At 39.4% G+C, this 72,089-nt stretch overlaps 2 pseudogenes; one reads left to right on the top strand and one right to left on the bottom strand.

Moving 5' to 3' along the window:
• The first annotated feature begins 19,390 nt into the window (after nt 1-19,390).
• LOC119520768 lies at nt 19,391-20,818 on the top strand (annotated as a pseudogene).
• Nucleotides 20,819-48,925: 28,107 nt separating this feature from the next.
• On the bottom strand, nt 48,926-49,520 carry LOC119520767 (annotated as a pseudogene).
• Nucleotides 49,521-72,089: the final 22,569 nt, after the last annotated feature.

The following is a 72,089-nucleotide window of genomic DNA, read 5'->3' as shown; positions in this document are numbered from 1 at the left end:
AGTAGGGGTAGCTATATTAATAACAGACAATTTAGAGTTCAAATGTCAAACATTGGAAAGAGACAAAGGACAGCATATATTAATAAAAGGACAATTCATCAAGAAGACATAACAGTCATAAATATTTATGCACTGAGCCCAAGTTCCCTAAAATACATGATGGAAACATTAACAATACTGATGGGAGAAATGGACACCAATGCATAGCACATCAAGACAGAGGATCAATAAGGAAACAGAAATGTTGAACTGTATGATAAATGAACAAGACTTGGCAGACATTTATACAACACCATCTGACAAGGGCAGAATACAGATTATTCTCAAGTTCTCATGGACCATTCTCTAGGATAGACCACATGTTGGGTCACAAAGCAGGAGTCAAAAATAAATTTTTAAATATAGGTACTATACAAAACACTTTCTAAGATAATGGAATGAAGTTGGAAACAACAAGAAGAAGGCTGGAAAATTCACAAGTATATGAAGGCAAAGCAACACTCTTAAATAACCACTGGGTAAATGAAGAATTTGCAAGAGAAATTAGTAAATATCTTGAGGCAAATGGCAATGAAATCACAACACATTAAAACTTATGGGATGAAGCAAAGGAAGTGGTGAGAGGGAAATTTATTACCCTAAATGCCTATATCAAAAAAGAAGAAAGAGCAAAAATCAAGGAATTAACTGGTCCCCTGGAGGAACTAAAGAAATAAGAGCAAGCTAACCCCAAAGGAGACAGAAGGAAACAAATAACAATAAAATAGGAAATAAATGAAATTAAGAACATGAAAATAATGGAGAGAACCAGATGCTTGTTCTTTAAGAAAATCAACAAAACCAATGGTCCTAGGCTGACAAAGGAAAAAGAGAGAGGATGCAAATAAATATCATAAATGGATAGGCATAACTATTGACCCAGGAGACATAAAGAAGATAATGAGAAGGTCCTATGAGCAACTATATGCTAAGACTAGATAACAGACAAAATGGACAACTTCCTAGAAAAGCATGAACAACAAACACTGACTTGAGAAGAAATAGATGACCTCAGCAAACCAATTACAAATAAAGAGTCAGTCATCAAAAACTCCAAGAGAAAAATCCAGGGCCAGATGGAACCATATGTGAATTCTACAAAGCATTCAAGAAAGGTTTAGTACCAGTCCTGCTGAAACTCTTCAAAAGTATTAAAGAGGATTGAAAGCTATGCAACTCATTCTATGAAGCCAACATGATACTAATACAAAAAAGCCAAAGATACTACAAAAAAAGGAAATTATAGACCAATTTCTAATGAGTATTGATGCAAAAATCCTCAAAAAATTCTTGCAAATGAAATCCAGCAGCACATGAAAATAATTATAAAAGTGGGATTTATTTGATGCATGCAAGGCTGGTTCAAAATGAGAAAATCAATTAATGTAATACACTGCACATCAATAAATTAAAGGAGAAAAACAACATTATCTTCTTGATTGATGCAGAAAAGGGATTCAAGAAAATTCAACATTGTTTCTTGATGAAAACTCTCTAAAGTATACTAATAGATGGGACTTTCCTCAATATAATAAAGACAATATATGAAAACACCCCAGCTAATATCATACTGATTAGGGAATCACTGAAAGCTTTCTAAGATCTGGAACAAGACAAGACATTGTATGGGAAGTTCTAGCTAGAGCAATTATGCAAGACAAAGAAACAAAAGGCATCCAAATTGGAGAGGAGGAAGTAAAACTTTCACTGTTTGCCAATGAGAGGATCCTATAAGTAGAAAATGGGAAAAACCTACAGCATATGTATTAAAGTTAATAAATGAATGCAGAAAAGTGGCAGGGTGCTCTAGTTTGCTAATGCTGCAGAATGCAAAACACCAGAGATGGATAGGCTTTTATAAAACAGGGGTTTATTTCACTACACAGTTACAGTCTTAAGGCCACAAAGTGTCCAAGGTAACACCCCAGCAATTGGGTACCTTCACCAGAGGATGGCCAATAGTGTCCGCTAAACCTCTGCTAGCTAGGAAGGCAGCTGGCATCTGCTCCAAAACTCTGGCCTCAAAACGGCTTTCTCCCAGGACGTTCCTCTCCAGCAAGCTTGCTCCTCTTCAAAACATCACTCCCAGCTGCACTCAGTTTCCTGTCTTTGAGTCAGCTCATTTATATAGCTTTACTGATCAAGGCCCACCCTGAATGGGCGGGGCCACACCTCCATGGGAACATCTCATCAAAGTCATCACTGACAGCTGGGTGGGGCACACTCTAAGCAAATCCAACCAGCACCAAAACTTCTGCCCCACACAAGACCACAAAGATAATGGCATTTGGGGGACAGAATACACTCAAACCGGCACACAGAGTATAAGACCAAAATGCAAAAATCAGTAGTCCTATACACTAGTGATGTGCAACATGAGGAAATTAAGAAAAAATACCATTTACAATAGCAACAAAAGGAATCAAGTATGAAGGAATAAACTTCACCAAGGCCACAAAAGACCTAAACACAGAAAATTATAAGAAATTGCTAAAAGAAATCAAACAGGACCTAAATAAATGGAAGGATATACCATGTAAATGGATTGGAAGAATAAATATAGGTAGGATGCCAATTCTATCTAAATTTATTTATAGATTCAATGCAATACCAGTTAATTCCCAAGAACTTACTTTGAAGAAATAGAAAAATTAATACCTACTTTTATTTTGAGGGGTAGTGTGCCACAAACAACCAAAAGATCGAGAAAGAGGAATGAAGTGGGAGGACTCAAATTACCTGTCTTTAAATTATATTACAAAGCTACAGCAGTCAAAACAGCATGGTACTTTTACAAAGATAGATATACTGACCAATGGAATCAAACTGGTCAGAAATAGATTCTGTCATCTTTAAAGAGTTGATTTTTGTAAGGCAGTCAAGTGGTCACACCAATGCAACTGGGACAGTGCACTCTTCAATAAATTTTGTTTGGAGAACTGCATATCTATATCTAAAAGAATGAAAAAGGACTCATCTCACACCTTATATAAGAAATAATTCAAAATGGATCAAATACCTAAACATTAGAGCTAAGACCATAAAACTTTTAGAAGAAAATGTATGGAAATATATTAAAACTGTGGTGATAGGATGTAGTTTCCTAGACCTTACACCCAAAGCATGAGCAATGATAGAATAGATAAATGGGATCTCCTTAAATTTGAACATTATTTTGCATCAAAGGACTTTGTCAGAAAAGTAGAAGGGCTGCCTAAGCAATGGGAGACAATATTTGGAAACCACATATGAGATAAGGATTTAATATCCAGAGTACATAAAGAGATCCTACAACTGAACAACAAAAAGACAAACCCAATTAAAAATGCACAAAATACATGGACAAACACTTTACTGAAGAATAAATACAAGTGGCTCAAAAACATATGAAATGAGGCTCAACATCACTGGCTATTAGGGAAATGCAATCAAAAGCCACAATGAGATATCATCTCACTGGTACTAGTATGGCCATTATAAAAAAATTTACAACTGCTGGAGAGGATGTGGGGAAGCAGGCACATTTATTCACTGTTGGTGGGAATGTAGAATGGTGCATCAACTCTGGAAGGCAGTATGGTGGTTTCTCAGGAAGGTAAAAATAGAACTGCCATATGATCCAGTAATTCCTTTACTAGGTAGAAACTCAGAGAAACTGAAAGCTAAGACATGAATGAAGATTTGTAAACTGATGTTTGTAGTGGCATCATTCATGATTGCCAACAGATGGGAACAACCCAAATGTCTATCAATGGATAAGTGGATAAATAAACTGTGGTATATATGAATGGACTTTTACACAGCTGTAAGACAGACTAAAGTCATGGGGCATATACCAATGTGGATGAACCTTGAGGATGTAATGTTGAGCAAAATAAGCCAGAATGAAAAGGAAAAATACTGTATGGTCTTACTAATATGAAATAACATGAATGAGCAATGCTCAACAGTTAAAGCTGAAAACAGGTTATCAGAGGACAGAGACAGGATAGAGATAGAATATTTGATGTTGAAGAAGTATAGAATGGCCAACAGGATTGATGGCATAGATCCAGAAATGGATAGCACAAAACTGTGTGATAGTAGCACAATACTGCAAGTACACAGAAAATTGGCTATGGATACTGTGGAAACAGGAAAGCTAGGGGCATGTAGGACACCAGAAGGAAAGACAGAAGATAAAGACTAGGACTGTATAACATATGGAAGCCTACAGTGGTCAATGATGTTGATTAAATGTCCAAATATACATGAGGAAACGAATGTCAACTTTACATGGTGCTAAAAATGGGATATTGGTGTAAAGTAGTTAGGTTTGAAAGATGGGAAATGAAGCCAAATGGCAGGCAACAATAAAAGTTTATTGACAGGAGGGCATGGCAAGAGGGTGGAGTGGTGATGAGTGGGTTTTAGTTACTCCTCTGGGGCAGCAGGTAGAGAGCCAGGAACTGCATGGAATTGAAAACACAGAGAATTTGAGTTTGGATATACTTCATACAACACTCAGAAACATGTGGAGCAGCTGAGATCAGTGAAATCTCTAAGTTTTCATGGCCAGGGTGCTCCTGCCCTTCCCTTCCAGGCACAATCCCAAAGGAGTAGAGGCCATAGGTGCTGGGAACCAGGAGGATGAACTGCAGTTGCAGCACTGATTAACAAACTCAGACTGCAGAACAAAAACTCCAACCATAGTTAAACTGAGACCAGACACCAGAGGATCTGGGAGCAGTCAGCGCAGTGGGAAGGAGATAGAGTAAGCAAAAACAGAAAAAAATAAAATAAAAACAGAGACTTTTTTAGAGTTGGGGTGAATATAATATGGAGAAGGGCAGGGCTCAAACAGAATCAGGAACAGATGCAAATCCAGGGGCCCAGGTACCTTGTCTGAAAAGCCAGTTTCTCTGCTTTCTTGATTGTTCTTTAATCACCCTCAACTCGTTTTCTTTTAGCATTTCAATAGCCCATCAGAACTGCAAGGACTGTAAATAGTCCATACTGTGTCCTTCTTTTTCTTTTTACTTCTTTTTTTGTAAAATCTTTATCTCTTTTATTAAAAAATAACTGTTCTACAATGGGTATCTCTGACACACCTGAAACTCAGAGCGAGTTCAGCAGATATGAATGTCAGTATTAGTGCATACAGCAACTGTTAAAAAAAATGCTGAAAAAGAGCCCAGACTTCAACTAGAGATATGAATAAAGCAGATCACATTAAAACTAGGGCAAACTGGGCCAAAGGGTAGAGGTCAAAACTGACTGTGATTTAAAATATCAACTTCCATGTGAGGCCAAGGGAAGAGACGTCTACTTGGTGCAGGACGTATATTTTCTAAACAGTGTAACTCAACAGTTGGTTTGTTCAAACACCATGATTGCATGGAACTTTGAATATGAAGTGAGATATGGAGGTTAGTAAAGGTTAGATTGAAATAGTGACACATCCCAAAGTAAATTGGGCAGAGAATAAAAATATATTTGCAGACCCCACCCCCCCCAAAGAGCTGGGGGAAAGTGTGGAAGTGTTGGACTTCCTCACCTGGTCTGATGTTGATATTGTCAAAACATTAGGACTGACAGTTTGATGTGCCAAGCCCTCTATCATGGGACTTGCTCTTATGAAGCTTGTTACTACAAAAGAGAGGATAAACTTGCATATAATTGTGCCTAAGAGTCTCCCCCTGAGTACCTCTGTTGCTCAGATGTGGCCCTCTCTCTCTCTCTAACTGAGCCACCTCAGCAGGTAAACTCACTGCCCTCCCCACTATGTGGGACCTGACTCTCAGGGGTGTAAACCTCCCTGGCAATGCAGGATATGACTCCCAGAGATGAATCTGGACCCCACATTGTGTGATTGAGAGTATCTTCTTGACCAAAAGGGGGATGAAAAATGAGACAAAATAGTTTCAGTGGCTGAGAGATTTCAAATGGAGTAGAGAGTTCACTCTGGTGGACATTCTTATGCATTCTATAGATAACACCTCTTAGGTTTTAATGTATTGGAATAGCTAGAAGTAAATACCTGAAGCTATCAAACTCCAACCCAGTAGTCTGGACTTCTGAAGATGATTGCATAACAATGTAGATTACAAGGAGTGACAGCATGATTGTGAAAACTTCATGGATCACACACCCTTTATCTAGTGTATGGATGGATGACTAGAAAAATGGGGACAAAAACTAAATGAAAAATAGGGTCAGATGGGAGTGATGGTTTGGGTGTTCTTTTACACTTTTATTTTTTATTCTTATTCTGATTCTTTCTGATGTAAGAAAAATGTTCAGAAATAGATTGTGGTGATGAATGCATAACCATATGATCATACTGTGCACAGTTGATTGTACACCATGGATGATTATATGACATGTGGATATATTTCAATAAAACTGAATTTAATTAAAAAATAACTGTTCTAAAAAGCTGATTACAGAAAGTATCAAAGACTTGTAATTTGAGCCCAGGCAAGTGCAGAGCTAAGATGGCTCTGAGAGAAAAAGCAATAAGTCTAGTGATGGAGAAAATTTGTAAAACACAACTTACAATAAAAGTGGGGTGGGGCCCAGCTCCAGTGTAAACCTCCTTTTGGGCATCTAGGACTTCCAGGAAAGTGGCAGAAGAGGAGAGAGAGAGCAAACTTGTTCTCAATGGAATAACTACAGAAAAGGGAGAAAACAACTGGGAAAGTGGTTCCAGGGTAGAAATAACCAGAGAAAGACCTGTAGAATATATAGTGGGGATTTGGATGGAAAGACATATACATTACATCTGAAAGGAGGAGGTAACTTTATTCAATTCGGACCCCTGCCAGGGCTGGCAGTTATGAGCTGGCTGGTCCAGCAGAAGAGGGAGGAGCTCTGCACTCTGCACTCCCAACTCAGCAATAAGCTGAGGAGAAAACATTTCTCAGCCCTGCACCTGGGGGTCCCCATGAGTAAACTCAGAAACCAGTGGATTTGCTGACTGCACACAGAAAACTTTGTGCATTTACTATTCCTCCACAGAAGCCCATGGGGAGCAAGGATGGAGAGGTGGGGATAAGGGACAGTACCATACAGAGGCACCAGGAGTGGATCCCCCACCCCAGAAGCTCATGATACCTTGAGGACCAACCAAAGCAAGACACCTCTGATCTGAGGAAGGTAAAACATCACCAGAGCCTGAAGTGATCTACTCAGAGGCCTGAGAATCACCAGACACATTGTACCCATAAGTGAATTCTCTACCAAACTGCAGTGTCCACTTTTGACCCTGTGGCTGGTAGCCTCCAGTGCACATGGAGAAATGCAGTGCTGACTGAATTTCCACATGCTTTGGACCTTGCCCAGCAAGCAGCCACAGTCAGGAAAAAGCAGTCTCTAGGGAAGGAGATGGTCTAAGAGTGCCAATTGCTGAAAAGAAAGGGAAAGTACACTCCAGCAAGCTGTGTCTTCCAAATTTTATAGACACGTACAAATAGACCTGCATTACCCAAAATAACATTATTAAAATAAGCAAATGCCAAAAATTCAACAGAAAATCACAAAGCATATGAAGATCCAAGAAGATATTGACAAGCCAAATGACTAAATTAAAAAGCCACAGGAGAAACAGAACTTGGAACATTAATCAAAGAATACATACAAATCTCCAAAACAATGTCAAAGAGTTGGCTAAAAACATAAAGAATATCAAGAAGACAGAAAAAGAGCATAAAGAAGGATCTGAAAGAGTAAATAGCAAAATAGTAGATCTTATGGAAATGAAAGAGACTGTAGGGTAAATCAAAAATGTACTAGAGGGGGAGAACCTAAGATGGTGGCTAGGAGAGACAGGGCAAAAAACACCTCTGTTAAAAATGCTAGATAAAAGCCAGAAAGTGACCCAGAACACCAATTCCAGTGATTCACCAGCTGGACAAGTTCTGCTAAAACCACAGGGATGGTGTACTTGGTGAAACCAGGAGTCTGCATTCTGAAATGAGCAAGTAAGCCTGCTGAATGTCTGGCAGCCATACTGTGGTGTGGGGAAACAATGAGTTGGCATTTGGAGGCAGACTAGTTCTTTTTTAAAAAACCCAAAAGTGGCTGCAGATACAGCAGTGAGAACTGCACAGTGAAGCATGGCAGGAATGGGCTGTGTGAACACCTTAATGTCTGACATGGAAGATAGAATTTGTGCACATGCTGCTAATTGTCTCTGAGTGAGGCAGGCAGAGGTGAGCCAAAAGGGGAAAATAACCATGCCCCTTGCAGCCCTCTCCCAGTGAGCTGGGAATGCTTCTGCCCAGCACCAGGGTCACAGACAAGAGCTGCACCTAAAAACCCAGTGTGACAGAAAGTATTTCCAGCAACATATACACACACCACAATATTGGGCATGGACAATAGACTTTTGTGCCAGTTTGAATGTACTGTGCCCCCAAATGCCATTGTCTTTCATGTAATCTTGTGTGGGCAGACCTATCAGTGCTAATTAGATTGTAATTCTTTGAGTGTTTCCATGGAATGTGCCCTACCCAACTGTGGTGATAACTCTGATGAGATAATTTCCATGGAGTTGTGGCCCCATCCATGCAGGGTGGGCCTTGATCAGTGGAGCCATATAAATGGGCTGACAAGCAGAGGGAACTCAGTGCAGCTGTGAGTGCCATTTTGAAGAGAAGCTACAGCCAAGAGGGACACTTTGAAGAAAGTACAGGAGCTGCAGATGAAAGACAGTTTGAAGATGGCCATTGAAAGCAGACTCTTGCTCTGGAGAAGCTGAGAGAGGACAAATATCCCAAGTACAACTAAGAGTGATGTTTTTGAGGAACTGCAGCCTAGAGAGGAACATCCTTGGAGAAAGCCTTTTGAAACCAAAACTTTGGAGCAGATACCAGCCATGTGCCTTCCCAGATAACAGAGGTTTTCCAGACACCATTGGCCATCCTCCACTGAAGGTACCCGATTGCCAATGTGTTACTTTGGACACATTATGGCCTTAAGACTGTAACTGTGCAACCAAATAAATTCCCTTCTATAAAAGCAAATCCATCTCTGGTATTTTGCATTCCAGCAGCATTAGCAAACTAGAACAACTTTCATGCACCCACAACTAATTGTCTGGGAGTGGGGAAGGTGGAGCTGTGCAAAAACAGGGAAATTAACATGCCACCTACAGCTATCCTTACAGAAGCCTGGGAATGCACCAACAAAGTCTCATGGCTCAGAACTTCCCTTGAGGGATGGCAAACACTTGTGACATAGCAAAACCTTCCCTCAGCAGAGGTACTAGAAGGGCACAGCTTAGAAAAAAGACACACTCAGAAATCCCAGGGACCATATGCAAATACTACTGACTTGGTGGTCAGCAGTAGAGACAATCTGTGTCAAGAATGAAATGAATGTTTAAACTCTTTCAACAGCCTTAAATCTCCAGGAACACTTGGGAGTTTTGATAATTAAATCAGCCCTCCCTCCCTAACCACTCAGACACATGCCTCAAATACAGTGTGGACAGTACCAACAGCATACCCAATTGGTGCACTAATTGGACTCCGCAAGTATCAGACCCCCACACACCACAATGACAAATTTGGGGAGAACTGACTTGAGGGCAATAGGTGACTCATGGATGCTATCTTCTGGTTAATTAGAGAAAGTATACTCCACCAAGCTATACATCTGACAAATTAGAGATTAGGCTTTGAATAATCCTACATATCCTAAAAGAACCCTATAAAGTAAAGCAAATGCCAAGAGGCCAAAAACAACAGAAAATTTTAAAGCATATGAAAAAAACAGATGAAATGGATAACACAAACCCAAAGACCCAAATCAAAAGATCAGAGGAGACACAGTACTTGGAGCAATTAATCAAACAACTAAAGACAAACAATGAGAGCATGGCAGCATATGAAGATGAGCATGACATAAGATATAAAGGACACATAGAAGAACCTATAAGAGCATCAAGAATAAATTGCAGGACTAAAAAAAAGATGGTCTTATAGAAATAAAAGAAACCATTGATCAAATTAAAAAGATTCTGGATACTCATAGTACAAGACTAGAGGAAGCTGAACAATGAATCAGTGACCTCAAGGGCCACAAAATGGAAAATGAAAGAACAAAAGAAAGAATGGGGAAACAAACTGAAAATTGAAATGGACCTCAGGGATATGATAGATAAAACAAAATGTCCAAATATCAGACTCATTTGTGTCCCAGAAGGAGAAGAGAAGGGTAAAGGTCTAGAAAGAGTATTCACATAAATCATTGGGGAAAATTCCCAAACCTTCTAAACAATATAAATACACAAAGCATAAATGCCTAGTGACATCCATATAGAATAAATCCAAATAAACCCACTCCAAGACATATTCTGATCAGACTGTCAAATACTGAAGAGAAGGAGCAAGTTCTGAAAGCAGCAAGAGAAAAGCAATTCACCACATACAAAGGAAACAACATAAGACTAAAAAGTGACTGCTCAGTGGCCACCATGCAGGTGAGAAGAGAGTGGCATAACATATTTAAAGTCCTGAGGGAGGGAAATTTCCAACCCAGAGTACTTTATCCAGCAAAGCTCTCCTTCAAATTTGAGAGAGAGCTTAAATTTTTCACAGACAAATGCTGAGAGATTTTGCTAATAAAAGACCTGCCCTACTTCAGATACTAAATGGAGCCCTACCACCAGAGAAACAAACAAAGGAGAGAGAGATATGGAGAAATTTTCAGTACTAAAGAGATTCAATATTGGTTCATTGAAGGTCAATAAGAGAGAGAGGAAAAAATTATATCTGACAAACATAAACCAAAGGATAGGATGGCTGATTCAAGAAATGCCTTCATAGTAAAAACATTGAATGTAAATGGATTAAACTCCCCAATTAAAAGATACAGATTGGCTGAATGCATCAAAAAGTATGAACCGTTAATATGTTGCATGTGAGAGATTCATCTTAGACACAGGGACACAAAGAAATTGAAAGTGAAAGGATGGAAAATATATTTCATGCAAGCTACAGCCAAAAGAAAGCAGGAGTAGAAATATTAATCTCGGATAAAATAGGCTTGAAATGCAAGGATGCTATGAGAGACCAAGAAGACCACTACATACTAATAAAAGGGGAAATTCAACAAGAAGAAATACCAATCATAAATGTTTATGCACCCAATCAAGATGCCACAAAATACATGAGAAAAACAATGGCAAAACTTGAAGCAATTGATATTTCCACAATAATTTTGGGAGACTTCAACACATCACTCTCTCCTATAGATAGACCAACCAGACAGAAGACCAATAAGGAAATTGAAACCCTAAGCAATCTGATAAATGAATTTGTTTTAACAGATATATATAGAACATTACATCCTGAATCACCAGGATACACATTCTTTTCTAGTGATCACAGAACTTTCTCCAGAATAGACCATATGCTGGGACATAAAACAAGCCTCAATAACTTTTAAAAAATTGAAATTTTTCAAAGCACATTCTCTGACCACAATGGAATACAATTAGAAATAAATAACAGAGACTTAGAAAATTCACAAACACCTGGAGGTTAAACAACACAATCCTAAAATAAATGGTTTATAATGTAGAATGTAGGGTAACTAGTGATAGAGAGCAATTGGTGAAGGGGAAACAATAACCCAATAAGAACAGATAAACTATTTTGGGTGAGTTTAACATTCTGGGAATGCCCAGGTATGACTAAGCTTTGTTAATTTCTGGTGGGTGTAGTAGGAACAAGTTCACAGAAATGTTGCTATATTGGGTTATTTTCTTGGGGTAGGGTAGGACTCCCTTGTTATGATTTGTTGGAAATGATTTTTTATTGTATGATTTAAAAAAATTTTTTTTGATATAGTTGATTTTAAAAAAAGTTAATTGAAAAAAATACCATAAAATATATGCAGAGCCCCCTTGAGGAGCTGGTGGAGAATACAGGGGTATTGGCCTGTCCCACCGCAATGGTTGCTGATGTGCTCACAGACATAGGGTACTGGTGGTTTGATGGGATGAGCCCTCTACCACAGGACTTGCCCTTGGGAAGACTGTTTGCTGCAAGGATAGGCTAGACCTCCTTACAATTTTTCCTAAGATCCTTTCCCATATACCTCTTTGTTGCTCAGATGTGTCCCTATCTCTCTAGCTAAGCCAACTTGGCAGGTGAAATCACTGCCCTCCCCCCTACATGGGATCTGACATCCCAGGGGGGTAAATGACCCTGACAATGTAGAATATGACTCCCAGGGAGAAATTTAGACCCAGCATCATGGGATAGAGAACACATTCTTGACCAAAAGGGGGATGTGAAAGAAATTGAAATAAGCTTCAGTGGCAGAGAGATTCCCAAAGGAGCTGAGAGGTCACTCTGGTGGGCACTCTTACACACAATATATGCAACTCTTTTTAGGTTCTAATGAATTGGAATAGCTGAATACCTGAAATTATCAAACTACAACCCAGAACCCAGAATCTTGTAGATGACTGTATAAAAATTTAGCTTATGAGGGGTGACAATGTGATAGGGAAACCCATATTGTCCACACACCCCTTTGTCTTGTTTATAGATGGATGAGTAGAAAAATGGGAGAAGAAAAAAAAGGAGAAAAAGGCACCCAGTGTTCTTTTTTACCTCAATTGTTCTTTTTCACTTTAATTTTTATTCTTATTATTTGTGTGTGTGTGGTAATAAAAATGTCAAAAATTATTTTTTGTGATGAATTCACAGGTATATAATTGCACTGTAAACAATTTAATGTATGCTTTGTTTTGTATAACTGCCTGGTATGTGAATATATCTCAGTAAATATGAATTTAAAAAATGTACTAGAGACCCACAACAGCACACTTGAAGAGGCAGAAAAAAAAGTGAACCAGAGGAAAGAACAATTGGATGTGAATGCAGAATAGAACAAATGGTGAAAAAAAATCAAAAATTTGAAATGGATGACAGAAAAATAATGGATACCGTAAAGCACGTAAAATAAGAATCATTTGTGTCCCAAAAGGAGAAGTGAAGAGTAAAGGGCTGTGAAGAGTTTTGTGTCTGGAAGAAGAATAGAAGAGTAAAGGGCTATGAAGATATTTGAGGAGATAGTTGAGGTAAACTTCCCAACCATTATAAAAGACATAAATATGCAAATCAAAGACCAATGAACTCCAAATGAATAAATACAAACAGACACACTCCAAGACATACATTAATCACATTGCCAAATGTTGAAGAGAAGGAGAAAGTTCTAAAAGCAGCAAGAGAAGTGATTTTCCACCTAAGACTAAGTACTGACTACTCAATGGGCACCATGGGGGTGAGAAGGCAGTGGTATGACATATTTAAGATTTTGAAAGAGAAAAATTGGCAACCAAGAATTCTTTATCCAGCAAAGCTCTTTCAAACATGAGGGAGAACTAAAATTTTCACAGATAAACAAGTGATGAGAGAATTTGTTAACAAGAGAGATACCCTTCAAGAAATACTAAAGGGAGTTCTACCACCTGAGAAAAAAGAAAACAGAGAGACGTCTGGAAACAGGCAAAATGTGAAAAGTATTAGTAGGGCAACTTATAAGTAAAAAAAGAGAAGGGGGTAAATAGATCTGACAAATAAAAACCAAAGGGTGAGATGATTAGTTAAAGAACTGCCTTCACAGTAATGACTTTCAATGTGATTGGATTAAACTCCTCAATTAGAAGATACAGACCAGCAGGATGGATTTAAACATTTGATCCATTGATATGCTGTTTACAAGAGACTCATCTTAGAGCCAGTGACACAAAGGGTTTGAAAGTCAAAGGATGGAAAAAAAATTCCACTCAAGCTGCAGGCAAAAGATATCGGATAGCAATAGTAATATCAGACAAAAGAAGCCTTAAACACAAAGATGTCATAAGAGATGAAGAACACTATATATTAATAAAAAGGACAATTCAACAAGAATCATAATAATAGTGAATCATAAATACTTATGCACCCAATCAAGGAGCTCCAAAGTACATGAGAAAAATATTGGCAAAACTGAAGGGAAGAATAGAGAGCTCTACAATAATAGTGGGGGTCTTCAATACACCACTCTCTTCAATAGATAAAATTAGACCAAGGGATTAATAAGGAATTTGAGATCCTAAGCAATGTGATGAATGAATTAGACCTAATATATATATAGATCATTGCTTCCCCAAATACCAGGATGTACATTCTTCTCTAGCACTCATGGAACATTCTCCAGGATACACAATATGCTGGGCACAAAAGAAACCTCAATAAATTAAAAAGATTGAAATTATTCCAAGCACATTCTCTGATAAAAATGGAGTGCAGCTGGAAATCAAAAACTACACAAGAACCAGAACTTTCACAAATATATGGATGTAAATAACACACTCTTAACCAATCAGTGGGTCAAAGAAGAAACTGCAAGGGAAATCAGTAAATATTTAGAGACAAATGAAAATGAAAACACAACATATCAAAACCTATGGGATGCAGTGAAGCAGTACTGAGAGGGAAACTTATAGCTCTAAATGCATGCATTAAAAAGAAAGAGAGAGCTAAAACCAAAGACATAACTGAACATCTGAAGAATGTAGAGAAAGAACATTCAACTAACCCTAAATTGAGTAGAAGAAAGGAAATAGCAAAGATTAAAGAAGAAATAAATGATCTGGAAAATAAAAAAGTGAAAAAAACACTATAGAATAAATAAAAACAAAAGTTGGTTCTTTGAGAAGATTAACAAGATTAGACCAGCTAGACTGACAAAGTCAAAACAGAGAAGATCCAAATAAACAAAATCAGAAATGAGAGAGGCTCATTAGTATAGATCTTGAAGAAATTTAAAAATCATAAGAGGATACTATGAACATCTATACAACAATGACCAGACCACTTAGAGAAAACAGAATTTTCCTGGAAAAACTTGAACAACCTAGAGTGACCTGAGAAGAAAGAGAAGTCCTCAACAAATCAATCTCAAGTAAAGAGATCTAGTCATCAAAAAACTTCCTACAAAAAAAATACCCAGGGCTAGATGGCTTCACAGCAGAATTTTTTCACACATTCCAAAAAGAACTAACACAAAAAAAAAAATTCAGGAAAAAGGAACACTGTCTGTCTAAGTCATATTATAAAGCTAACATCACTAATACCAAAAAGACATAAAGATACTACAAGAAAGGAAAACTACAGACCAATTTCCATAATGAATATAGACACAGAAATTTTCAACAGAATAGTTGCAAATCAAATCCAAAAGCACATTAGAATAATTATACAACACAAACAAGTGGGGTTCATTGTAGGCATGCAAGTGTTGTTCAATTAAGAAAATAAATCTCGGTGATAGAATGCATTAACAAATCAAAAGGGAAAAATCAGAGGATCATCTCAATAGATGCTAAAAAAACATTCAACTAAATTCAGCATCCTTTTTTGAGAAAAATACTTCAAAAGGCAGGAATTGAGGGAAACTTCCACAATATGATAAACTGCATATATGAAAAACCCACAGCCAGCATAGTACTCAATGGTGAGAGACTGAAAGCCTTCCCTCTAAGATCATGAAAGAGACAGAATGCCCACTGTCACCAGTTATTCAACATTGTGCTAGAAGTGCTGGACAGTGCAATCCAGCAAGACAAAGAAATAAAATGCATCCAAATTGGAAACGAAGAAGTAAAACTGTCATTATTTGCAGATGATATGATATGACCTTATACTGGAAAACCCTAAGAAATAAATGACACATCTACTAGAACTAATAAACAAATTTAGCAAAGTAACAGGACACATTAATGCACATAAATCAGTAATGTTTCTGTATGCTAGAAATCAATGTATTACAGCACATTAACAAATCAAAGAGAAAAATCAAACGATCATCTCCATAGATGCTAAAAATCATTCAAGTAAATTCATCATTCTTTTTTTTGATAAAAACACTTCAAAAGGCAGGAATTGAGGGAAACTTCCTCAATATGATATAGGGAATATATGAAAACCTACAACTAGTGTAGTACTCAATGGTGAGAGACTTAAAGCCTTCCCTAAGATCAGGATTGAGACAAGAATGCCCACTCTCACCACTGTTATTCAACATTGTGCTAGAAGTTCTAACCAGAGCAGTTAGGCCAGAAAAAGAAATAAAATGCATCCAAATTGGAAAGGAAGAGGTAAAACATTCACTATTTGCAGATGATATGATCCTATATTTGGGAAATCCTAAGCAATGGATGACAAAGTTTCTTGAGCTAATAAGCATATTCACAAAGTGGCTCGTCATCTTTCCCTGTGAAGCCATCTGGTCCTGGGGTACAAGATTAATGTGCAAAAAAATTAATAATGTTCTTATACACTAATAATGACCAAACTGAAGAGGCAATCAGGAAAAAAATCCAATTCATAATAGCAACTAAAAGAATCAAGTATGTAGGAATAAATTCAACCAGAGAATACAGAGAAAATTACAAAATTTTCTGAAAGAATTTAAAAAGGACCTACATAAGTGGAAACATACTCCCTGTTCATGGATAGGAAGGCTAAACATCATTAAGGTGCCAAGTCTACCCAAACTGATCAACAGACTCAATGCAATAGGAGTCAAAATTCCAACATCTTACTTTGCAGACTTTGAAATGATAGTTATAAAATTTATTTGGATTGAAAAGGGGCCTGGAATTGTCAAAAATATTCTAAAAACAAGAATGAAGTGGGAGGACTTACATTTCCTGACTTTAGTTCAAAACAGCACAAAGATAGACATATTGATCAAGGGAATATAATCAAGAGTTCATAAACAGACCCCCAAATTTATGAACTGATTTTTGGCAAGGTCCCCAAATCCACTGAACTGGGACAGAATAGCCTCTTCAACAAATGGGGCCACAAGAGCTGGATATCCACATTGAAAAGAATGAAATAACACCCATCCTTCACTCTCTATAGAAAAATTAACTCAAAGTGGTTCAAAGAGCTCAATGTAAGAGCCAGTATCATAAAACTTCTATAAGAGAATATAGGAAAACATCTTCAAGTCCTAGTAATAGGAGGTAGCTCCTTACACCTTACACCCAAAGTGCAAGCAGCAAAAGAAAAAAATAAATGAGAATGCCTGAAAATCAAAAGCTTCTGTGCCTCAAAGGACTTTGTCAAAAAAAGTGAAAATACAGCCAACTCAGAGGGAGAGAATATTAGGAAGCCCGACTATGCAGCATATATAGATATCCTACAACTCAATGACAATAGTACAAATAGCCCAATTATAAAATGGGCAAATGATATGAAAACACCCTTTTCCAAAGATGAAATACAAGCGGCTAAACCACACATGAAAAAATGTCCATCTTCAGTAGCTTTTAGGGAAATGTAAATCAAAACCACAATGAGATATGTCATACCAGTAAAAATGGCTGCCATTAAACAAACAGGAAACCATAAATAATGGAGAGGATGGGAGAAATTGGAACATTTATCCACTGGTGGTGGGAATGTATAATGGTATAGCCACTGTGGAAGACAGTTTGGCAGTTCCTCAGAAAACTAAATATCAAGTTGCTCTATGACCCAGGAATTGCACTACATGGTATATACCAAGAAGATTTGAAAGCAGTGGGATGAACAAATATTTGCACACTGATGTTCATAGTGGCATTTATTCACAGTCCAAGTGTCCTTCAACAATGAGTAGATAAACAAAATGTGGTATATACATACAATGGAAAATTATGTAGCAGTAAGAAGGAATGAGGTCCTGAAATACGTGGCAACATGGATGAACCTTGAAGATATAGTGCTGAGTGAATTAAGTCAGACACTAAAGGAGAAATATTGTATATCACTAATATAAAACCCTAGATTATATAAAATCACAGTCTTAATATGTAGAATAGACAGGACCTACAGATAGAAGCCAGAGAAGGGTGAATGATAACCTAATATATACAGACTTGTTAATGAGGTTGAGCATAAAGGTATGGGAATGGACAAAGGTGACAATAGTTTGTTAATGGGATTATAAATTTTAGTGCTGCATTGAAGCCAAACACGATGGAAAGGGCTTGCTTAAGGGCATGTGTCTCACATATTATCACTACAAGTATAAATAGATTCTTGCACAATCTACTTCTAAGGTATGAGTCTGGTGCAAAGAGTAAACAACAGAGTGGGAAATATGAAAAACTATGTATTGCATACTATGGACTGTATTTAATAGGTATGCCTTACTAGTTCCCACATAATACTAGGGATAAGTAATTGAGGGGTGGTAAGAACTTTGAGGTATTTTGGGTTATGATAACTGGTTAAAATTGAGAGTGATGATCATGTACAATGAAGTGAAGGTAATGTGAGACACTGTTTATATTGGACAGAATATATGCTATGTGAAATTTGGGAACGTCTACTTAATAAATCAAGCACTCAATCTTGAGGCTTGCTCTTGTGAAAATTAATTTTGAAAAGGGTAGGTTAAGCCTACTGGTAATTATGCCTAAGAGTATCTTCCAGAGAACGTCTTTTGTTGCTCAGAACCTCTTTTGTGCCTTTGCCCAATGCTGCAGATAAATTCATTACCCTCTCCTCTATGTGGTACATGACTCCCAGGGGAGTGGGTTTCCTTGGGCGATATGGGACATGACTCCAAGGAATGAGCCTGGCCCTGGCATTGTGGGATTGGGAATATCTTCTTGACTAAAAGGGGGAAAGAAAATGTAACAAAGTAAGGTTTCAGTGGCTAAGAGAGTTCAAATAGAGTAAAGAGGCTATCCTGGAGGTTATATCTAGGTATTCCAAATGACCACAGTATACCAAGCCCAAATCAACAGTAGTCCTGAAAACCCTAAAGAATACTCAGATCCCCATCTGAGACTCTGTAAATGTTTCATAAGTTTATTTTTCAGAAACTTATTTCTTCCAGTGTGTTCCTATGGCAGATAAGTCCCCAAACCCACAGGGAACAGCTTCTTCAAAAACATCAATCAGTTGCACCCCCTTCCCAATAATGTTGACACACCTTTTCTTTTTTTTTTTTTATCTTCATTTTATTGAGATATATTCACATACCACGCAGTCATACAAAACAAATTCTACATTCGATTGTTCACAGTACCATTACATAGTTGTACATTCATCACCTAAATTAATCCCTGACACCTTCATTAGCACACACACAAAAATAACAAGAATAATAATTAAAGTGAAAAAGAGCAATTGAAGTAAAAAAGAACACTGGGTACCTTTGTCTGTTTGTTTGTTTGTTTCCTTCCCCTATTTTTCTACTCATCCATCCATAAACTAGACAAAGTGGAATGTGACACACCTTTTCAATATGAAAAACAGTGTGGAGCAGCCTGCCTGTCGCCCTCCGGGGTCCATGCCACATCATGCTTGGCGGCCCCTGCCGCCTCCTCAGGGCCTCCGTAGCGTGGCGCGGTGCTGCTCTAGGCGCTGGCGCGCTGCTTGCTGCTGGACCTGGAGACGCACTGGTTAGGGCACTGAGGCCCTATTTCAGCACCAAGACTCACTACGAGGATGCCAATCCGGGGCTGATGCCCAACTCTGAGGCGCCACGGTGGGATCTGGATCTGCTGGAGGGGACCTGCACCTCCGTGCAGCTGATCGCTCTCATCCGTCACGGCACCCGCTACCCCATGGCCAAACAAATTCGCAAGCTGCGACAGCTACACGGGCTGCTGCAGGCCCACAGGCCAGGTGATAGCAGAGCCAGCGCTGTTGGCGGACCCGACCTGAGTGCCGCGCTGGCAGATTGGCCGCTGTGGGAAGCGGACTGGATGGACGGGCAGCTGGTGGAGAAGGTGCGGCAGGACATGCGACAGCTGGCGCTGCGTCTGGCCTCGCTCTTCCCTTCTCTCTTCAGCCCTGAGAACTACGGTCGCCTGCCGCTCATCACCAGCTCCAAGCACTGCTGCATGGATTGTGGCGCTGCTTTCCTGGAGGGGCTTCAGCAGCACTACCACCTGGGACTGCCACCACCAGACGTTGCCAAAAAGGAGTGTGGACTTCCAAGGATTAATGATAAACTATTGTGAGAAATTTTTAACTGAAGTAGAAAGGAATGCTATGGCTTTTTACCATGTAGAAGCCTTCAAAATTGGACCAGAAATACAGAACATTTTTTAAAAAGTTGAAGCTACTTTGCAAGTGCCAGTAAGAGATTTAAATGCAGACTTAATTCAAGTAGCTTTTTTCACCTGTTCATTTGACCTGGCAATTAAAGGTGTTAAATCTCCTTGGTGCAATGTTTTTGACATAGTTGATGCAAAGATATTAAAGTATTTAAATAATCTGAAACAATACTGGAAAAGAGGATATAGCTATACTATTGATAGTCAAGCCAGCTGCACTCTGTCTCAGGAAATCCTTCAACACTTGGACAAAGCAATTGAACAGAAACAAAGGTCTCAGCCAATTTCTTCTCCAGTCATCCTCCAGTTTGGTCAGGCAGAAATCCTTCTTCCACTGCTTTCTCTTATGGGCTACTTCAAAGATAAGGATCCCCTAACAGCTTACAATTACAAGGAACAAATGCATCAGATGTTCTGTAGTGGTCATATTGTGCCCTATGCCACAAACTTGATATTTGTGATTTACCATTTTGAAAATGCTAAGAATCCTAAAGAATTCCAAGTGCAGATGTTGCTGAATGAAGAGGTGTTACCCTTTGCACACTCCCAGGAGACTGTTCCTTGTATGAGGATCTGAAAGACCATTACAAGGACATCCTTCACAGTTATCATACCAGTGGAGAATGTGAATTACCAAAGATAAATAGCACATCTGATGAGCTATGAGTAACTAGAGAACATTTTTAATTAATCAGAATCTATAGAGAGTGATTACATACTTGGAATATGTGGACAGGCCTTTGATTACTGAAGGCTTTCACATTACTTGGGGATTTCTGTCTTTTCACAGAAAAATTTTGATTTCTTTTTGGATTTGAATATGGATATGAAAGAAATTATTGTACACTGGAGCAGCTCTCTTAAGGGGAACAATAGAGAGCAAAAATCTATTTAAGAAGCAGCTGGCACTGCAAATGTTTACAGAAACAAAATTCCTCCTATTTCTATTCCTCTATTTCTATGAGATAAAATAAGATTTCAAAATGACACATGAAAAGTTTTGGAGCAACAAAATATTATATCATCTAGTCTATAAGTTCATTGAATTAAGTCTAGGAACTTTACCATTTGTGCTGTGGTTCTCTCGTTTTTCCTCAAGTAGGACTGTTCTAGAATTTATTGTCTGTTTTAATCAGAAATAGTTGATAAACTGGGATTATCACTTTGGAAGAAAATGAACATCTCTATTTGAGAGTTGTTGAAACAATAATAAGAAACATTTAGAGTCTTATTTCAAAGGAGACCTTCACTAAAGCAAGACAAAAATATAATGAAATAAGTAAACATTTTAGTAGTATTTATAAAGTATTCAAATACTTTTCAGTAATTCCTTTTACCCTCCCAGTATTATGAGGCTATTGTTAAATTATTTATCATAACAGTTTTACATATATAACAATGGAAGGACAAAGAGGACCATTAGCAACAAGTCAGGTACATAGAATCAAAGTTTATTAAATCCATTACTTAGCTATATTTTTATTCTGTCAGTTATATTTTTATAGTTTGCTATTAGATGAAATGTATATTTTGGTGGTTTATTTCTTTAATTTGTTTGGTTTTGTGTGTGGTGCTTTTTTTTTTTTTAAAGACTTCATCCTTTTCTTACCTTCACAGATTTGAACCTTTCTAAGAAATAGTTCTTTGTTATGTCAAATACCATGAAAAGTATTTGCTATAATAATAAAAAGAATTTTGTGATTTCCAAAAAAAAAAAAACAAAAAAAGTTTGTGTGGTCACTGCCCAGACATCCCTTAAGATTGAGACAGTGATCAAACAAGAGTGAGGAGTAGCAACAGACAAGATAGGTTTTAACAAAGGGTTATGAATACTGAATCATTATATATATATATATATATATATATATATATATATATATATATATATATATATATTAGTTTCTAGTGTATTAGAACACCTAGAAGGAAGTAATGAAAATTGTGGAACTCTAACCAATTATATTTTTTGAAATTTGCTGTATAATTAACTTGTTAAATCACACTTTGAAAGTTATCATTTTTCTGTATATATGTTATATTTTACAATAAAAATGCTTTAAAAAGAAGAAATTCTAAGGGAGGATATTCCAAAATAAAAAGAAAATTAAAAGAATCACAAGAGAGCATTTGACTAAAGTCTGTACAGATATGTTTGTAAACTGAAATGAAACTAGTGATTTTCCAGGAAAATATCAATTACCTCAACTTACTGCAGAAGAAATAAAAATGTTAAAACATTAACCATGGACCAATTTGAGAGTGTTACCCAAGGAAGAATTCCCTCTGGTTCACTACACCTACCCCCAAATGATGGACAAATCTAAATGGTTTCACAGGTGAATGTTTTCAGTTCTTCCAGGAATAGATAATTCTGATTGTGTTTATGCTTTTCTAGGGCATTTGATGTCAGCATAATATCAATATTAAAACCTGATCATCATAACACATATGGAAAAGAAAATGTATTCTAATATAATTTATAAAAATTGATACAAAACATCAAATAAAATATTAGAAGATAAAATTTGTAAGTATGTTTAATAAATAATTTAAAGGGACCAATTGGAATTCATCCAAGAAATGTCAGGGTGATTGACATGGGAACTATTTTAATATAATTAACCATTTAATAGTTCAGAGGAGAAAAATTCTTCTCCATAAAAATAAAAGGCATTTGACAATATTAAATATCCATTTATGACTTAAAATAACCCTTAATAAAATAGAAATGTGTCAAAAATTGCATTTATAAAAAAAAGTAAATAGACAAAAATACAAAAAAAAAAGGAAAAAGAAAAGTAAAATGGCAGTCTACTCAAAGGAAGAAAACATTTGGAAACCACATATAGATAAGAGTTTAAATCCAGAATATATAAATAAATCTTACAACTCAACAACAAAAGAATAATGAACCCAATTTTTAAAAATTGGCAATAGACATGAATAAACAGTTTTCCAAGGAGGAAATACAAATGGCTGAAAAGGTGCTCAAGTGCACTAGCTGACAGGGAAATGCAAATTAAACTTGCAATAAAATAACATAATAACATTTCACATCTACTAAAATGGCCTTTATCAAAAAACAGAAAACTACAAGTACTGGAAAGCATGTGGAGAAATATGTACACTTATTCACTGTTCTTGGGAATGCAGAAAGGTGCAGGTGCTCTGCATGGCCCCATTCCCAGGTAACATCATACCTGATCTCAAACAAACAAATGATGGGTGCCATGTCTCATAGAAGCAGGATGTTAGTATCTTTCAAAATGGAAATCAGCTGAGGTAAATGAAATGCAAGTTCCAAATGTTAAAAGAGAACAATGTGTGTACTAACTCTTGCAAAATGATTTCATTGCAGGAGTTAAAGCAGGATAATCTGCTGGAAAGTTGAGAATTTAATACACATATTTGAGTTTTGGGGTGACTTGGCCTTTCCACACTCTCATTTTCCATTCTATGATGTGGGAACAGCAAGGGGACCTACTTATTAAGCTTATAATCACTGATCCTGTGAGACTCCCTAAGGCTGACTCTGAGTGGCACTTTATTGTCAGAATTTGTCATATTGTTTGTCCTCTGTTTGCCTAAGATTTCTTATCTATCTTTAACAATAATTATGACTACCTCCTGTGTAATATGTTGTGAGAAATAATGAGCTAGGACATTCAAAGCACACAGAATTTTGTCCAATGTACATTAAGGTTTCAAGTAAGATTTATTATGACCTGATAACCCTCCCATGCTTTCAAAATAAAGGTTAACTCTCCTTTGGGAAACTTTTATCAAATTAGGAAGAATTGAACTAGCAATTCAATAGAAAAGTACCTTCAATAACCTAGAACACACAAGAGATTAATCTCAATTTTCTTAGTTCATCCCTGTCATGGCCCAAGAGGGCTTTTGTAGCCAAAGGATTAAAGAAAGCACCAGACACATTCTGAGACGTGAGCTTTTTTATAGGGCTTACCTACAGGGTGGGGAAGTCAAGTCAAATTGCCCTGAAATCAGAAGTTTCTCTGAATGGACTCAGGAGCACAATGTGGAAATAGTCTGCACTTTGGGGGGCTGGAGAAGCTGGTTATAAAGGCTTGACATTCATATGGCAGGGCATGGGGTCATGCAGTGTACGGAGGGGTTGATTGTAGTCAACAAGGAGGAGGGGAAGATTGTAGAGATAACAGTATCTCAGGGAGTCTCAGGGAGGAGGTAGTTTTGGGTATAGATTAGAGTTAGCAACTGATATTACAAGGAGAATACATCAAAGTTCAGTTGTCCTAGGTCAAGGAAACTGCTGTGCGCAGTTTTCAAGTTACTTGGGGGCCAGGGGCTCCTACAGTCCACCCCTATGCAGTGATTTGCATTGACTATAGGGCAGATATTGCACCCATAATTCACAACAATACAGTGAACAGCAGAGTACAAGTAAACCAGTATGTATGGAAAATAATCCTATTAACAAGTACACCATGGCCAAGTTAAAGAATTAAACCATTTGGACAAAGTATTATCAGATAAATATTCAATATTTTGTATATGATCTGACATGTAATCAAGAGCCTGTGTTACATTTTGTGAGTTATCAGGTACATATACACAACACTGAATATTAATTAAAGCACAGGTACACCTGGGGCTAAAATAGCTAATGGATAAAACTACCAGGCAGTCTCCTTTACTCTATATCAAGGTTTTTGGTTTGTTTTACCATTTCCTAACTTTGTCCACAGAAATAAATTTCCCTTCTGCAAAGCTTCTGCAACTTTCTATAACCATCCAGTTTTTTTAGGACAAAACTACTTCCCTTTTCCTTTTCATACAAAACATTTTTTTATACCTCTTATACTTAAGTTTACCAAAACAATTTTGGAAATTGTTTTCAAGCAGACATTGTACAGCAGACAATTACCACAAAAATGAAAATCTGTTAGAATAATGCTAAGTACAAAACTTTAGTTAATTCATTATTGAAACAGTAATATACAATTTTTTAACAAGAATTAATAACACATGTAGGAAAAATATATAAGCTAAGTTTTCATTAATGGATAGAAGATTTCAAGGTGAAGGTTTTTTAATTCCCAAATTTCTCCCCATGCGAGGAGCCCATCAGGGTCAGATCTACAGTTAGTTTGGGGTTGCAGTTATGCATACAGTTCCCTGGGGGATGGGGGGCCCCAGATGGGGAATACAAATAACCTTTGGCATAATACCCCATGGGCTTAGGATTTTCAACCAGGTTGGCTGCATGGGCCAGAATGAGAGCCAATTGACCTTATTTTCCCCAATTTCTAGTGCACAGGAAGAGAAGATTATTATTGCTGCTTCACTGCAGCTTCAGGGCATCTGACCCCCTTTATTTGAGTTTGCAAATACTACATGGGCTCTGCAGTTGCCATTTCCACAGGACTGGGAGCTGCTGTTTTCTGTCTGGGGTTAATGCTGGTACTGTCGTAGAGTCCATTGTTGTAAGGAGTTTCTATCATCCTTTGAGTGTTCCTTTAAAAGGCCATTCAGGGACAACCTAAGATGACAACTAGGTGAGACAGGGCAAAAAACACCTCCATGAAAAATACTAGATAAAAACCAGAAAGTGACCAGAACACCACTGCTAGTGAAGCATCAACCAGACAAGGTATGCTAAATCCACGAGGAACATGCATTCAGTGAAACCAGGAGCCTACATTCTGAAATGAGTGAGTGAATCAGCTGAAAGTCCAATGGCCATGCTGTGGTGTGGGGAAATGGTGGGTTGGTATTTGGAGATGGATTAGTTCTTTAAAAAAATCCCAGGAGTGGCTGCAGATATGATGGGGAGAGCCATGCAGTGAAGCATGGTGGGAGCAGGCTGGGCTAATGCCTCAGAGTCTGGCATGGAGGATATGCCTTCCCACACCTGCTGCTGATTGTCTCAAGACCAGAGAAGCAGAGGGGAGCCAAAAGGAGGAAACAACCACATTTCTTGTAGCCATCTCCCCAGCAGGTGGGGGATGCTCTGCCTGGGGCCAGACCCAAAGCCCAGAGCCACACCAAGAAACCCAGGTGATGGGGAATCTTTCCCACAGCACTACACACAAGCCACAAAATCAGCCATGGACAGTGACCTTTAATACACCCACAGCTGATTGTCCTGGAGCTGAGAGGGAGGAGCTGTGCAAAAAGGGGGGAGTTAACTCATCCCATTCAACCATCTTTGAAGTGCACTGGGAGTGCCCTTGCACAGCCCAGTGACTCAGGGCTTCCCTGGTGGGCCAGTGTGCACCTGTGATGTGGCACAGCCCTCCCTCGGTAGAGGTCCTGGAAGAACACAGCTGGGAAGGGGGAACCACTCAGAAATCCCAGGGACCCTACACAAATACCAAGGACTTGTGGGTCAGTGGCAGAAAGAATCAGTGCAAAGAATGAAATGAAGGCTTAGGCTCCTACAACAGCCTTAAATCTCTGGGAACACCTAGGAGGTTTGATTATTAAAGCTGCCCTGCCTGCCTAACCACACAGACACATGCCCCACATTTGGGGCAGACAGCACCAACAACACACCTAAACTTGGTGCACCAATTGGACCCCACAAGAATCACACCCCCACACACCACAAAGACAAAGTTGGGGAGAACTGACTTGAGGAGAATAGGTGACTCACAGAAACCATCTGCTGGTTAGTTAAAGTGTACTCCACAAAGCTGCAGTTCTGTCACATTAGGGATCAAGTAAAGCAAATCCCAAGAGTCCAAAAACAACAGAAAATCTTAAAGCATATGATAAAACCAGACAATATGGAGAACCCAAACCAAAACACCCAAATCAAAATCTCAGAAGACACACAGTACTTGGCACAACTAATCAAAGAATTATAGACAGGCAACAAGAGCATGGCTCAGGATATAAAGGAGATGAAGAAGAGCATGGCACAGGATATACAGGACATAAAGTAGACCCTAGAAGAGCATAAAGAAGAAATTGTGACAACACGTGGAGGAAGGGCAAGATGGCAGAATAGAGAGGAGAGGAAGCTCAGTAGTCCCCCTGGAACAGCTACAAAAAACCAGAAACAACTAGTAAATAATCCAGAATAACTGCAGGGGGACAAACGAGACCATCCACTCATCATACACCAACCTGAATTGGGAGGAATGCCCAAGAACACAGCATAAAATCTGTAAGTAAAACCTGCAGAACCAAGTCATGGGAACCCCTCCCCCATAGCCCAAGCTGCAAAGCCTCGTGGTGCCAGAGAGAAGCTCTCTCCCAGCAAGCGAATATAGCTCAGCTGAGCTCCAAATGGGGTTTTAAGTAGCAAGTGTGAACTGCTCACTACAGGTACGCATCCCCAAAAAACAGACAGAGGCTTTGGGTGACGACTGACCTGGGAGAGCCGGAGGGTTGCCTTTGACTGGGTCTGAAGGGGAATATCTGTTTCTTTTTCAGCTCAGTGGAGAAAGCCCCAGCCATTTTCAGTTTCCAGGGCTGTGAAGTGGAGAAGGGTGGAGACAGCACAAGCAGAGAGTGAGACCATTGAAATGCTAATGACCTTCACCTGGGGGCTCTGTCTTATCTAGGAGGAAAGGGGTGGGGCCCTTTCCATTCAGAACCAGACCCCAGAGCCTGGGGGAACACAGCCATACCTCCTCACACTAGTCAAGAATTATAGGCTAACAGACTTCACCTGCTGGGCAGAAAAGCACAGTGACCCGAGGCATCAAAGGGTGGAGCAATTTTCTAAGACACACCTGCAGGGAAACCAGGTAATGAATATTTCTTCCCTCTGGGACCTGAGCCTGTTCTGGTCTGGGAAAACCTGATTTGGATAACCAAGGAAACTATGCCTAGACAACAGAAAATTACAACCTACACTAAGAAAAACAAAATTATGGCCCAGTCAAAGGAACAAATGAACCCTTCAACTGAGATACAGGAATTTAAACAACTAATGCTAAATCAAATCAAAAAGTTTAGAGAAGATATTGCAAAAGAGATAGAGGCTGTAAAGGAAGCACAAGGCATGTATACGGCAGAAATAAAAAGTTCAAAAGAACACCTAGTAGAATCCATGGAAATGAAAGGCACAACACAAGAGATGAAAGACACAATGGAAACATACAACAGCAGATCTCAAGAGGCAGAAGAAGACACTCAGGAACTGGAGAACAAAACACCTGAAAGCCTACATGCAAAGGAGCAGATGGAGAAAAGAATGAAAAAATATGAGCAATGTCTCCGGAAACTCAAGGATGAAACAAAGTACAATAATGTACGTATCATTGGTGTCCCAGAAGGAGAAGAGAAGGGAAAGGGGGCAGAAGCAATAATAGAGGAAATAATTAATGAAAATTTCCCATCTCTTATGAAAGACATAAAATTACAGATCCAAGAAGCGCAGCGTACTCCAAACAGAAGAGATATGAACAGACCTATGCCAAGACACTTAATAATCAGATTATCATATGTCAAAGACAAAGAGAGAATCCTGAAAGCAGCGAGAGAAAAGCAATCCATTACATACAAAGGAAGCTTAATAAGACTGTGTGGATCTCTCAGCAGAAACCATGGAGGCAAGAAGGAAATGGTGTGATATATTTAAGATAGTGAAAGAGAAAAACTACCAACCAAGAATCCTGTATCCAGCAAAGCTGTCCTTCAAATATGAGGGAGAGCTCAAAATATTTTCTGGCTAACAGACAATGAGAGACTTTGTGAACAAGACACCTGTACTACAGGAAATACTAAAGGGAGCACTACAGGGTGATAGAAGACAGGACTGCGTGATTTGGAACACAATTTGGGGAGATGGTAGCACAACAATGTAAGTACACTGAACAAAGGTAACTATGAATACGGTTGAGAGAGGAAGGTGGGGAACAGGTGAGACACCACAAGAAAGGAGGAAAGACAAAGACTGGGACTGTGTAACTTGGTGAAATCTAGAGTATTCAACAATTGTGATAAAATGTACAAATATGTTCTTTTATGAGGGAGAACAAGCAAATGTCTACCTTGCAAGGTGTTAAAAATGGGGAGGCACTGGGGGAGGGATGCAATCAGCATAAACTAGAGACTGTAACTAGTAGAATCATTGTATTATGCTTCCTTTAATGTAATAAAGGTGATATACCAAGGTGAATGCAGATAAGAGGGGGATAGGGGAGGCATGTTAGACACTTTACATTGGTTGTATTGTCTGATTCTTTATTCTACTTTGATTTAAGGTTATTTTTCCTTTTGCTGCTTCCTAGCTGTCTTTTTTTTCCTCTTTCTTTTGCCTCTCTACCTTCTTTGACTGTCCTTCCTGCCTTGTAGAAGAAATGTAGATGCTCTTATATAGATAATGGTGAAGGTGGTGAACACATAAATGTATGACCATGCAGAAAACCATCGATTATTTACTTGGGATGGAATGTATGGTGAGTGAACAAAACCATATTAAAAAAAAAAAAATGGGTTGATGACAAAACCTCGAGGGCAATATACTGAGTGAAATAAGCCAGACACATTAGGACAATTATTGCAGGGTCTCACTGATAGGAACTAATTATAATATGTAAACTCATAGACATGAAATATAAGGTACCAAGATATAGGACGAGGCTTAAGAATGGGAACTGGTTGCTTAGTATGAGCAGAATGTTCAATTAGGGTGAACTTAAATGTTTGGAAATGAACAGGGGTGTTGGTAGCAAGATGTGAGAATAACTAACAGTGCCGAATGGTGTGTGAATGAGGTGGAAAGGGGAAGCTCAGAGTCATATATGTTACCAGAAGGAAAGTTGGAGGTCAAAAGGTGGGAAAGTATAAAACTGAATCCTATGGTGGGCAATGTCCATGATCAACTGTACAAATACTAGAAATCACTTCCATGAACCAGAACAAATTTATGACAATACAATTAGAAGTTAATAATAGAGGGGCATATAGGGAAGAACTATATACCTCTTACAAACTATATACTACAGTTAGTAGTATTTCAACATTTTTTCATAAACAGTAACAAATGTACTATATCAATACTATGAGTCAACAATTGAGGGGGGTTGGTTAGGGATAGGGGAGGATTGGAGTTTCCTTTCCTTTTCTTTTTTTTTTTTTTCATCTTTCACTTTATTTCTTGTCTGGAGTAATTAAAAGTTTCTAAAAACTGAACAAAAATTAAGTGTGATGGATGCACAGCTGTATGAGGGTACCCAGGGGCAAGTGATTGTACACTTTGGATCTTTGGATAATTGTAATTGTATGGTATCTGAAAAATCTCAATAAAAATGAAAAAAAAAAAAAGAAGAAATTGCAAGAGTAAATAAAAAATAGAAGATCTTATGGAAATAAAAGAAACTGTTGGCCAAATTAAAAAGACTCTGGATACTCATATTACAAGATTAGAGGAAGTTGAACAACAACTCAGCCTTCTTGAGGACCACAGAACAGAAAATGAAAGAACAAAAGAAAGAATTGGGAAAAAAATAAAAAAATTCAAAATGGATCTCAGGGATATGATAGATAAAATAAAACATCCAAATTTAAGACTCATTGGTGTCCCAGAAGGGGAAGAGAAGGGTAAAGTTTAGAAAGAGTCTTCAAAAAATGGTTGGAGAAAACTTCCCAAACCTTCTACATAATATAAATACACAAAGCATAAATGCCCAGCAAACTCCAAATAGAATAAATCCAAATAAACCCAATCCAAGACATATTCTGTTTAGACTGTCAAATACTGAAGAGAAGAAACAAATTCTGAAAGCAGCAAGAGAAAAGCAATTCACCACATACAAAGGAAACAACATAAGACTAAGTAGTGACTACTCAGCAGCCACCATCGAGGTGAGAAGGCAGTGGCATAACATATTTAAAATTCTGAGAGAGAAAAATTTCCAAACAAGAATACTTTATCCAGCAAAACTCTCCTTGAAATTTGAGGGAGAGCTTAAATTTTTCACAAACAAAAAAATGCGGAGAGATTTTATTAATAAAAGACCTGCCCTACTTTAGATTCTAAAGGGAACCCTACCAACAGAGAAAAAAGCTGAGGGACTTCACCACCAGTAGCTCAGTCCTATAAGAAATGCTAAAGGGAGTTGAGCAGGCTGAAAGGAAGGGACACTAAACAATTGACTGAAACTACATGAACAAATAATGAGTACCACTAAAGATCACATGGTAAATATAAATACAACTGCTACTGTATTTTTGATTTGTAACTCCACTATTTACTTCCCACAGGTTCTAAAATACATAAACTGCAATGATAAATCAGTGGTTTTGGACTCAATGTAAAATATGTAATTTTTCACAAGAACTACACAAAAGTGCAGGAATGAGGGAATATAGGAACATAGTTTATGTGTCATATTGAAGTTAAGTTGGTATCAAAGAAAAACAAGTTTGTTATAGATTTAAGATTTTAAATTTAAGCCCCATGGTAAACACAAAGAAAGTATCGGAGAATATGACCATAGAGATGAAAAGTAGAGTAGGGGTTCTGAGAAGTGGGGGAAGGGGCAATGGGGAGTTAAGAAATGAGTGTAGGGTTTCTGTTTGGGGTGAAGGGAAACATCTAGAAAGGGATGGTGGGAAAGTGATAGCATTGCACGATTCTAAATATGATTAATCCCACTAATGGAATGCTACAGAGGGGTGGAATGGGAAGATTTAGGCTGTATATATGTTTCCATAATTGAAAAAAAAAAAAAAAAGACAGTCTAAATAGATGACAATTAAATGCCAAGGATGAACCTGGATGGGATCTGAGGATGGAGGAGAGGAGGCTCAAAGGGACACAGATGGGACATAAGGAAAAAAAAAGGAAATATAGAATGCAATTTTTGTCTCAATGTTGAATTTCTTGAACTTCTTAGCTGCATTTAATGGGATTGCATAAAAGAATGTTCTTGTTCATGGGAAATGTATATGTGAATTATATTGTTTTTTCAAGGATGTGTGCAACTTGCTCTCATTTGTTCAGAAGACAGAGCAATAGATGATGGATGATAGAGAGGGAGGGAGGGAGGGAGGGAGGGAAAGAAAGAAAGAAATGGTGGTATGACAGGTTATTAAAGGTGGTGATTTGGGGTATCAGGGGAGGGGGATCGGGGTATGCTGGAGTTCTATGTATGAGGTTTGTACTGTTTTTGCAACTGTTCCTGTAAGTTTGAATTTATCTCAAAATAAAATTTCTTATTAAAAAAGAACCATTCATTCTTTCAATTAACCCAGTTGCTGTGGGATTATAGAGCAAGTGAAAAGTCCAAAGGACATTATTTTCTGAAGCCCAGGCCTGGGTTAATTGCCCAATGAAGGGCATTCCCCTACCACTGTCCATGTGTGTGGGGATCCCAGAAAAGTCACTTAATTTTTTAAGCTACATATGATAGCTCATTAGTTGGCCTTGACCCCTGGGAAGGCCAGCAGCAGTCCTATAGCTGTGTCTACAGTGGTGAAGGTATATTTTGCCCCTTTGGTCAGAAGCAGGGGCAATATAGTCCACTTGCCAACAGGTAAAAGGAATCTAGTCTCTTCTGATGGGTCCAAATCCATGAGGAAGTGTTATGAGCCATAGCAGTGAGTAGGAAGTGCTAGTATCCTTTACTTCTTTTAACTCTATTTGGGTGATAGGCAGCTGAAACTGCTGCACCAGCTTCCACACAGTCTGGTACCCTCAGTGCTCAGTTTTCTGATCCAGCCATTCAGTCACTTCATGCATCCTTGCTGTTAGGTTGTGGAATGTTGCTAGGGCATCTGCTTCTTCATAACCTGGCAATGAGTTAACATTATGGGCAGAAACATGGAAAGCAGGTACCTTACATTTCTGGCAGTCTATCCAGATGTCTTCCCACAGTTCCTTCCCCCAAAAGGGGCTGTCAACCACCATCCATTGCTCCTGCTTCCATGTGGCCATCCATACTGTTAGGCCTTGATATATGGACAATCAAGTTGTCTTCTGGTTCATGGACAATTACCATATATACAGCCTGCATCTCAGCCCACTGGCTGCTTTGCAAAGTTCCAGTCTCCCAACAGATGGTGTCAGTACTTGGCTTGACTGTCATGGCTGTCCAGGTAGCATGTTGCCCAAGTACCAATTCATCAGTATACCATGCAGGGTCAGGTATACTCCCTTGTCCATCAATGGAGAAACCACCTCCTAATCATCAACAGGATGCAGGGCATGCTGCTCTTCCACCTGGAAGACTGGTTCTAAAATTTCATACATCTCTGCACTCTCAGGGATATTGCTAAAAATTTAGCATTGTAGGACATAGGCTTCCCATTTTGTCAGTGTGCTTAGCTGAGCATTCCCTGAATGGGGCTTATTTATAGTCTCCTGTGTCCACCCCTGCATGAGTGTGGCCACTGGGTACCATTGAGTTAAACCTTCCACTTGTAACAGAGCATTATAAGCTGCACACAATTGCTTTTCCAACAGGCTGTATCTGAGGTTCTGTGCCCTTCCAAAGTTGGAACCAGAATCTAATAGTTACACTTTTAGTCTGTTGCCTTTGCCACAAGCCCCACCCATAGCCAATATTGGCACTGACCACATCAAATTTACAGGATATATAAGGGTTTACCCCCCCTAAAATCCTGTGTTTGTGCTCTTATGAACACAGACTGCTGTGGAAAATTCCATTCCCATGGTTTTCCTTTTCTGATTAGGGTGTGCAAAAGTTTTAAAATTTTTAAATAAAGTATAACCAGTTTCCAATAACCTGATAAACCAAGAAAAGCTTTCATTGTATAGGAGTTAGCAGTATAGGATAACTTTGTATTTCAACAACAGCTAAAGGAATAGCTTTAGTTTTACCCAACTAGACAATACCCAATAACTTGATAGAATGTCCAGGCTCTTGTAATTTTTTAATTTATTTCCCATCCTTGACTTTCAAGATGAGTCACCACTGTGCTACTGGCAATTTCTAGTTCTTGAAAAGAATTGCTAATTAGCATGATGTCATCATTAGATTGAAACATAGGGGACATCCTTTTCTTTAAATCTTGTGCTACCAGTTCATGGCAGATGGTGGGACTGTGGAGATATCCTTGTGGAAGCACAAGTGTCCATTGCTGGTTTTCCCACATGAAGTTGGATGCAGTCTGGTTGGAGGGACCTAAAATACTAAAATAAGCTTTGACAAGGTTAAACACAAAGTGAAATTGGCTTAATTGGGTACTTATATCCTGCAAAAAGATAGCTATATTTGACACAGCTGCAAACAAAGAAGTTATTAAATTAAGTTCAATATCATTAATAGTCATTTGCCAGGTACCATTAGTTTTTTCCGCTGGTCAGAGAGGGCTATTAAATTACCCTGGTAATTTATACTGATATATTGCCATAGTACATCTGGGGGAGGGCAGCTTTTGTTGGACCAGAGGATGCACATGCTTACTTTCCTCAGTTTTAATTTCACAGTCAGACAGGAGCTCATCTTTTGATGAGGAATCAACAGGGTTCCACACTTTAGGGTTCCAGTCAGGGGAAGCTATGGCAATGCTTAATTTGCCCTTTGGGCAGCTTATGCCCTCTTACTCTAGTGTACTGCCATGCCAGTATTTCTAAACTTTTATCCAGAGTGTCTTTCAATTCAGCTTAGGTTAATTGTGTACCCCTTTCTAACTTCAATTCCTCTTCTAAGCAGCAGACTGCTGCATCAGCCATGAAGACCTTTTCTGTAACTGCACACACAGCCTCCAATAATGGCCAGGCTACTGCTGCAGCAGCTGGTGGCTTTCCTTTTTCTCATGAAATCCTATTAGTCCTGCAGTCTGTAGCAGGAGAGCTATTAGTTCAGCCAGGGAGTCATATGCATCTCCATACTCCCTCAGCAGACCCCATTCATCTAGGAGGGTAACCACCACTCCCCACCTGTGTCACAGGTGACCCCATTATCCCACCCAGGGACTTCCCCTTTCCCTTCCCCAAGCTCATGTCATCAGTGGCTGGGATTTCTTTAGTCTCCAGGCTGGCATGCCAATTGTCATGGACCAAGAGGGATTTGTAGCCAAAGAATAAAGAAAGCAGTAGACATGTTATGAGACATGAGCTTATATTATAGGGCTTACCTACAGGGTGGGGAAGACAAGCTACATTGCCCTAAAATCAGGAGCTTCTCTGAATGGATTCAGGAGCTGCTCTGAATTGTGGCTAGTTCAGAGCACAATGTGGAAATAGTCTGCACTTTGAGGAACAGAATAAGCTGGTTATAAAAGCTCAACATTCTAATGGGTATGAGAGCATAAGGCAGGGAGCTGGGTCCTGAAGCATAGGGAGGGTTTGATAGCAATCAACAGGGAGGAGGGGAGGATAATAGAGATAACAGTATCTCAGCAAGACTCAGGGAGGTGGTAGTTTTGGGTATAGATTAGAGTTAGCAACTGATATTAAAAGGAGAATAGGTAAAACTTCAGTTGTCCTAGGTCAAGGAAACTGCTGTGTGCAGTTTTCAAGACACTTGGGGGCCAGGGGCTCCAACAAGTGGCATTGAACAGAATAGAAAATGAGCCACTTTTTAACTGAAGGAATCCTGTCCCTATCCTTGCTCTGCCATCTCCAAGCTCTGTGACCCTGGCAAGCCATGTGGCCTCTCTGGGCTTCTATTTCAGTTCCCAAAAGCACAGCTCCTAACACTATCTCTCAGCATTGTGAGGGCAAGACTGGAAAATCAACACCAAGCCCTGCCCCATGGATGATGCAAAAAATGCTGGCCCTGTTTCTTTCTGGGAACCTCTGGCCAATGAGAGGGAATGGACCTTTCACCACACCCATCTCCTTCCCCATCTAAAGAGCTGAGAATATCAGCCATACAAACACTGACATCCTGATCCCTGCCAAGTCGGAATGGACCTTGACAACGTCATAGTGAGTGAAAGAAGTCAGGCGTGAAAGATCACATAGCGGGTGATTACTTATATGTGTAAGGTCCAGAATAGGCAAATTCATTGACACAGAAAGCAGATGATGGTGGCCAGGGGCTGGGGGATGGGTGATGGGGAATGCATGCTAAGTATGGGGTTTCCTATTGGGGAGATAAAAATGTTCCGGAAGTAGACTGCAGTAAGGTTAGAATGGCATGGTTAAGGTACTGAATGTCATGAATTGTAAATTTTATGTCTTGTGTATTTCACAATTTAAAAAAAAAAGGATTGAGGGTTACTCCTCTGGGGCAGTTGGTAGAAAGCCAGGAAATGCATGGACTATAAACCACAGAGGAATTTGAGATTGGACAAACTCCATAAAATACTCATGAATGTGTGGAACAGCTGAGATCAGCTAAATCTGTAAGTTCTCACAGCCAAGGAGCCCATGCCCCTCCATGCCAGGCACAATCCCAAGGGAAGAGGGTCCATCCATGCTGGGAAACAGGAGGGAGAATGAAAGCTGCAACAATAGATAAACTGAGAGCAGACACCAGAAAACCTGGGAGCAGTCAGCCCAGTAGAGAGGAGATAGGGCTAGCAAAACAACCAAAAAATAGAAAACAAAATAAAAAAAAAAGAGACTTTTTGGAGTCAGATGAACATAATATGGAGAAGGGTAGGGCTCAAACATAATCAGACACATTTGAAAATCCAGGGAGGGAGAGCCCTTTTCTGAAAAGCCAGCTTCTCTGCTTTCTTGATTTCTCCTTAATTGCCCTCAACTCCTGGTTTTTTAGCATTTCAATAGCCCATTATACCTGCAAGGACTGTAAATAGTCCATAAAGAGACCTTCCTTTAATTTTTTAATTTTTTTCTCATTTTTTAAATAATTACTCTCAGAAGCCTACTAGAGAAAGCCTCAAAGACTTGTAATTTTGGCCCAGGCAAGAGCAGAGTTAAGATAGCTCTCAGAGACAAAGCAATAAGTCTGGGGGCAGAGAAAGTTTGCTAAACACCTTAACTTCCCAGCAATTTTGGGAGCTCAGATCCCAGGGTTTGGAATTTGTTAACTAGCTTCAGTCAGCCATGTCCCAGATTGGGTTAGAGTCACCTGGAGAACTAAAGGCTCCCTGCCTCCTTACAATGGTGGGGGAACTGCAAGCTGGCAAGCGCCACCTCCTGGACATCATAGGAGACGCACAGGGTGTAAAGACCTCACAGGAGGGTCTCATCTTCAAGGAAACTCCACACCCTCCTCTTGAGATCTGGGCCCCTCTGGACTAGGAAAACCTGACTGGGGTTGACAATATCTGAGGAGATCCCCACAGGAAAAGTCTACAAATATGCAGGGCAAGAAACAGAAAAACAAGAGGTGAAAAACTCTGATCAACTAAACAGAATCTAAGTTAAACATCTAGAATAAGCTGAACTAAACACCAAAGGTTAGAGAACAAAGCAAATCAACAAGAAAAATCTAGGTAAAACAGTGAAAACAAGCTCCAGAATAAACTAATCAAGAAAGTCAGATGCCTAGACAGCTTAAGATAATAAGCCATACTAAGAAGCATGAAAATATGGATAAGCCAAAGGACAAAACTAATAGTTCAACTGAGATACAGGAGTTGAAGCAATTATAGCTAAATCAATTCAATGAGCTGAATGAAGAATTAATTGGAGATGTTCAAACAAATCTAAATCAATTCAAAAATCAAGTCAATGAACTGAGGGAAAACATAGCAAAAGATATGAAGGATAAAAGGACACTGGATGACCATAATGAAGAATTCATAAACTTGAAAAAACAAGTGACAGAACTTATGGGAATGAAGGGCATAGGGGAGGAGATGAAAAAGACAATGGAGGGATACAACAGTAGATTTAAACAAGCAGAAGAAAGGATCAGTTAATTGGAACACCAGGTATCTGAATTCACACACATGAAAGAACAGATGGTGAACAGAATGGAAATATATAAGCAGAGACTTAGGGGCTGAGTGACAACATTAAACATGCAAACATACGTGTTATGGATGTCCCAGATAGAGAAGAGAGGGGGAAAGGGGCAGAAAGAATAATAGAAGAAATAATCACTGAAAATTTCCCAACTCTTATGAAAGACAGAAAATTAGAGATTCAAGAAGTACAGTGCACCCCAAACAGAATAGTCCCCAACAGACATACTCCAAGACACTGATCAGATTGTCCAATGTCAAAGTCAGAGAGAATTCTGAAAGCAACAAGAGAAAAGCAATCCATCACATACAAGGGAAGCTTGATAAGACTATGCACAGATTTCTCCACAGAAGCCATGGAGGTGAGAAGAGAGTGGTATGATATATTTAACACCTGAAAGAGAAGAACTGCCAACCAAGAATTCTGTATACAGCAAAACTGTCTTTGAAAAATGAGGGAGATATTAAAATATCTTCAGACAAACAGACACTGAGAGAGTTTGTGAGTACAAGACAGGTGCTAAAGGAAATCATAAAAGGAGTGCTACAAGCTGATAAGAAAAAACAGGAGAAAGGTTTGGAAGAGTGTAGAAATGAAGATTATCAGGCAGCATAAAATGAGAGAGAGGGAAAAATAAGACATGATATATAAAATCCAAAAGACAAAATCATAGAAGAAATTACTGCCCTTACAGTAATAACACTAAATGTTAATGGATTAAACTCCCCAATAAAAAGACACATACTAGCAGAATGGTTTAAAAAATAGGACCCATCTATATGCTGTCTACAAGAAATTCACCTTGGACACAAGAAAAAAAATAGGCTGAAAGTGAAAGGTTGGGAAAGGATATTTCATGCAAATAGCAACCAGGAAAAGCAGGAGTAGCTATGTTAATATCAAAGTAGACTTCAAAAGTAAAACAAGTGAAAGAGACAAAGAAGGACACTATTAATAAAAGGGTCAATTCATCAAGAAAACATAGTAATCATAAACATTTATGCACCAAGTCAGGGTGACCCCAAATTCATGGGGCAGACACTGAGGACACTGAAAGGAGAAGTAGATAATTCCACAATAATAATTGGAGATTTCAATACAGAGGTCCCATCAATGGATAGAACATCTAGACAGAGGAACAACAAGGAAACAGAGATGTTGAATTTTTGATAAATGAACTAGACTTGACAGACATGGAACACTAAAACCCACAGCAGCAGGATTGACATTCTATTCAAGTTCTCATGGAATGTTTTCTCAGATAGATGAACTGCTGGGTCACAAAGCAAGCCTCGACAAATTTAAAATGTTGATATTATAAAAAACACTATCTCAGATCATAAAAGAATGAAGTTTGAAATAAATAACAGGCAGAAGATTGAAAAATTCACAAATATGTGGAGACTAAAAAACACATTCTTAAAAACAAAGTAGGTAAAGGAAAAATTACACGAGAAATTAGTAAATACTTTGAGGCAACTGACAATGAAAACACAGCATATCAAAACTTATGGGATGCAGCAAAGGCAGTACTGAAGGGAAAATTTATTGCCTTTAATGCCTGTATTAAAAGAGAAGAGAGAGGAAAAATTGAGGAATTAACTGTCCACCTGGAAGAACTAGAGAAAGAACAGCAAGCTAACCCAAGGCAAACAGAAGGAAAGAAATAACAAAGACCAGAGCAGAAATAAATAAACTGAGAAAAGGAAAATAGAATCAACAAAACCAGAAGCTTGTTCTTTGAGAAAATCAACAAAATTGATGGACCCCTCACTAAGTAAACAAACAAAAAAAAAGAGATCAGATGCAAATAAACACAATCAGAAATGGAAAAAGAAACATAACTACTGACCCTGCAGAAATAAAGAAGATAATGAGAAGATACTATGGGCAACTATATGCTAATGAACTGGACAACTTACATGAAGTGGACAACTTCCAAGAAAAGCATAAACAACCAACATTTACCAGAGAAGAAATAGAGGACCTCAACAAACCAATCACAAGCAAAGAGATTGAGTCAGACATCAAAATCTCCCAAAAAAGAAAAGCCCAGGACCAGATGGATTCACATGTGAATTCTACCAAGCATTCAAGAAAGAATTAATTCCAATCCTGCTCAAACTCTTCAAAAAAATTGAAGAGGAGGGAAAACTACCCAACATATTCTATTAAGCCAATATCACCCTAATACCAAAATCAAAGATACTACAAAAACAGAAAATTGTAGACCAATCTCATTAATGAATACAGATGCAAAAATCCTCAACAAAATATTCACAAATTCCATCCAGCAGGACATTAAAAGAATTATCCACCACAACCAAGTGTGGTTAATTCCAAGCATGCAAGGTTGGTTCAACATAAATCAATGAATATAATACACCACATCAATGAATCAAAACAACAGAAACATATGATCATATCAATCAATGTGGAAAAGGCATTGACAAAATTCAAAATCCTTTCTTGATGAAAACACTTCAAAGGATAGGAATAGAAGGGAATTTTTCTCAAAATGATAAAGGCAATATATGAAAAACCCACAGCTAACATTGTACTCAATGGGCAGAGACAGAAAGCTTTCCTTCTAAGATTTGGAACAAGACAGGGATGCCCACTGCCACCATTGTTAGTCAACACTGTGCTGGAAGTTCTAGCTATAGCAGCTAGGCAAGAAAAAGAAATGAAAGACATCTAAATTGGAGAGAAAGAAATAAAACTTTCACTGTTTGCAGATGATGTGATTCCATACATAGAAAATCCTGAAAAATCTATAGCAATGCTATTAGAGCTAATCAATGAATACAGCAAAGTGGTAGGCTACAAGATCAACATGAAAAATCTGTATTGCTCTTATACACAAGTGATGTGCAACAAGAGGAAGAATTTTTTTAATTCCATTTACATTAGCAATCAAAAGAATCAAGTATTTAGGAATAAACATAACCAAGGACACAAAACACCTATAAAAAGAAAATTACAGGAAACTGCTAAAAGAAATTGAACAGGACCTAAAAAAATGGAAGAACATACTGTGTTCATGGGTTGGAAGACTAAATATAATTAAAATGTCATCTCTAACTAAACTGATTTATAGATTCAATGCAATACCAATTAAAGTCTCAACAACTTACTTTGCAGGAATAGAAAAACCAAATAACCACATTTATTTGGAAAGGCAAGGTACCCTGAATAGCCAAAAGTATCTTGAGAAAAGGAAATGAAGTGAGAGGTCTCACACTACCTGACTTTAAAGCATATTACAAAGCTACAGTCCTTAAAACAGCATGTTACTGGCATAAGGACAGAGATACCGACCAATGGAATTGAATTCAGTGTTCATAAATAGACTCTAACATCTATAATTGATCTTTGATAAGGCATTCAAGCCAAAGCAACTGGGAAAGAGCAGCCTCTTCAATAAATGGTGTTTGAAGAATTGGATATCTATTTCCAAAAGAATGAAAGAGGACTCCTACCTCACACCTTTTACAAAATTAACTCTAATTGGATCAAAGACCTAAACATAAGCACTAAGACCATAAGACTCTTAGAAGAAAATGTAGGACACTATCTTAAAGATCTTGTGATAGGAGGTGGTTTCCTAGACCTTACACCCAAAGTATGAGCAACCAAAGAACAAATAGACAAATGGGATTGCCTCAAAATAAAACACTTTTTTTTACCTCAAAGGATTTATAGAAAAGTAAAAAGGCAGCCTTCACAATGGGATACCATATTTGGAAATCACATATCAAACAAGGGTTTAATATCCTGAATATATAAAGCAATCCTACAACTCAACAACAGAAGGACAAACAACCCAATTAAAATATGTGCAAAGACAGGGACAGACACTTTTCCAAAGAGGAAATGCAAATGGCTCAAAAACATGAAAAAAATGCTCAATTTCACTGGCTATTAGGGAAATGCAAATCAAAACCACAATGAGATACCATCTAATATCTATCAGAATAGCCATTATCCAAAAATCAGGAAATGACAGGTGCTGAACAGGATGTGGAGAAAGAGGCACACTTATTCATTGCTGGTGGGAATCTTGAATGGTGAAATGCCTCTGGAAAACAGTGTGAAGTTTCCTCAGGATGCTAAGAATAGATTTGCCATATGATCCAGCTATACAATTGCTAGGTATATACTCAAAGGAACTGAAAGCTAAGACACAAATGGACATATGTAAATGGATGTATATTGCAGCATTATTCACAATTGCCAAGAGATGGAAGAAGCCCAAACATCCATCAACAGAGAAGTGAATAAGCAAACTGTGGTATATAAACAAGATGGAATACTACACAGCTGTAAGACAGAAGAAAGACATGGAATATATAAAAACATGGATGAAACTTGAGGATATTATGTTGAGTGAAGTTAGCCAGAAACAAAAGGACAAATACTGTATGGTCTCCCTAATATGAACTAACATTAGTGAGCAAATTTTGAGAGTTAAAAGCTGATAACACAGGCTACCAGGAGATAGACAGTGGGTAGAGATCAGTCATTTGATGCTGAAGGACTACAGAAATGTTCAGCAGGATTGATTGTATAGATCCAGAAATAAATAGCATAATACTGTGTAATGGTAACAAAATACTCTAAGTACATGGAACAAAGATGTCTGTGAGTAAGGCTGAAAGAGGTGGGATAGGGGAATGTATGACATCAGAGGTAAAGATGGATGATGAAGCCTGGGATGGTGTAACTGGTCGAAAACTGGAGTGGCCAATGACTGTTGCTAAATGTACAAATATAAAAATATTCTCACTTGTGGGAGAACAAATGAAGGTCAGCCATGCAGAAGGTTGAAAAGGGGATGGTGTTTGGGAAAAAATATAATCAACACAAACTGGAGTCTATGGTCAACAGTAACATTCCCATATGCTTCCATTACATGTAAAAAAGGCAATAAACTGAAGTTAAATGTGTATGAGAGAGGGGCATAAGTGAGGGATATGGGATTCTTGGTAGTGGTATTGTTTTTTGTCCCTACTATTTTATTGTATTGTATGATATTTTTATTTTTATTTTAATTATCCTTTTCATTATTCACACAAAACACACTTTTTCATAATAATCAATATGTTCAAGTGCTGATGTGATAAATGTACAACTATGTAATGATGCTGTGAAGAACTGATTGTACATTTTGGATGGCTGTATGTTATGTGAATATATCTCTATAAGATTGTAAGAAAAAATATAAATAGGGGTAAAAGTGCTGGAGAAAACATGGAGAGAGAGATGTACCTATTTACTGTTGAGGAGGCAGAATGGTGTAACCTTTCTGGAGGTCACTGTGGTCGATCTACCAAAGCTAAGTATGTGGGACCATAAGGTCCTACAACTTCATTATGGGGTATGTATTTGTTATATCTAAGAGCAGAGACATGAATGTACACTTGCACACTGGTGTTTGTGGAGGCAGTACTCATGATTTGCAATGGGTAGAGGTGGCCTAAGGGTACACTGACTGAGGAACAGAATGGTGAACTGTGGTGTATGCATACAATGGAATATTGAGCAACTATGAGAAGGAGTGAAGCTGTGAGACATGCAATAAGGTGAATGGATCCTGTAGACAGCACGTTGAGTGAAGCATGCCAGAAACCAAGGCAAACATTATAATGCCTCAACAATATGGACTAACTACAATGTGTAAACTCAGCTTAACAAGGAAATGATTATTGTAATGGTCCCTAGATTGTAAGCTCTTATGGCAGTCAAATCTATTCCTGAATTGTAATGGCTATCTCCAAACTCTGAAATGTTGATCCCTTAATGTAAACCTGATTGGTCTCTAGAACATTGGGTATCTGTGTTAAACGTGAAACTCAGAGCTAGAACTTGGCAGATATGAATATCACTATTAATGCCCACAGCAACTGTTAAAAAAAAGATGATATGGATCCCAGACTTCAATTAGAATATGAATAAAGCAGATCTAGTTAAGACTAGAGCAAATTGGACCAAAGTGTAAAGGTTGAAACTGATTGTGTTCACATTTCAACTTTCATGTGAGACCAAGGGAAGAGATGTTTATTTGGTGTGGGATCTATATATTCTAAACAATATAACTTCTACAATCAGTTTGTTCAAACACTGCAATTACATGGAACTTTGAATAGCACGTGAGCTGTTAGGTCTGTATAGATAGATAAGACTGAAATAGCAACACATCTTAAAGTAATTTGGGTGAAGACTAAAACTATATATTTGGGGCCCCCCTGAAGAGCTGAGGGAGAATGCAGAGGTGTTGGACTTCCTCACCTGGATTGCTGATATTCTCACAAACATTGGGGACTGATGGCTTGATGTGCTAAGACCTCTGTCTTGGGGCTGGCCCCCATGGAGCTTGTTGCTGCAAGTGGAGGCTAAATCTACTTATAATTGTGTCTAAGAGTCTGTCCCTGAGTGCCTCTTTTTTGCTCAGATGTGGCCCTCTCTCTCTAACTGAGCCATCTTGGTGGGTGATCTTGCTGCCCTCCGCACTACATGGGATCTGACTCCCAGGGGTGTAAATCTCCCTGGCAAAGCAGGATATGACTCCTGGGGATGAATCTGGACCTGCCATCATGGGATTGAGAACATCTTCTTGACCAAAGGGGGGTATGTGAAATGAAATGAAATAAAGCTTCAGTGGCTGAGAGATTTCAAATGGAGTGGAGAGGTCACTCTGGTAGACATTCTTATGCATTATATAGATAACAATTTTTAGGTTTTAATATATTGGAATAACTAGAAGTAAATACCTGAAATTACTAAACTCCAACCCAGTAGCCTTGTAGCCTTGAGTCTTGAAGATGATTGTATAACACAGAATCTTACAAGGAGTGACAGTGCGATTGTGGAAAACCCTGTGGATCACACTCCCTTATCCAGTATATGGATGGATGGATGAGTAGAAAATTGGGGACAAAACCTAAATGAAAAATTGGGTGGGATGGTGGGGTCTTCTGGGTTTTCTTCTTTATTTTTATTTTTTATTCTAATTCTTTCTAGTGAAAGGAAAATGTTCAAAAGTAGATTGGGGTGATGAATGCACAACTATAAGATGGTACTGTGAACAGTTGATTGTTCACCGTGGATGATTGTATTGTATGTAAATATATCTCAATAAAACTGATTTCTTTAAGAAAAGGATTGAGAATAAGGAAGGGCTTGTCACAAGGAGAGAGAAGAAGGATATGGGGTGGGTTGGGGGTTCCAGCATGGCTGTCACCCATGCCTCACACTGCAAGGTTTTCTGAGTCCCCAGCAGCAATCTGAAGGAAACATTCCAAACAGATAAATGCCCTTCTCTCCATAAGGCAGAGGAGCATGGTCTTCAACATCCTGTCCCTCCCATCATATTAACTGCATTACTGCTGATTAAAGAGCACCATGGAGCCTCACCAAGCCCCAGCCCTGAATTCAATTAGCTTAGGAACATATGTTTGAACATGATTCAGAGGCCTGGGGTGCAACTGTATCTGCTCAGAAAGCTCAGCAGATGGAAGCATTCAGCTTCTTCTCTTCTTGAATGCCAATATCAATGTGTCCCATCATATCCTGTACACAAGCAGCAGACACACACACATGAATGAGATGAACACATTTTGTTCTGAGAGGGCAGTGGAGGACGCCTCAGGTGGTGGTTGGGCAAATCTCTCCCTGAGTTTTCTGGCTAGCTCGTGATGGCACCAGGGTGACAGACTCTCATGCCTCCTGAGGGTCCCCAGCCTGGTGTTAGGATGTTGTGTACCACTTCTGATGCTGCCAGGGACCCTGAAGTGCCCTATGATCTGAGATCCCAGCGAATGAACAGACCTACCACAGGCTCCACCTGTATGTTCTGTGCTGGCATTCTGGAATCTGGTGTACATACAGTATCACCTAGGGGGCTTTGGAGAATGTGGAACCCTTAGCCCTATCCCTGCCCAATTTAAGTCAGCAGAGTATATATGTTTAATAAGCAGAAGACACAGGCAGTCAGCCAGACCTTGGAAGATTTGGAAGCTATTTGTGAAGCACACCCATGTCTGATCTCACCCTTCATATCTCTCAGAAATATCATGGTAGGCCAGGTCTCTGCCTGCATAGACAATGGTGGAGCTTGATGAGGTGAAAGGATTTGCCTAAGGTGCTGAAGCTGTCAGTAGTGGAGCTGGAGTCTGGACCCATGAGGGCTCTTTGGAGGGTAGCAGGGAAGAATTTGGGAGAAACCTGCCAGAACTGGGGCCAGGGACAGTGAGCTATTGTTGGGGAAGATGTGGGAGGAATGGGCAGAGGGTGAAGCCTTTGTCTGCCTGGGGGCCAGGGATGGCTGGGGGGCAGGGAATCCCCACAGGGACTCTGCAAAAGTCAAGGGGCTGGGAGGGAGACTTCTTGGCAGAGGAAGCATGCAGTGGGTGTGAAGCTGAGTTGGTGGACAAAGAAATGGGTGTTGTTGGCATCTATAGCCACTCTGACTTCCTAGGCTGCTGTAAGGGTGACTTTAAACTCATGTCACATGCTTAGGATATAGTGAATGTTTGGTAAATACCACCAGATAGTACTACCATTTGCTAATATGATTACAAAGGGCTGTCTGACTTCTGGGCCCCAAAGTGCTGGGAAACTGCAGCTAAATATTGATGTCTGGGTGACCATGCCCTAAATTTATGAGGGTGGATCACCCTATACTTTGACCACTTTTAAAAACACAAGTTGGTCAGGACAACAACCTGAGAGTCCTCCTGTAGGATCCTCTCTGCTCCACCCTTGAGCCACCTACAAATGATCTGGCTCCTACTTCAAAGAAGATTGGGATTCATCCAAGCCCCACCTCCCTTCCAAGGCCCTGCACATGGTTACCTGTTGGAAACTCCTGGCTTCTCAACCCCAGCCACCTCAGTGTCTGCAGTCTGTTCTCAATCTAGCAGTCACTATGGTCCTTTGTGACATCAAAAGCTCTTACCATGCCATGGCACAAAACTTGCTATTCCTGTCCCTTCCACACAGAGTAAAAACTAACACTGTGCACTGTCCTTCCAGGCCCACAGTACCTGGCCATGTCTGACCCTTTAATCTTGTCAGCTGCCTTTCCCTGACTTGCCCAGTCCAGACTCATGGTCCTGACTGCTGTTCCTCCAGCTTCCAGGTTCAGCCAGAACTGGGATATGGGTTGTTCTCCAGGAACATGAATTGCTTCTCCCCTCTCCTGCTCCAAGTCTCTGCCCAAATTCCACCTTTGCATTGACCAGTTTAATGACCCCTATTTAATGCTGCAGGCACCTCTATGCCTGGCCCCTTCCCAGGCACCCAGAACCTGCTGACAAAGTGGACACTCTCTCATTGGCTTTCTCTATTGTTAACTATCCATCTCTCCTTGCTCAAGCATCACTTCCCCTTCTCCTTGTGAGTCTACTGATAAATCCATGTCACTTACAGCAGTGCCTGGACCCAAGATTGCATACCACTGACATTTGCTGGATGAACAAAGAGAAAGGCAGGAGATGGTTAAAGTAGCCAGAGCTGAGGCCAACACAATTGCTTCTTTCCAGCAGGACAAGGGCATCTCCCATGAAGGCACTGGAAAGGCAAGTCCTGATAGCAACTGTTTGCTGCCTTTTGTCTTGCTTCCCTGAGTTTCAACAACAGGGGGCAATTCTGACATTCAGGAATTCCAAAGAGCTGGGCATGCTTGTGCCTGGTCAGAGAGTTAGCAGATATGTGAGAGGAAGAGCATTGGAGGAGAAGTTTTCAAGATCCATCACTGGGGTCCTAAAGTTTGATGTGGCTGCTGTGGAGATTTACTGTATTTGTACTGGAGGCACAGGGGACACTCTCTCAACAGCCCCTCAAAGGTGAACCTACCCAGGCAACCACCAACACTCCCCAGTACCTTATTTTGTACTCTGACAACCTGACCAATCCAGGGATGGGCACTTTGCCCAGGGGTGGCACATTCATTGGCTCTCCAGGGCCAATCCCCAGACCTGATGTAAACAGCACTGCCAAGTATGTATCAGAAGATCAGAGGCCACTGGCAGAGAATAGCAGGGACAGCAAAGCAAGAGACAGGGAGAGCAAAGTTGTCCAGAGCCTCCTGGCTCTAAACCCCAGATCTCACTGCCCTACAGTAGCCCACCCTCCCACTTTCCACTTTTTATAAAATGGCCATAATCTGTCACTGTTATTTCTTCCTAATAAGGACAGGCTTTTCCTCATATATGCATGCAAACATCTCTCCATCAATCCTTTCTTCCACCCATCTATCCATTCATCCATCCATCTTCCCTCTCTTCCTTGCTCTTCCCATCACACATCCCTCCTTCTAGCCATCTTTTGATCCTTCTTCCATCCACCCATATATCTCCCTATCCTCCTTTGCTTCCTGCAATCCATCCATCCATTTCTCCTTCCTTCCTGCCTTCTTTCCAACCATCCATCTATCCACCTATTCATCCATCAGTCTCAACACCAATTCCTTGATGACTTCATCCATCCATCTCACCATCCATCCCTCCATACCTCCACAACTCCACTCACCTGTTCACCCAGCTACTATTCAGAATATTTTCTTGAAAGAAAGACAGATTCAACACTGACCTCAGACTTTCTGAGGAAGTGACCATCAACCCTGAATAGTGCCCAAGAGACAGCCAGGAAGGGCTGTGTACCTGAAGCAACAGAGCTGGAAGGTAAGTCACCAAGGCAGAGAAATAAGGTGGAGATTGAGTGAAGGGAGTGTGGAACTTATCCTCAATTGGAGCCTCTGGGGGAAGTTTCCATAGCAGGGGCACAATGTGCTTTGTCTCTTAGTAAAGATCCCTGTAGGCTTAAGGTGGCAGGTGGCCTGGGGTAAGGCCCCTATAGGGGGATGTCCAATTAGGAAGTGCAGTTGTCCAGGTGGCTTTGCTTGTCTTTTTTTAATATCAGGAGAAGTTTAATAAAAAATTTCTTTATTGAAACAAAAAATATACACAAACTATAAGGCCCTAAGAAAAGTAAATATCTAAGTCAAAGCAAACAGGTGGCAATTCAACATCCAGGGTTGATAGAATGCTTGAAGGAGACTACAACAGAATAGACTCCCATATCAGAGAGGGTATCTTCACAGGGGCACACTGCCCCTGCTCTAACAGTCTGTCAATTTCCCTCTTCTTATTGAGGATCATAAAAGTACTCCAGTCAAGTTGAGGAGTGCAATTTGGTGTTCTTCAGGCAGGTCAACTCTCAATATCTAGAGGATTGAAGGGAAATATTTTTTCTTTTTCTGTATAGATCTGAGGCCTGAACTGAGCTTTTGCTTTAAGAGTATTCTCAGTCAGCTTTTTGGCAAAGAATATTGGTTGTTTCTGTTTGAGGGGTCCACTCGTCTTTACTGACTCTTCTTTAGCTCTGTTGACAGTTCTCAATGGCTTTCTGAAATCTCTAGGTAAGGCTGGTGGAGCATCAAATATTTTACCAACACACAGTGTTAAAACCTGAAATCTCCTATCAAAGCCTTTGACTGCAGTTTTGTCCCATCCATAGGAACACATGGGTGCCAGGTTCTCTATTTTACTTATCAACAAAGATCAGAGTGGCCATTCTGGATTAATCCAATTTTCTGCCTGACTTTCCTTGTCTTAAGATCAAGTTGGAGTGAACAGCTCAGATGGCCTGGACACTGTTGAATTGATCATTCAGGAAAGGGCAGACTTGAGGACAGACCTCAACAGGGAGGCTAGCAGTGAGTGGCACAGGTAAGGGGTTACAGATTCTCCATATTTGGAAGCTGGGTTTAAGCACCATCCCCATGGAAACTGATGGGGAGACAGGTAATAAGATATTGAAAAATTTGACAAACAATTTCCTTCCCCTCCTTAATTTCTCTCAAACTTTCTTCCAGTAGAATGATGAGGGAAGTGCTGTTTGTGTCCAGGGGTGAGAGTGAGAAGTGTTCTTCAAGTGTCTGCCACCCAGGATAGGTTGACCACCAAATTCACAGTTTTGGGTAAATCTGCAGATAATACAGAAAGGTAAAAAACTTCTGGTTTGCTGTAGCTGCCATTATGAAAACTATCAGAAATGGATTGGCTTTTATAAAGGGGATTTATTAGGTTACAAATTTACAGTTCTAAGGTCATAAAATTCTCCAAACTTAAGGCATCAACAAGAGGATACCTTCACTGATAAAGGCTGATGGCATCAGGAATGCCTCTGTTAGCTTGGATGACACATGGCTGTCATCAGCTGGTCTATTGTTGCTGGGTTCTGGTTTCAAAATGGCTTTCTCCAAAATGTCTTTGAGCCTCTGTATCTCTTCCCTACCCTCTCTCAGCTCCTGTGCATCTTTTCTTATTCTCCTAGTGTGTTTCTAACTATCTGGGGGTCCTCTATTAGCTCATCTAGAGCAAATTCAGGGCTTCATCTCTTAGTCTGGAATCTCCAAACATCCTTCTATCTGCATCTCCCAGTGTCTCCAATTGTCTATGTCTGTGTTTGCCCTTAGCTTCTCTCCAATATGTCCCTCTTAAAGGACTCCAGTGAACTAATCAAGACTCCCCCAGAATGGATGGGGTCACATGTTCATGAAAATGATCTAATCAAAAGTTTTCACCTACAGTTGGGTAGGTCACATGTCCATGGAAACAACTTAATCAAAAGCTCCCACCCTAATCAAAAGACTAAGTCTGCCAAAACAATATTTCATTAAAGAACATGATTTTTGTAGGGGACATAATTGAGTCAAACCAGCAGAGCCCCCACTGCAAATATGGTTTCCCTCCCCCCACCAGTGGCCAATGCAGACATTTGTGTCTTTGCTAGGGCTGCTATGAGAAACACAACACAATGTTGGCTTAAACAACAGGGATTTATTGTTTAAGTCCAAAATCAAGGTCTTGACTTTCTCTAAATTCTGTGGTGTTCTGGTTGTGACTCAATGTCTGCCTCCATCACATGGTCATCTGTCTTTTTCTTTCTCCTGCTCACTCCTGTCTGGGATTCCTGGTGCTTTGGCTCCTTTGGAGAGGGATAGTTGCCAGGACTCATCCTGAATGGGGGGCAGGATGTGCAATATCCTGAGTGCTGGCCATCTGAGACAGCCATCAGGGTCTGGAGGGGCTCTCTTTGTAGGACATTCAGTTCCTTGGCATTCTTTGCCTCCCTCCACCTCCCCTGGACCCTCACCTCTGCCTGTGGGAGGCCAAGAATGGCCATGGTTCACCTGCCAGTGCTTCCTAGGAGAGGACAGAGCAACCTACACTACCCACAGCTGCAAAGTTCCTTTTCCTCATCTGTAAGATGGGTTATGACACACTCATTTTAGAGGTTGTACAAGATTGACATGAGGTGGTGCAGGCAGTGTGGGGGCTCATTGCATCACCTCAGGTCCCCAGATTGCTTCTTGCAGGGCTAAAACCTTTGTGAATATGCCTGGGGCAGCCATAACTGAGTACCACAAACCAGGAGGTTTGAACAACTGAAATTTGCTATTTAACACATTTCTGGAGGTCAGAAGTCTGAAATTGAGGTATCAGCAAGGCTGAGCTTCCTTGGAAATCTGTGGAGGAGTGTCCTTCCTTGCCTCTTCCGGCTTTTTTCTGGTGGCCATCCTGGGCATTCCTTGGTTTGTGAATGCAATGCTTCCATTTCTGTCTCTTTCCTCACATGGTAGTCACACTGAGCATCTGTCTGCTGTTCTGTCCACATTTCCTTCTTCTCATAAGGACATTAGTCTTACTGAATCATGGCCTACCCCTATATAGATTGGCCTCATTTGAACTCATCACACCTGCAAAGATCCCATTGTCAAATTAGGTCCCATTGATGGGACAGGGGTCAGGACTTGAATATGTCTTTTTGGGAGACAATAATCAGCCAATGAAAGTTGGGGTAGTGGCACTCATACCTCATGTTGTGCAGGGTCCCACTTCCCCCTTCCTGAGTCCACACAGCAGTGAAGGTTATTTTGTGCCAGGGCACAACTGTAAACCAGCCTTGCTTTGTGTCAGGCCTCTACAGCCCCAACCTCACAGACTCACTACCTCACTACAGGTTTTGTCTCCATTTTTTCAGAAAAAGAAACTCATCAGCCTAAGGAAATTGGCCAAGTTCATGCAGGTAGAACACAGAAGACCTTGGATTTGGACACTGGGACATCAAAGCCCACTCCCTTCCATCCCCTCAGGCTTTCTCTTGCAGACTCACACCTCTGTTCATTTGCATGTCCTTCTGCCCCTCTGCTGAAAGGTAAGCTTTACTGTCATACTGAGCATGAAGTTTGGATCAAGGGGACCTCAAAAAATCCTGCTTGGGTGTGGATAGATAACTTCCCAGGCTGACCATACATCCTTTCACAGCTGGCTGTGCAGGCACTGCACACTGAAGGCAGGCTTGGGGCCTAGGTTTCTTCCCTGCCTTGCCAGAGGACAAGGCCTAGTCTGGATGTTGAAGCAGGAACCCAGGAAAGAAAATTCACCTTCTGGAGTGCACACACTTCAGCATAGCCTGGAATCCTCAAGCATGTGGCAGATGCCCTGAGCTACTGGGGATGTATTGAGCCTTTTCAGTGGGACACCATTTTCCTTTTAGCCTGGACTATTGGACAACCTCCCTAAGCCATTCCTCTTTGGCTTGTTAACCCTTCCCATCCATAAATGCCCACCATGTAAGCAACATGCCCTAGCATCATCCAAGCATCTACTCTGGGCTTTCCCATCACTAGGATGCACACGCCATGGTGAACAGCCACAGCCACCACACTTGTATTAGGGTTCTCTATGGAAACAGAATCAAGATATGTGTGTGTGTGTATACACACACACACACACACACACAATATATATATATATATATATATATATATATATATATGATTTTATAAAAGTGTCTCACATAACTGTGGGTATGCATGAATCCAAATTCCATAGGGCAGGCAGCAAACTGGCACACCCTTTATTGAATGTAATCAGTCACAGCTGCAACCAATTTTTGGATGATTTAATAAACCCACCTTCTGGTTTATTAACCAGCCACAAATGTCCTTGCAGTAACAGACCAGTGCTTGCTTGACTGGACAGCTGGGGACCATCACATGGCCAAGTTGACACATGAACCTAACCATCACAACACTCATGGGAAGTGAACATCCCCATGGCTCCATTTCCACAGAATTAGCCCAGACACAGCATAGTAGTTTGGTCTCCCACACAGGATTTCCAGCCATGCCTCTGCTCCAACTCCCCAGCCTGCACACAGTAGGTTTTCAATAAATCCCAAGTTAAAGAAAGAATGGCTCTCATTGGAGCTGGCAGTGTTTTGGGGTTGTGGGCCTGAATGCAGGACTGGGATTGCTCACCACTCACCATTGCCAACTGGGGCCCTCTGTCTTGTCCCTCAGCCCAGAACCTGCATACCACCCTGCCCATGGAGGCCCCTGAATGTGGAAGTATCCCAGAAAATGCCACCTTTTGGCCATAAAGTATTTTGAAGTCATTTGTCTAATTTTGTTTCTGTAATTATTTTGCTAGGTGGAGCTCATTTCACTTATGATTGGCTTTGCTTTCTCTGTAATCACCATGTGTGCCAGTTTGGATGTGTGGTGTCCCCCCAAATGCCATTATCTTTGATGTAATCTTGTGTGGGCAGACCTATCGGTGTTAATTAGATTGTAATTCTTTGAGTGATTCCATGGAGATGCACCCCACCGAAATGTGGGTGATGACACTGATTGAATAATTTCCATGGAGGTTTTGGCCCATCCATTCAGGGTGGATATGAATTAAATTACTGGAGCACTATATAAGATCAGACAGAAGAACCAAGCTGCTACAGCCAAGAGGGACACTTTGAAGAAAGCACAGTAGCTGCAGATGAGAGACAGTGTGAAGATGGCTGTTGAAAGCACACTCTTGCTAAGAGAGGACAAATATCCCAAGTGCAACTAAGAGTGACATTTTTGAGGAACTTCAGCCTAGAGAGAAACATCCTTGGAGAAAGCCATTTTGAAACCAGAACTTTGAAGCAGATGCCAGCCACCTGCCTTCCCAGCTAACAGAGGTTTTCCAGACACCATTGGCCATCCTCCAGTGAAGGTATCTGCTTGCTGATGTGTTACCTTGGACACTTTGTGGCCTTAAGACTGTAACTGTGCAACCAAATAAACCTCCTTTATAAAAGTCAATCCATTTCTGGTGTTTTGCTTCCCAGCAGCATTAGCAAACTGGAAAAGATTTTGGTACCAGAAGTGGGGTGCTTTTGCTGCTGTGTTTGCAAATACCAAACATGTTGTAATGGCTTTTTAAATGGACAAGGGGAAGATGACAAGGGGAAGATTCTGGAAGAATTGTGATCAGCTTGATAGAAAAGGCCCAAACTGCTTTGAAGGGATTGTTTGTGGAAGTATGGACTCTTAAGATACTTCTGGCAAGGTCTTGAACAGAAATGATGAATGTGTGTGAACTGGAAGAAAGGAAATCCTTGTTTTAAAGTGGCAGAGAATTTGACAAAATTGAGTCCTGGAGTCAGATGGAAGGAAGAATTTGAAAGCAGCAACCTGGAATACTTAGCTTAGGAGATTTCCAGACTATGTGTGGAGGACATACCCTGGCTTCTCCTTGCAGCTTATAGTAAAATGCTAGCACAGAGAGATAAACTTAGAATTGAACACTTGGGTTCAAAGAAACCAGAAGCTGATGGCTTGGAAAATTATGGGCTTCCAGAGGGTGGATCCCCAGAAGTTACAGTGAACATGAGAATTTAACCAAACATGGAATCCAGCCACCATTTCAGTATAAGCCAAGATGGGAGATGGACTTATCCAGGAAGGATTCGTGGAAAGTACTATTGTCTGATGGCTTTGACTACTGTGTGCTTCATGAGAAGCCAACAGAATTTTTGTGAGGTCTTTATAGGTGGAGCCACTGTCACTCTGAACTGGAGGGGACAGACTAGGAACAAATTGAAGGAAAAGTTTCTTCAAAGACAGAGCCATGGAGGTTGAGGTCTGGAGTCAATAGGCCTTAGGCTAGGAGAACAGAGGGGCCCACATGCATGGAAAGGGTGAGTTTGTCCTGTTGGTCAAGGGTGGACCTTCCACCTTGATGCTCTGGAAGAGTTTTGCCACCCCAGACCCCAAAGAGTGTGAAGCACATTCCCAGGGAATTGAGGAGAGCCTGGCTGCCACCCCACTGTTCTGAAGGGGTTGAGTGTGTGCCCCAGACATGGAAGGGAATCCAGGTGCTGCCCCAATGTATGAGGAGGGTGGAGCCAAGAAAGTGGTCTCCCCCACATGTGAATATGTTGGATAACTCACCCCAGTGTTTGGAGGGGAAAGGTCTGCCAAAAAAGCCCTCAGGAAGGGTTAGACTCCCATTCTCTCAAGCCCCATGGATGCAATGTCATTCTGTTAGTGACTCTCAGACTTTGAAATCTAATGGAGTTTGTCATGTAGATTTTAGGAAATGTTTTGGCCCTGTTAACCCTGTTTCCCTTACTGTTTCTCCTTAAGGCAATGGGAATGTTTATCCTATAATGTCCCTCCTTTGTATATTGGAAGCATAACTTGTTCTAAGTTCACAGATCCACAGCTAAAGGAGAATTATGCCTTAAGACCAACCATGCTTGTAATGGATTTTAACAGGATCTTTTGCTTAACTATTGTTACTGAAATGATTTAAGTTTCTGTGACATTGTTGTGGGATGAATGTATTTTGTATATGGAAAGACAATATCATTTTGGGTCCAGGGAGTAGAATGTGCCAGTTTGGATGTGTTGTGTCTCCCCAAACACCATTATCTTTGATGTAATCTTGTGTGGGCAGACCTATCAGTGTTAATTAGATTGTAATTCTTTGAGTGTTTCCATGGAGATGCACTCCACCCAAATGTGGGTGATGACTCTGGATAGTTTCCATGGAGGTGTGGCCCCACCCATTCAACATGGGCCATAGTTCACTGGAGAACTATATAAACTCAGACAGAAGGAGCAAGCTGCTACAGCCAGGAAGGACACTTTGAAGAAAGCACAGGAGCTGCAGATGAGAGACAGCTTGAAGATGGCTGTTGAAAGCACACTCTTGCTAAGAGAGAACAAATACCCCAAGTGCAACTAAGAGTGACATTTTTGAGGAACTGTAGCCTAGAGAGGAATGTCCTGGGAGAAACCAAAACTTTGGAGCAGACACCAGCCATGTGCCTTCCCAGCTAACAGAGGTTTTCCAGACACCATTGACCATCCTCAAGTGAAGGTACCCAATTGCTCATGTGTTACCTTGAACACTTTATGGCCTTAAGACTGTAACTGTGTAACCAAAAAAACCCCATTATAAAAGTCAATCCATTTCTGGTGTTTTGCATCCTGGTAGCATTAGCAAACTAGAACACCATGCAACCCTGAGAATTCTAACAAAACAAGAAAATCTAATATATAAATTGTTTTTAAATGAACACTCAGTTTAACAGTGAATGATGTTTGGCTATAGACATGAAATATTTACTCATAAACATGGTTCCAATACTTTTCTTATTCCGGAGTCTTAAAGTATCTTTTCTTCTCTGTATCTTGGAACTTTGGAAAGCTCATGAGATCTTAGCTGCAAGGGATGGTGATGACAATGGTGTATTTATCCAACCTGAGCTTACATTTCACCACCTAGCTGCTGGCACAGATGGTGGCTGCCCACCTGCCTACTTCTTGGGTCTTTGGAGGAAGAAGTCAAAAAACAGCAAATTGCCTGGAAGAAATCACCAACACCTACAGCATTGCCATCACTTTCTGTTGCCTGAATGAATGAATTCATGAGTGAATGGATGTTGAACCTGGAAGGCTGGGGTTGGGGCTTGCTGTTCCTGACCTTGTGGCCAAGGGGAGAGTGTTTACATTCTTGAGTGACAAAGGGGCCAATTCTTGTCCCCTTTAACCAGCAATTGTTGCCCAAGTGAGTCAATGAGTGACAGGCTGGGGATGAATCAGTGCCTTCCCCTCCCTGGGAAGGTCAGACAGAGACTCTGGGGCCAAGCCTCCCACCTCCCTAATATCCAGAGAAAGTGAGTCCATTTCATTTTGGGCCTCTTTCTTGACTAAAGATGCCCAGCATGCCAAGAGCCACTTCTCTTTATATCAGAAACAATTGCATGAACTTACCTGGCTCCTGTTGTGTGATGAAAAGAATGAGAACAGACAAGTGAAAATACCCTGCAGTATACTCTAGGCCCCAGCCTGGGACCCCCAAGCCTCATGGCCCAAGGTCTGCTCTTTCATGGCCCACTGCCTACAACTTTCATAAGAAGGAAACATGTGTCCAAGAAGAGAGCTGGGTGTGTGCTCTGAGTGTAAGTGTGGGCAGGCTGAGGTGGAGGGATTCTACAGGTCTTATCATTCACTTACTTGTTTATATATTTGTTTGTTCAATTGTTCATTCATTCATTAACAATGCATGGCAGTCATTGTTCTGGGCCCTGCCAATGGAGATAGATAAGCATGGACCTATGTAGACAGAAGCAAAGGAGGTAGGAAGCACAGGTGGGCTCAAGGAGTGGATGGGATGAGGCAGACATGAAGAACCTGGATTTCCTTTGATACACACTTCCCAAATGTTCAAATATGTGTCCCGGGAGACACATCCCTTCTTGGCTTGGTCTTCTTCCACATCTCCAGCCCAAGGACCCTATTCTGCAGTCACCTTGGCCAAGGAGAGAATTGATCCTCCCCAGCATTCCTAGGCCCAGGAGGTGGTCATAGCAGACAACCTGCAGTCAGTGGACAGGGACCAGGTGGGACATCTCACCCCCAAGAACTGATGATATCAGCAGTCAGAATGAAGACTTTCTATCTTTACTTCATCCAGCCACTTCTCCTGGGGAATTCATCAACACCTATGTTCTTGCTCCAGTTTGATGCCTGCCTTATGGAATTTGTACATTCCAATCTCCCCAATTTTGTGAGCCAATCCTACAAAAAATCTATAACACATTTACATTGATTTGTCATGAATCTGTTGATTCTGTTTTCCTGGAAAACCCTGACTAACATCAATTTGGTACTAAGCATGGTATTGAGAAACAAAGTCTTAAGGATAATATTCTGAATTATCTCTGGGTTTTTTTGGAAGTGGATCTTGAATCTGATTAGATTAAAAGGCCCTGGTGTCTCTATTCCTATGATCAGGCTGTCACTCACAACCCACATTATGAATTGTCAATAGTGATACACAAAATATCACTATTGGGTATTGCTACCCAAGTTCTTGTAAGAAGCCAGACTCTGGGTAACGGTGTATTTGATACCTTATTAATTTTTCTGGAGTTAAAATGTATGATGTTGGCTGGTTGCCCCTAAATATGCTGAATGCAGGTATGAAAGAAAGGGACTAAATAAAGTCCCCAAACAATCAGTTTAAACATAGTATGAAGGACATGAAAGTTTCTATGTGTGTTCTAAAAGACTCTCTTATCATAGCTGCAGACTTGGAATTTCTGAGAACCTAATCCAGAGTTTCACTGTGTAAGTGGCTGAATTGCATCATATATTGAATTCCCAAACTAGCAGTGTGCCTGTGCCTGCTGTTAAAATAGGGGTGTTGATTTTGATAGGAATGGGATTTTGAGAATTGCAATGGGGTCATATGAGGTGATTATGATGAAGGTGGAGATATTGAAACCCTAGATTTTGATGATTCCTTTTTTTCTGACAAATATGTGGTATTCTGCTCTTGGGAATAAAGAGATTAACCCAGTGTGCCTGATAAACATGTAATTGCCTTCTCTGAGGAAACAGCCTTGTGGTAGTTTGAAGTTGTATGTACCCCAGAAAATATGCTCCTTCAATACATTCCTGTGGGTGTGGTCTTACTGTGGGTGGGACATTTTGATTAGGTTATTTCAGTTGTGACATGACACACTTCATTCAACATGAGTCTCAATCCTCTTGCTGGAGTTCTTTATAAGAGGATAAAAATATTTACAGAAGCAGGAGATGAAATTAACAGAAGCTCATAGAAAAAGCCCCAGAGAATCTGAGAGGAAGCCACTGAAGCCAGAAGCTGAAGCAATGAAACCTGGAAGACAAGGACCAACAGACATCATATGTGCCTTGAGCTAAAACTTGCCGGTGAACAGTCTTCAGAAAATGTATAATCCTGATTAGGCCTTAATTTGGACATTTTCATGGCTTTAGATTTGTAAATTTCTAAGCTAATAAATCCCCATTGTTAAAACCCACTCCATTTCATCAGCTTTAGCCAATGAAAACAAGCCCCACATCTCTCTGAAGAAAATAAACCTTTTTCATGAGAAGAAATTGTAAATACATGCCCTGAGGGATTTGGCTTGTAAGGCAGTGCTAATTCATCTCATGAACAATTCCCACCACCTCTCTACTTCTAGACTTAAAATTGGTCCAAACAGACCTGAAAAGGTGAGGTTCTAAGTGTATCCCATGAAGAGTTCCACTACACAAGATCTAAAAACCTGAATGAGTTTTCCAATTTCTGTAGAGAGAAATCAGGGCAATATGTATGGGAATGGATATTAAGGGTGTGGGAAAATGGTGGAAGGAAGATAAAGATGAATCAGGCTAAATTTATTAACATGGGTCCATTAAGCAGAGATTTTTGATTCACTGTTGTAGCTCAAAGGGTTATGAGTTCTGATAGTTTGCTTGAGTGGTTGGCTGTAGCATGGACCAAAGTTTGGCCTACATTGCCTAAAGTTAAATGTCAGTACTGCTTTATATAATGTAGATGAGGTGTTCTAAAGGCTTAGAAACATTGGCATTCTAGAGTGGATTTAACTTGCAAGACCTGTTAAACCCATGCCAAGAATGTCCAGAAATCACAACTTCCAACAAGACTGTGAGGAATAAATTTTGGATAATAACTCCCTATCCTTAAAGAGCTCTGTGGTTACTCTTCTCTATAGGTCAGATAGTACTGTAGGAACTGCTGTCAATGAACTTGGATGCACTTGGCAGTAGCCAGGTGGCAGAATTTAATTGGCAAATACAAGGTGGTCATGGCTACCATATTGGACAGCAGAGTCAAAGTACTAATCAGAATAATCTGACTTGCAGAGACCTATGACATTGGCTCTTTCCCATGAATTACCTAGAAGTAAAATACATGGGCAGCCTACTAATTTACTACTTGATCTGTGTAAGCAGAAGGGTTAAATATCAAGTGAAAAATGTCTAATTTGAATCACAAAGCAGAGAGTCAAAGTCCCGTAATCAATTCCCAGATTTGAGTCAGTTTACAGACCCAGAACAACTTGCATGAATGTATGGTCAAGTCCCTTTGGGAGAGGAAACTGCTACACTACCAAAAGGCTTGCTCCAAGCCTTACCAAAAGGGACAAAGAGACTTTTACCAGGATACCTATACATTGGGAAAAATGACAGGCTCAAACATCTCAGGGGTTACTAGACACTGGCTCAGAAATGGCATTAATTCCAGGAGACACAAAACATCACTGTGTTCCATCAGTTAGAGTAGGGGTTAAAGGAGTATAGCAATCAATGAAGTTTGAGGTCAGGTCCATGTCACAGTTGTTCTAGTGGTTCACCAAACTCATTCTGTAGTTCTTTCCCTAGTTCTGGAATCCATAATTAGAATAGACATGATTGGCAACTGACAGAATACCCACATTGGCTTCTTGCGTAGTGAAGGCTATCATGGTAGTGAAGGCCAAATGGAAGCCAGTAGAACTATCTCCACCTAGCAAAATAGAATATTAAAAACAATATCACATTCCTGGGTGGATTGTAGAGATTAGTGCAGTCAGGGGCTTGAAGGATGCAGGGGTCATGATTTGCACCACATTTCCAATCAACACAACCATTTTGCCTGTGGAAAACACATTGGAATCTTTGATGATGACAGAGGATTGTCATAAACTTAACCAGGTAGTGACTACAATTGCACTTCAATTCCAGATATGATATAATTATTTGAACAAGTTAATACATCTTGATACAGCTCTTGATCTGGAAAATGCTTTTTTCCTGATACCTGTGAGCAAAGACCACCTCCAACATTTTGCTTTCATGGGGAAAGGCCACCAATATACCTTCATGTGCCGGTTTGAGTGTATTGTGTCCCCCAAATGCCATTATCTTTGTGGTCTTGTGTGGGGCAGGCGTTTTGGTGATGGTTGGATTTGCTTGGAATGTGCCCCACCCAGCTGTGGGCAATGATTCTGATGAGATGTTCTCATGGAGGCGTGGCCCTGCCCATTCAGGGTGGGCCCTTATCAGTGGAGCTATATAAATGAGCTGACTCCGGGGGAAGAAAGAGAGTGCAGCTGGGAGTGATGTTTTGAAGAGAAGCAAGCTTGCTAGAAAGGAACGTCCTGGGAGAAAGCCGTTTTGAGGCCGGAGCTTTGGAGCAGACGCCAGCTGCCTTCCTAGCTAACAGAGGTTTTCCAGACGCCATTGACCATCCTCCGGTGAAAGTACCCGATTGCTGAGGTGTTACTTTGGATGCTTTGTGGCCTTAAGACTGTAACTGTGTAGTGAAATAAACCCCCATTTTATAAAAGCCTATCCATCTCTGGTGTTTTGCATTCTGCAGCGTTAGCAAACTAGGACACTTCAGTATACAACTTTATTAGTATATTAACTCTCTAGCCATATGTCATAATCTAGTCAGCAGGGATGTGATTGAATTTCCTTTCCACAAGACATAATATTGGTCTATTATATGGATGGTATCATGCTGAAGGGACTTAATTTGCAAGAAGTAACAACTATAGACTTATTGATAAGGCATTTTGCTATCAGATGGTGGGTGATAAATCCAAGAAAAATTCAGGAACTGTTCATTTCAGAGAAATTCCTAGGTATTCAGCATTGTAGGCCATGTCAAGATATCCTTTCTAAGGTGAAGAATATGCTGTTTCATCTGGCTCCTACTACAATCAAAAAAGTGATGTAATTCCTGTTTGCCCTCATTGGATTTTGGAAGCAACATACCCCATAATGCCCATTTACAGAGTGACATAAATGGTTGCTAGTTTTGATTTGGGAATGGAGGCCCTGAAATAGTTCCACAATGCTGTCAAGCTGTTCTACCAGTTAAACCATATGATTCATCAGATCCAATGGTGCTGGAAGTTTTAGTAGCAGAGATACTCTATGGAGGATGTGGCAGACCCCTATAGGAGAATCACAACACAAACCCTTAAGATATTGGAACAAAATCATGCCATCCTCTGCAGATAACTATTCTCCATTTGAGAAAAAGCTTTTTATCTGCTACTAAGCCATAGTGGAGACCAAATGCTTAAACATAGGCCACCAAGTTACTATGGGAGCTGAGATTCCTGTCATTTATGGGGTGTTGTCTGATCCACCAAGTCATAAAGTTGGACATGCACAGAAGCACTCTATAATCAAAAGGAAGTGGTATATACAAGATCAGGCTAATGCAGTCCCTGAAGGTACAAATAAGTTAGAAGAGGAAGTGTCCTAAATGCCCATGACCCCCTCTCCTGCCACAATATTTTCTCTTGCCCAGCACACATATATGGCCTCATTGGGATTTACCTACAATCATTGGGCTAAGAAAGAGAAAATTCAGGCCTAGTATACACACCTCTATACACATCATACTGGTAACACATGAATTTAGAACCTGCAATACTATAGTCCCATTTCTGAGACAACCCAGTAGAAAAATGTTGAAGGGAAATATTCCCAGTGGGCAGAACTTCAAGCAGCATACCTCATTGTTCATTTAGCTTGGAAGGAGAAATGGCCATAGGTGGATTTGTATAACTGCCTGTGGACAGTGGTATACTTGGATGATCAGGGTCATGAACGGTAGACGATGGGACAACTGGAGATGAAGGGGTATTGGGGAGAATTATATGGACACACATTACCAAATGGGAAAATGCCATGAAGATGTTTGTGTCCCATATGAATGTTCACCAGAGGATAACATCAACAGAGGATTTTAATAATCAAGTGGATAGGAAGACCTGTTTTATAGATATGGGTTGGCCCCTTTCTTAGCCATTCCTGTCATTTCCCAATATGCTCTTGAACAAAGTGGTTATGTAGTATGGATGGAGGTTATGCATGGACTTCCACTCACCAAGGTGCACATAGCTAAAGCCACTGTGGAGTGCCTAATCTGTTAGCAGAGAATATTCAACACCTGTTATGGCATCACCCCTGATGTGATTGCCTTGGTACCTAGTGACAAATTGATTACATTGGACCCTTTCCATCATGGAAGGGGAAGTATTTTATTTTAACTGGAATATTAATATACTATGGATATGGATTTCCTTTCTTTATGCAATTCTTCTGAGAAAACTTTCATCTATGGACTTACAGAATGCCTTATGCAACTTCCTGGCATTCCACACAGCATTACTTCTGATGAAAGAACCCTCTTCACAGCAAATGAAGTGTAGGAGTGGGCACATGCTCATGGAATTCAGTGGTCTTACCATGTTCCTGAAGCAGCTGTAGTGATGTAATTGTGTAATGGTCTTTTGAAGACTGAAATATGGTGCCACCTGTGAGGCAATTCCCATAAGGTATTGGTCAATATTCTCTAGGAGACTGTGTATCCTCTAAGTCAGTGTACACTCTACCATTTTGTTTTTTCCAAAGCCAGAAATCAAGGGGTAGTAATGGTGGTGAAATTATTCACTATTACCACTAGTGATCTAGTGGAAAAAAAATTGTGCTTCCTGTTTCTATGACCTTAAGTTGTACTGGATTATAGGTCTTAAGTCCAAAAGGATGGTTGCTTCCACCAGGAGACAAAACAATGATTCCATTTACCTGGAAGGCATGACTTCAGTTTGTCACTTTGGGCTCCTCATAATCCTGAATTAACAGGCAAAGAAAGGAATTAATACTGTACTGGTTGGGGTGATAGATCATAATTACTAAAGGAAAATAGGTCTGCTAAAACCCTCAGTAGGTAAAGAAGAGCTGTCTGGAATATAGGAGATCCCTTAGGGTTATCTCTGAATACTACCATTCCCTGATTAAAGTCAATGGAAAACTTGAACAACCTAATCCAGACAGGACCACTAATGACCCAGAAAGTTCAGGAATAAATGCTTTGTTCACCCCACCAGACAATAATCATGACCAACTGATGTGCTTGCTGAGGGTAGATGGAATATGGAATGCATAGTGGGGGAATGTAGTCATAACTGCTAGTGATGAATATATGATGAGTTACAGAAATAAGGACTGTAATGATTATGAGTATTTCTTGCTTGTTTTGTTATGGTATATCTGTATATATACATAAACCATATAACTTTGTTTTCTTCCCTATCACCCCCTTGTCATGTAATGTTTCATTAGATTTATATCATAGTATTTGTTACATGATATGCAGTTTAAGTATGAATGTTACTCAAGTACTTGAATCCCCTTTTGGGGAATGATTTATTGTGTTTCCTGCTGTATGTAGGACAGTTGAGTTATGCTAAGTGAAACTATGACCACCATATTTAGAGAATTACTGTGCTTTAGGGAGATATATGGATGCCAAGTTGACAAGTGTTCAACTGTGATGGTTAATTTCATTTGTCAACCTGGCTAAGTTATGGTATACATTTTTTGGTCAAGCAAGCACTTGCCTAATTGTTATTGTGACTATATTTCATGGACTTAAATCATTAGCCAGTGGATTTCATCAATGGCTGATTACATCTCCAAACTACAAAGATGATTGTCCTCATTAATGAAAGAATTCCCCTCCAATCATGTAAAGGCCTTAAATGGAGAACTGATGATTTCAGCAGTCAGAAAAAAGAATTTCTATCTCCACTTCAGCCAGCCAGATCCTCCTGGGGAATTCATTGACACATACATTGAAGTTGCAGCCTGAGGCCTTCCCTACAGGATTCAGATTTTCTTCTCCCCAAATTTACATGAGCCAATTCCTATAAAAATCTCAGTATTTACATTTATATATGTATAGATAGATATATATTGAGTTATAAATGTTGACCCTGACATATATTTTTTGGTGGATCTGTTTCCCTGGAGAACCCTGATTAATACATTAACATCCCATCAATAGGAAATTAGATTAACAATTTACACTAATTCATATATTAGAGTATTACAAAGAAATAAATATGCTTAACTATTTATAGAAACAACATCCTTATCCTGAATGAAAAAAACCTTTCTTAACAGAGCACATGTTGTTTGCTTCCATGAATATGAAATTCTAGAACAGGCAGAGCTTATCCAGGGTGGATGAAAATATTTGGACATTGGTGTCTTTGTGGGAATAGAGATGGGAATTGACTGGTGTGGTAAATCAAATTATGTACACCAGTTTTAGATGTGTCAGTCTTAATCTACATTGCTCTGTTTGTAGAACCAATTGTAAATAGGAACTTTGGTTTTGTTAAGGAGTGGCCCAATGCACTGAGGTTTGGACTTTATCCAGATTACTGGAGGCCTCTTTATAAAGAAAGCACCTTCCTGTGTGGCAGAGCTCAATGTGGGAAGCTTGATGTTCACTGAGTATTTGTGGCTGTGGCCCCTCCTGGACATGAGGAACAATCACTGTAATTTTGTTCATATCATTCAATTCCAAGAGAATGAGCCCAGGTGTAAAGGACTCCTAAGCAGAGCTAACAGCAAAGACAACAGGAAGGAGAGACCAGCAGAAAGAACAGGAGCCAGGGACACTTATCCCTGCCCCCAGACCCCTCTGTCCACAGCAGGACCCTGCCCATTGGCCAATCCCTGGATGAAGTTCCAGGTGCCTCTCACTGGGATGTCTGTGACATTCTGCTAACTACTACCACACAGAAGTTGACTTACTCCCTCTGCAGAGGCCCACCTACTGAGGGTCCTCACCTCCTCCATGCCACACACTCTGCCCCTGTCCAGCATGAGATGCTCAGTTTATTAGTGAATATATTGAGGATCAGGGACAGTGAATCATACAGGATCAAACTGCCATCTCAAATCAGGGCAGACCCCACCCAGTTTCCCAGATCATGGCTTAGTGAGAAGCAGGGGTCTCATAAGTCTGGCAGGGGAGTAGTGTATAATGTGAGGGTGATTGTTTTTCCTCTCCCACTGCCTTAAATCCTTTCCCTTGAATTCCCAGTCCTCAAAACACCCTTGCATTATTTCCAGTGTAACAATATATTTTTAAATATAACTTTAAAACTGTAAGCAAACAGAAAATTTTAAAATGTAATCTTCTAAGCTGCAAACAGAAAACAATGGAAGCTCCTATTCTCACAAAGGAGCAATTTGTAAATGTAAAGTGTGCAAATATATGTAAATATAAGTTTGCACCTTTCCCAGGTGTCACCTAGGAAACAGGAGATAACAAATTACTGAAGTTCTCCAAACCTTTTCCATGTTAACTAAAACAGCTGGCTCCCTTTGTCCCTAATGGGTTTAGCCAATTAAAGAGTCACTGGGAGACTACCCCAAACCTCACAGATAGATGGGCCTTTTGTCTATCATTCTTGTTGCATGGTAGCTGAATAATTATCTCTCTTTGTCTCTGCACCTGGGTATAAAACCAAATTGGAGAAACACTTGAGGGAAGCAGATTTGGGAAAATTTCCCCTGCTTTCTTCCAGCATAAACCATCTTTCATCTTAAGCTGGGATCAGTGTGACATCTATTAGCTGCATTGAGCAGCAGGCCCGTATTTGGGAAGTGCCCCTTCTTCAGTCTGGTGTCCATGAAGGGATGAAAACATCTGAATGACATGCTGCTCAGTGGGCTCCTGGAACCCTGAGGTAAGACATTCATGAGCCTCAGTTTTATGGTCAACAGAGACATTTTTCTCTGAGAGCTGGGTGAGAGAACTTCTTGCTTCAGCATCCAGGACCCCAACAGTGGCTGGCCATGGAGGAAACCAGGTCTAGTGAGTGAGTGTGGTTGGTGAGTGAGTGTGGATGACTTGTGAGCATGCACAGGCCTTGTTTTCTTTTGTTTGTGGCCCTGTTTGTTTCCTCTTCAGTGAAACAAACTCCTGCTGGAGCTGTAAGTGGGAAAGCAGTTGTTTGGGAACTCAGCCATATGTTCATGCCAAAGCTGTTTTGGGAGGGTGCAGCCCCACATATGGAGAAATAGCCATTGAGAATTGGTTTGGTAGGAAGCAGCCCCTGGCATTAAGGGAGGTCACTGAATTTGGTGCCTAGGATTATTTGAGTGCTCAGTGGCATATAAATTGATGCCAAAGCTGTTTTTGGAGGGTACAGTCCCAGCCACAGAGGAATAGCCATTGGGACTTGGTCACCTAGGACTTGGCTTTATTTTCTTGGTCTTGTCTTCTTTTTATATATTGGTTCCATTTGGTTTCTTTTTCAGGGACTCACAAACTCCTGCTGAAGCTGTAAGTGGGAAACTGCACTCAGTTGGGCACTCAATGGCACATAGAAAGCCATTAAGACTTGGTTTGAAAGGCAGGGAGCAACCCTTAGCATTAAGGGAGGTCACTGATTTTCGGTACATAGGTTTCAGTTATTTGGATGCTCCATGGCAGATAAACTTATGCCAAAGCTGTTTTTGGAAGATGCAGCCTCAGGCATTGAGGAATAGCCATTGAGAGTTGATTGCCTAGTACTTGGCTTTAAATCTTAGTCTTGTTTTTGTTTGTGGTTTGGTTTAGTTTTGTACTGTGTTTTATTTTGTCCTGTTTTTTCTCGAGTTATCTAAAAGATGTTTAAGAAAACTGGAAACAACATAAGTGAAAAATCTAAGGAAATTAAAGATAATGAACTTTTAAATTGCATTCTTAAACATTAAAAGCAATTCAGATTTGAATGTGTGTGTTTGTGCATGTGCATATATGCATATATATTTATTCATGTATTAAATAGTATCATTTAGTGTGGCCAGTCAAATTGGTAGGCCAAACATATTTGGATTTATTTGATTGCTGGATTATATTACTGGAGTATATTTGTAAGTTGCATGGTTTTGAAGCATTTTGAATTTTTTTTTCTTTTAGCTGTTTTGAAGTTTTTAAATTGCATATTATTTGTCAATGTAAAGAAATCATGACCATTCATACTTATAAATATGTCAATTTGTAAAACGTTTCCTTTTATGCACTATTATTGAGATATGATCACATAGCATACAGTCATTCAGTTGCTTTTCTCCAGAAACAAGAAGACAGACATTAAAATGCGTCACTAATATGGACTAACTGTAATGTGTAAAATGTTTCTTAATGTAATTGTTGGTTTGTCTCTCCCTGTATTCAGTAGGTAGTTGGAGGGTGGGACCAAGCAGAAAGCATTTGACTGTTGTACTTATAATAGACAAGTTTCTTGTACACCATCTGAACTTTCTAAGTACATAGAAATAACTTCTCTCACTCCCCGCAAACATACACACATTGTAAATATCTTAATTGTAAACTATGGTGAAAAAATCCCTATGTGTGTTTACTTGGTGTCTGTGTGGGGAGAGTTATTAGATAATTTCGTGTGTAGTTGTCAGATTTTCTGTTTTTTATGCAATGAGTCTTTGTAGATTTGTAGAAATTGCTGTCATATATTGTAAATATCTTTTACTTAAAATTATAAGTTAGAAGTTTTCTTTCTTTTTTCTTGTGGAAATGTAGACCACTCTAGACTGTTGAGTGAGCCTTTTAGGTGACTGGGTACATAGCCATTATTTCCCTAAGACATCAGTTCTTTTCAGATGTATAGACATTATGACATTACTGATATATTTTCATTGGTTTCCTTTTGTTTTTACTGGGTTCTCAGGAGGGATATGGACATATTGGGTATTTTGTGATTTTATGTCTATTAATGTCTAGTTCTTTTGCTTTATATTCTTTCACTTATAGAGATTGCAGATATGCACATGTTCTGTAAACATGTTACACAAAATGTTTGAAATATTTAATTTTTTCAAATATTTATGTTTAAGAACTCTATATGTTGGCTTTTTGGGTTTATTGTTAAAACAGCTGTGTTTTATAGTACTTGATACCATTTCAACTGTGTAAATATACAAAGATGATGAATTATTAGTTCACATTTGTGTAATCTTCATTGGATTGCTCTGTTATAGACAAATTAACTTCAAGAATGAATTTACCTCAGAGTTATTTTTGTTATTTTTGTATATTTTGTCATGTTAGAGAGGGAGATAGAGTGATTCAAATACTTTTTAACATGTTTTCATTTAGAAGAAAAATTAAAATTGGAATCATTAAATTTTCATGTCAATTTTATATAAAAATACCTCTGCCTATTTAAGGGACATGTAAGTACATATTATTTTCCAGAAGGTACTTAGGTTCAGGATGTGATTCACTTTCACAGAAAACATTTTATAGAATCTCTAAACTGTACAGTTCTGCGTTCATAGTTCATAGTGATATTCAAGACAACTTTGTAAGTGATGGGTAATTAAGATTTAATTTGTAAACATCTGAATATTTCTAGGCATATGGAGTTTGACAAAGTATAATTTTCTAAAATATCATTGCAATTTTTTTGTTCTATTATTCTTTGCAATTGACTTGGCAATGATGTTGCTGAAAAACAGGGTTCTGTTGCTACAAAAAATTTATCATATATATTTTGAAGAGACAAGAAGAAGGCCTTTATGTCATTCTCATACAGAAGGCTGCCATTGGAAGTATATTTCATTTTCTAAACTGTACCTGGAAAACAATGTAAATTCATTTGGTAAATTGATTGTGGATAAACTGGCATCCTGATTTTTTGCTAGTAACATTCAAAATATAAATTACTTTGTTAAAGAGATTTTATGCTACCTCTTGGAATTATATACTCTTCTTCTGTATGTGCTCCTTGATTGCATGACAATATTCAACACAACTTTGTAAATAATATGAAGATAGTTTTTAATTTTTAACACCTAGTATTCTAGATGTATAGAGTCTCACAAAGTATGTTATAAATACTTCATTGTAAAATTCTATGGTTTCATTCTTTTGTGTGAATGTCTTAGTGTAATTGATAAAAAGGTGGGGTTTTTGAGCTATATATATTTTAGTATATGTTTATTACATTGTTATGGGAAGGAGAAAGGTTTTGTGCTTTCATCTTTGCAGTTTTAGTGCCTGTGTATGTTAAAAAACTGCTGTAACTAAATCATACTTTTGTAGTTGTATTGAGTTGCTGATAGGTCATTCTATAAATATATTTTTTAACCATTATGGAAAAAGTGTTTATATAAATAAAATTTTATTCTACCTCTATGAACTATACAGTTTTGTATTTGATTGCACTGTATGACAACATTCAATACAACTTTATAAAAAACAGATGAATATGCCATTTTAAGAAATCTAGTATTTCTAGATAACTTGGAGTTTCATAAGGTGTAAATTTTTAAATATTTCATTTTAAAATATCATACTTACATTCATTGACATCTGTAAATGTTTTGGCAGTGCAATAGATAATTAATTATTGACCTCAAGACTATAAAACATTTTAATATTTGTACAGTGGGTCTTGGGGGAGAGGAATAGGAGATTGTCACTATGTCTACAGAATGTTATCTTCTCATAAAGAAGGGTTTAGATTATAACCCTTGGGCTTTGGTATACTTGAAAAAACAAAGAAACAATGAGAAGGCAATTATCATTTTTAATCGAGTTATATTCAGAGTTAGAAAACATTCAAATTGTTAAAAATCAGTTACTTTGTTACACTATATATGTCTGCACATACACATGTTAAAAGAGTACATATATGTGGTCTTGATAGATCTGTGTATAATTTTACATGTGTATATGCATAAACACATAAAATTAGAAATAAGAACTGATACTGCTGTTTAAAAAGGGTATTACTTTATGCAAACTTAGTGACTTAAATTTTATTTTTATTTGAAATTCAAGAGTATTTTTTCTAAGCTTACAAACATTTTGGTTATAGCCAAGTCTATAGTGAATTTTATATTAAATAACCCAGTCATATCAATCTCTTTTCTATTCTGTGTGTGTGTGTGTGTGTGTGTGTGTGTGTGTGTGTGTGTGTGTGTGTGTATACACAGAATTTCTGTGGTTATGAACAGTTTTTGTTTTTTCCTTAAGGTAGTTATATGTTATGTCATAATCAGGCACAAATGCCAAAAGTTGTTTTATACCTCTATTGTATGAAAAATGATTTTGGAAAATTTCTTCTAAAGGTATTTTTCAGTAGTGATTAAAACACAAATCTGTATATCTATTCAAACAGAATTTTAGAAATGACAATCAATTAGCATGTGCAATTTATGAAATGGTATAATTTCCTGCTGGGGGTCTATCCTCCAATTCTAGAAAATTTATAAAGAAGAAAGAAATTTATAGATTGATTATAATAATACACAGTAACTTGTACATCTGAAAATACCCATCAATAAGTATAAAAGGGAGAAATTATTGTAGACCATTTAACCAATAAATACAAACTCTGAAAAAAACATTCTGGAATATAAAATGTTGGTAGTATTTTAAATTCACAGGATTAAAATGACATTTTTGAAGAAGCATCTACTAGTTGTCTGTTTGCAAAGGTGTGTGCATGTTGTCTTTAGTTACTCTACCAAACTCTTAATGGTTAATTAATCCCCACAGCATGGGGAGCAATTGAGTAATTCATGATCATTGTTACAATGGTAATTATTTTACTGTATTTTTGAACATTTTGTACATGTGTGAATTTACAAAGTAAAGCATTGCATGCTTTATATGTTGGTATATTGCTACATGAGAAAATTCAAAGTGAATATGTGATTATATGTGAATAGAAAAGTGCCAGGAAGAATATGTGGCAGAGATGTGGAAAAAGAAGAACTGCTTTTATGCTCTGCATTTGAATTTAAAATGTTATTTCAAAATGAACATTTAAACAAAGGAAGGAATTTTAAAGAGACAGTCTGTTTGTACCTCCCATCATCCTTGCCTCTCAACATCTTGGGGGTTCTTATTGTTTTATTCAGCTTTGTTTTCCATGTGGCTGTTATGAATGTTTTTTTGGGAATGATCATACAAAGAACATGCTATCTAGAAACTAGTGCAGCAGAATCTTAAAACATTAAAACAAAACATATTGGATCACCTGAGGAAAAAAGCAAGGTGATTTGATTGGAGGGGATCATGAGGCAAGAAATATATTTGCAGAAATCCTAAGTACAGCTGACATCATCAGAAGCATTCACCATTCAATGGA

The sequence above is a fragment of the Choloepus didactylus genome, chromosome 26, assembly GCF_015220235.1.
Source record: "Choloepus didactylus isolate mChoDid1 chromosome 26, mChoDid1.pri, whole genome shotgun sequence".
In the NCBI taxonomy this organism is placed as follows: Eukaryota; Metazoa; Chordata; class Mammalia; order Pilosa; family Megalonychidae; genus Choloepus; species Choloepus didactylus.
Note: the sequence above shows the minus strand (reverse complement) of the source record. Positions and strands in the feature narration are given on the sequence as shown.